This window comes from Triticum aestivum, chromosome 6A (assembly GCF_018294505.1).
Source record: "Triticum aestivum cultivar Chinese Spring chromosome 6A, IWGSC CS RefSeq v2.1, whole genome shotgun sequence".
Lineage (NCBI taxonomy): Eukaryota > Viridiplantae > Streptophyta > Magnoliopsida > Poales > Poaceae > Triticum > Triticum aestivum.
In genome coordinates this window covers 562,640,824-562,712,912 of record NC_057809.1, presented here as the reverse complement: position 1 = coordinate 562,712,912, position 72,089 = coordinate 562,640,824, and the positions used below count along the sequence as shown (strand labels likewise).

At 43.5% G+C, this 72,089-nt stretch overlaps 2 protein-coding genes across 4 annotated transcripts; one reads left to right on the top strand and one right to left on the bottom strand.

The window, feature by feature from the left end:
- The first annotated feature begins 31,962 nt into the window (after positions 1-31,962).
- LOC123128538 (uncharacterized) lies at positions 31,963-35,587 on the top strand. Its single transcript, XM_044548570.1, has 2 exons — positions 31,963-32,169; positions 34,284-35,587. Exon 2 carries the CDS (start codon positions 34,300-34,302, stop codon positions 35,338-35,340), a length of 1,041 nt encoding a protein of 346 aa, XP_044404505.1. The 5' UTR covers positions 31,963-32,169; positions 34,284-34,299; the 3' UTR covers positions 35,341-35,587.
- A 516-nt stretch (positions 35,588-36,103) lies between these two features.
- On the bottom strand, positions 36,104-48,986 carry LOC123128537 (separase). 3 transcript variants are annotated; one of them, XM_044548567.1, is made up of 27 exons: positions 48,206-48,986; positions 47,944-48,121; positions 47,759-47,851; positions 46,566-46,697; positions 46,003-46,466; positions 45,807-45,915; positions 45,393-45,518; positions 45,009-45,308; positions 44,803-44,922; positions 44,484-44,705; positions 44,155-44,265; positions 43,878-44,024; positions 43,423-43,791; positions 43,248-43,337; positions 42,869-43,117; positions 42,495-42,618; positions 41,512-42,399; positions 40,740-40,983; positions 40,535-40,637; positions 40,181-40,372; positions 40,054-40,106; positions 39,737-39,966; positions 39,402-39,648; positions 38,847-39,237; positions 38,217-38,456; positions 37,691-37,778; positions 36,104-37,143 (listed from the first exon to the last, which is right to left on the bottom strand). In XM_044548567.1, exons 1-27 carry the CDS (start codon positions 48,931-48,933, stop codon positions 36,626-36,628), a joined length of 6,756 nt encoding a protein of 2,251 aa, XP_044404502.1. In that variant the 5' UTR covers positions 48,934-48,986; the 3' UTR covers positions 36,104-36,625. The 3 variants fall into 3 exon arrangements, with proteins under 3 accessions (XP_044404502.1, XP_044404503.1, XP_044404504.1); XM_044548568.1 differs by having other exon boundaries at positions 45,807-45,912; XM_044548569.1 differs by lacking the exons at positions 36,104-37,143; positions 37,691-37,778; positions 38,217-38,456 and having other exon boundaries at positions 39,081-39,237; positions 39,388-39,648.
- Between the last annotated feature and the right edge of the window lie 23,103 nt (positions 48,987-72,089).

The following is a 72,089-nucleotide window of genomic DNA, read 5'->3' as shown; positions in this document are numbered from 1 at the left end:
CTAGGTTTCCCAATCCTAGTTGGTGTCCCCTTCCTTCTCCAAGAGGGGAGAGAGGGAAGAGTAGGAGAGGGAGAAGGAAAGAGAGGGGGCGCCGCCCCCTCCCTAGTCCAATTTGGACTTGCCATGGGGGGGGCGTGCGGCCACCCCATGAGGCCCCCTTTCCCTTTCCCATATGGCCCATTAAGGCCCACTACTTCCCCCGGTGAATTCCCGTAACTCTCTGATACTCCAAAAAATACCCGAACCACTCAGAACTTTTCCGATGTCCGAATATAGCCTTCCAATCAATCTTTACATCTCGACCATTTCGAGACTACTCGTCACACCCGTGGTCTCATACGGGACTCCGAACAACATTCGGTCATCAAATCACATAAACTCATAATACAAATCGTCATCGAACGTTAAGCATACGGACCCTACGGGTTCGAGAACTATGTAGACATGACTGAGACACATATCCGGTCAATAACCAATAGCGGAACCTGGATGCTCATATTGGCTCCTACATATTCTATGAAGATTTTTATCAGTCAAACCACATAACAACATACGTTGTTCCCTTTGTCATCGGTATGTTACTTGCCCGAGATTCGATCGTCGGTATCATCATACCTAGTTCAATCTCATTATCGGACAGTCTCTTTACTCGTTCCGTAATGCATCATCCTGCAACTAACTCATTAGTCACATTGCTTGCAAGGCTTATAGTGATGTGCATTACCGAGAGGGCCTAGAGATACCTCTCCGACAATCGGAGTGACAAATCCTAATCTCGATCTATGCCAACTCAACAAATACCATCGGAGACACCTGTAGAGCATCTTTATAATCACCCAGTTATGTTGTGATGTTTGATAGCACACAAGGTGTTCCTCCGGTATTCGAGAGTTGCATAATCTCATATTTTGAGGAACATGTATAAGTCATGAAGAAAGAAATAGGAATAAACTAAATGATCATAGTGCTAAGCTAACGGATGGTCTTGTCCATCACATCATTCTCTAATGATGTGATCTCGTTCATCAAATGACAACACATGTCTATGTCTAGGAAAGTTAACCATCTTTGATTAACGAGCTAGTCAAGTAGAGGCATACTAGGGACACTTTGTTTGTCTATGTATTCACACATGTACTAAGTTTCCGGTTAATACAATTCTAGCATGAATAATAAACATTTATCATGATATAAGGAAATATAAATAACAACTTTATTATTGCCTCTAGGTCATATTTCCTTCAATCTCCCACTTGCACTAGAGTCAATAATCTAGCTCACACCGTCATGTGATTTCACACCAATAGTTCACATCTTTATGTGATTAGTTCACATCTTAATGTGACTAATACCCAAAGGGTTTACTAGAGTCAATAATCTAGTTCACATTGCTATGTGATTAACACCCAAAGAGTGATCATGTTTTGCTTGTGAGAGAAGTTTAGTCTACGGGTCTGCAACATTCAGATCCGTATGTATTTTGCAAATTTCTATGTCTACAATACTCTGCACGGAGCTACTCTAGCTAATTGCTCCCACTTTCAATATGTATCTAGATCAAGACTTAGAGTCATCTAGATCGGTGTCAAAAGCTTGCATCGACATAACTCTTTACGGCGAACTCTTTTATCACCTCCATAACCGAGAAATATTTCCTTAGTCCTCTAAGGATAATTTTGACCGATGTCCAGTGATTTACTCCTAGATCACTATAGTATTCCCTTGCCAAAATCATGCTAAGGTATATGATAGGTCTGGTACATAGCATAGCATACTTTATAGAACCTATGACTGAGGCATAGGGAATGACTTTTCATTCTCTTTCTATTTCCTGTCGTGGTCGGGTTTTTAGTCTTTACTCAACTTCACACCTTGTAACACAGGCAAGAAGTCCTTCTTTGACTGTTCCATTTTGAACTACTTCAAAAACTTGTCAAGGTATGTACTCATTGAAGAAATTATCAAGCGTCTTGATCTATCCCTATAGATCTTGATGCCTAATATGTAAGCAGCTTCATCGAGGTCTTTTATTGAAAAATTCTTATTCAAGTTACCTTTTATGCTATCCAGAAATTTTGTATCATTTCCGATCAATAATATGTCATCCACATATAATATCAGAAATGTTGTAGAGCTCCCACTCACTTTCTTGCAAATACAAGCTTCTCCAAAAGTCTGTATAAAACTATATGCTTTGATCAACTCATCAAAGCGTATATTCCAACTCCGAGATGCTTGCACCAGTCCATAGATGGATCGCTGGAGCTTGCACACTTTGTTAGCACCTTTAGGATTGACAAAACCTTCTGGTTGCATCATATACAACCCTTCTTTAATAAATCCATTAATGAATGTAGTTTTGCCAGATTTCCTAAAATGCGACAACTGCTAACATGATTCGGGAAGACTTTTAAGCATCGATACGAGTGAGAAAATCTCATCGTAGTCGACACCTTGAACTTGTCGAAAACCTTTTGTGACAATTCGAGCTTTGTAGATAGTAACACTACTATCAGCGTCCGTCTTCCTCTTGAATATCCATTTATTCTGAATGGCTCACCGATCATCGGGCAAGTCAATCAAAGTCCATATTTTGTTCTCATACATGGATCCCATCTCAGATTTCATGGCCTTAAGCCATTTCGCGGAATCTGGGCTCATCATCGCTTCCTCATAGTTTGTAGGTTCGTCACGGTCTAGTAACATGCCTTCCAGAACAGGATTACCGTACCACTCTGGTGTGAAACGTACTCTGGTTGACCTACAAGGTTCGGTAGTAACTTGATCTGAAGTTTTCATGATCATCATCATTAACTTCCTCACTAATTGGTGTAGGCATCACTGGAACTGGTTTCTGTGATGAACTACTTTCTAATTCGGGAGAAGGTACAATTACCTCATCAAGTTCTACTTTCCTCCCACTCACTTCTTTCGAGAGAAACTCCTTCTCTAAAAAGGACCCACTCTTAGCAACAAAGATCTTGCCTTCGGATCTATGATAGAAGGTGTACCCAACAGTTTCTTTTGGGTATCCTATGAAGACGCACTTCTTTGATTTGGGTTTGAGCTTATCAGGCTGAAACTTTTTCACATAAGTATCGCAACCCCAAACTTTAAGAAACGACAGCTTTGGTTTCTTGTCAAACCATAGTTCATACAGTGTCTTCACAACGGATTTAGATGGTGCCTATTTAACGTGAATGCAACTGTCTCTAATCCATAACCCCCAAAATGATAGCGGTAAATCGGTAAGAGACATCATAGATCGCACCATATCTAATAAAGTATGGTTACGACATTCGAACACACCATTACACTGTGGTGTTCCAGGTGGCGTGAGTTGCGAAACTATTCGACATTGTTTCAACTGAAGGGCAAACTCATAACTCAAATATTTTGTCTCCGCGATCAGATCGTAGAAACTTTATTTTCTTGTTACGATGATTCTCCACTTCACTCTGAAATTCTTTGAACTTTTCAAACGTTTCAGACTTGTGTTTCATTAAGTAGATATACTCATATCTGCCCAAATCATCTGTGAAGGTCGGAAAATAATGATACCCGCCGCGAGCCTCAACACTCATTGGATCGCATACATCAGCATGTATTATTTCTAATAAGTCTATTGCTCGCTCCATTATTCCGGAGAATGGAGTCTTAGTCATCTTGCCCATGAGGCATGGTTTGCAAGTATCAAGTGATTCCAAAATCCCGTCAGCATGGAGTTTCTTCATGCGCTTTACACCAATATGACCTAAACGGCAGTGCCACAAATAAGTTGCACTATCATTATTAACTTTGTAACTTTTGGCATCAATATTATGAATATGTGTATCACTATGATCGAGATTCAATAAACCATTTATATTAAGTGTATGACCATATAAGGTTTTATTCATGTAAACAGAACAACAATTATTCTTTGACTTAATGAATAACCGTATTGCAATAAACATGATCCAATCATATTCATGCTCAACGCATACACCAAATAACATTTATTTTAGGTTCAACACTAATCCCGAAGGTAAAAGGAGTGTGTGATGGTGATCTTATCAACCTTGGAATCATTTCCAATACACATCGTCACCTTGTCCTTAACTAGTCTTTGTTTATCTTGCAACTCCTATTTTCGAGTTACTGCTCTTAGCAACTGAACCAGTATCAAATACTGAGGGGTTGCTATAAACACTAGTAAAGTACACATCAATAACTTGTATATCAAATATACCTTTGTTCACTTTGCCATCCTTCTTATCAGCCAAGTAACTAGGGTAGTTCCACTTCCAGTGACCATTTCCTTTGCAGTAAAAGCACTCAGTGTCAGGCTTGGGTCTAGCTTTGGGCTTCTTCATGGGAGTGGCAACTTGCTTGACATTCTTCTTGAAGTTCCCTTTCTTTTCCTTTGCCCTTTTACTTGAAACTAGTGGTCATGTCAACCATCAACACTTGATGCATTTTCTTGATTTCTACCTTTGCCGACTTCAGCATCGCGAAGAGCTCGGGAATTGTTTTATGTCATCCCTTGCATATTACAGTTCATCACTAAGTTCCAGTAACTTGGTGATAGTGACTAGAGAACTCTGTCAATCACTATCTTATCTGGAATATTAACTCCCACTTGATTCAAGCAATTGTAGTACCCAGACAATCTGAGCACATGCTCATTGGTTGAGCTATTCTCCTCCATCTTGTAGGCAAAGTACTTGTCGGAGGTCTCATACCTCTCGACTCGGGCATGAGTCTGAAATACCAATTTCAGCTCTTGGAACATCTTATATGCTCCATGGCGTTCAAAATGTTTTGAAGTCCCGGTTCTAAGCCGTAAAGCATGGCACACTAAACTATCAAGTAGTCATCATATCAAGCTTGTCAAACGTTCATAATGTCTGCATCTGCTCCTGCAATAGGTCCGTCACCTAACGGTGCATCAAGGACATAATTCTTTTGTGCAGCAATGAGGATAATCCTCAGATCACGGAGCTAGTCCACATCATTGCTACTAACATCTTTCAACATAGTTTTCTCTAGGAACATATCATAAATAAAACTGGGAAGTTATATGCGAGCAATTGATCTACAACATAGATATGCAAATACTATCAGGACTAAGTTCATGATAAATTTAAGTTCAATTAATCACATTACTTAAGAACTCCCACTTACATAGACATCCCTCTAATCATCTAAGTGATCACGTGATCCATATCAACTAAACCATGTCTGATCATCACGTGAGATGGAGTAGTTTTCAATGGTGAACATCACTATGTTGATCATATCTACTATATGATTCACGTTCGACCTTTTGGTCTTAGTGTTCCGAGGCCATATCTGCATATGCTAGGCTCATCAAGTTTAAACCGAGTATTTTGCATGTGCAAAACTGGCTTGCACCCGTTGTGTGTGAACGTAGAGCTTATCACACCCGATCATCACGTGGTGTCTCCGCACGAAGAACTGTCGCAACGGTGCATACTCAGGGAGAACACTTATACCTTGAAATTTTAGTGAGGGGTCATCTCATAATGCTATTGTCGTACTAAGCAAAATAAGATGCATAAAAGATAAACATCACATGCAATCAAAATATGTGACATGATATGGCCATCATCATCTTGTGCCTTTGGTCTCCATCTCCAAAGTACCGTCATGATCTCCATCGTCACCGGCATGACACCATGATCTCCATCATCTTGATCTCTATCAACGTGTCGTCAGCTTTTGCAACTATTGCTATCGCATAGTGATAAAGTAAAGCAATTGTATGGTGCTTGCATCTTATGCAATAAAGAGACAACCATAAGGCTCCTGCCAGTTGCCGATAACTTTAATAAAACATGATCATCTCATACAACAATTTATATCTCATCACGTCTTGACCATATCACATCACAACATGCCCTACAAAAACAAGTTAGGCGTCCTCTACTTTGTTTTTGCAAGTTTTATGTGGCTGCTATGGCTTCTAGCAAGAACCGTTCTTACCTACGCATCAAAACCACAACGTAGTATAGTGATTGCTTTTTGATCTTCAGAAAGAACCCTGTTCATTGAAACCGATTCAACTAAAGTTGGAGAAACAGACACCCACTAGCCACCTGTGTGTGAAGCACGTCGGTAGAACCAGTCTCGCTTAAGCGTACGCGTAATGTCGGTCTGAGCCGCTTCATCCAACAATACCGCTAAATCAAGAATAAACTAGTGACGGCAAGCAATATGTATATACCCACGCCCACAACTCCTTTGTGTTCTACTCGTGCATATAACATCTACCATAGACCTGGCTCGGATGCCACTGTTGGGGAACGTAGTATTTCAAAAAATTTGCCTACGATCACGCAAGATCTATCTAGGAGAACCATAGCAATGAGCGGGGAGAGTTTGTCCATGTACCCTCGTAGACCGAAAGCGGAAGCGTCTAGTAACACGGTTGATGTAGTCAAACGTCTTCGCGATCCAACCGATCAAGTACCGAATGCACGACACCTCTGCGATCTGCACACGTTTAGCTCGGTGACGTCCCTCGAACTCTTGATCCAGTTGAGGCTGAGAGTGAGTTCCGTCAGCACGACGGCATGTTGATGGTGATGGTGAAGTTACCGACACAGGGCTTTGCCAAAGCACTACAACAATATGACCGAGGTGGAAAACTGTGGAGGGGGCACCGCACACGGCTAAAGATCAACTTGTGTCTCATTGGGGTGCCCCTGCCCACGTATATAAAGGAGGGGGGAAGAGGAGGTCGGCCTAGGAGGGGCGCGCCTATAGGGGGAGTCCAACTAGGTTTCCCAATCCTAGTTGGAGTCCCCTTCCTTTTCCAAGAGGGGAGAGAGGGAAGGAGTAGGAGAGGGAGAAGGAAAGAGAGGGGGCGTCGCCCCCTCCCTAGTCCAATTCGTACTTGCCATGGGGGGCACGCGGCCACCCCTTGAGGCCCCTTTCTTCTTTCCCATATGGCCCATTAAGGCCCACTACTTCCCCCCGCGAATTCCCGTAACTCTCCGGTATTCCCAAAAATACCTGAACCACTCAGAACTTTTTCGATGTCCGAATATAGCCTTCCAATATATCGAACTTTACGTCTCGACCATTTAGAGACTCCTCGTCATGTCTGTGATCTCATCTGGGACTCCGAACAACCTTTGGTACATCAAATCACATAACTCATAATACATATTGTCATCGAACGTTAAGCGTGCGGACCCTATGGTTTCGAGAACTATGTAGACATGACCGAGACATATCTCCCGTCAATAACCAATACGGAACCTGGATGCTCATATGGGTTCCTACATATTCTACGAAGATCTTTATCGGTCAAACCGCATAACAACATACGTTGTTCCCTTTGTCATCGGTAGGTTACTTGCCCGAGTTTCGATCGTCGGTATCATCATACCTAGTTCAATCTCGTCACCGGCAAGTCTCTTTACTCATTCCATAATGCATCATCTCGTGACTAACTCATTAGTCACATTGCTTGCAAGGCTCATAGTGATGTGCATTACCAAGAGGACCCAGAGATACCTCTCCGATACACAAAGTGACAAATCCTAATCTCGATCGATGCCAACCCAACAAACACCTTCGAAGACACATGTAGAGCATCTTTATAATCACCCGGTTATGTTGTGATGTTTGATAGCACACAAGGTGTTCCTCCGGTATTCGGGAGTTGCATAATCTCATAGTCTTAGGAACATGTATAAGTCATGAAGAAAGCAATAGCAATAAACTAAACAATCATAGTGTTAAGCTAACGGATGGGTGTTGTCCATCACATCATTCTCTAATGATGTGATCCCGTTTATCAAATGACAACACATGTCTATGGCTAAGAAACTTAACCATCTTTGATTAACGAGCTAGTCAAGTAGAGGCATACTAGGGACACTTTGTTTGTCTATGTATTCACACATGTACTAAGTTTCCGGTTAATACAATTCTAGCATGAATAATAAACATTTATCATGATATAAGGAAATATAAATAACAACTTTATTATTGCCTCTAGGGCATAATTCCTTTAGTATGTAGTCCAATAAGTGTTGTTGCAAGGAGTGGATTTATCTATCTTCAAGGATGACTCAAGTAGATATTTATATTTACTAACTGAGACATAAATCTAGATCTTCTGAAATGTTTCAAAAGATTTTCAGTATGAAGTAGAAATCAATGTAACAAAAAAATTATGTTTCTACAATTGGATTGCAGAAAAGAATATTTGAGTTACAAATTTAGCGAATGTCTGATGAGCTATAAAAGACATTTATAGCTTGCACCTCCTAAAAACACTAGTAAGAATAGAGTGTTTTGAGTAGATGTAATCAAACTATGTATGATATGGTGAGATCAGAGATGACATTGATTGTTCCACCGATATACTTTTAAAATGATGCTTTAGAGACTATGGCTTTTTACACTGAGAAGAGTGCCATCAAATTTGTTGGAATAAGTGCTACTTTGTAGGTTATCCCAAATGGTTGGGTATTCCTTTATCACTATGCCAAGGCAAAGTATTTTGCTAGAGAGTGCGGTAATTTTGAAGAACAGTTTTCTGGAAAATAATGAGTGGGAGGATAGTGCAACTCGATAAGATTACAGAATCTTCATAATCAGGTCGAAGAAAAGAAATGCTAGAATTAGTTCTAGTATTTCATACTTCGACTGGTAAGGAAGCCTCTACGTAAGATGTAGTAATTTCGGTCAAACGTGCAGCTGAACTATATAGGTTGGAAAATTCGTACAGACCATCAGGGTGTGCAGATGAAATATTGTTGAAACAAACAATGAACCTATAATACACAAAGAAGCATTGATGGGCCCTGACTCTGAAATTGGCTATACGCCAAAATAATCTAAGATAGTATACATACAGATAATTCAAGTTTAGAACTTGATAGACCCTCTGAATGCTTTGCAAAAATGCTTAGGCTAGTCTTTTTGCGTACTCGTTTGACTAATATTTTAAAGATGGCCCCATATGCTAAGTATATGAAAGATATTGTCACTAATAAAAGAAAGATACCTAAAGCTGAAATTTCCACCATGCTTGCAAATTACTCTTTTAGGATGGAGTACCTAAGAAACTAGGAGATCCAGGAATACCTACTATACTATGCTCCATTAAAAGCAATTATGTTAAAACTGCTTTGTGTGACTTGGGAGCCGGTGTTAGTGTTATGTCTTTCTCTTTATATAGAAGACTTGATTTGAATAAACTCACACCTACTAAAATATCATTGCAAATGGCTGATAAATCAATTGTCATACCTATAGGTATTTGTGAGGATGTGCCTATTGTAGTTGCAAATGTTACTATCTTAACAGACTTTATTATACTTGATATGCCCGGCGACGACAACATGTCGATTATCCTTGGTAGACCCTTTTTGAATACTGCAGGGGCTTTTATTGATTGCAACAAAAGCAAGGTCACTTTCATATAAATGGTAATGAGCATACGCTGCACTTTCCGAAGAAACAATTACAAGTGAATGGTATCAATTGTATTGGGAAGGTTTCGACGATTACTATTGGAAGTTTTCAACTCCCTCTTCCTACTATCAAAAACAAATATAAAACTCTTATTATTAGGGAGATGCATATCCCCGTTGAGAAATTTGTTCGTAGGAAACATGAACTTATTTTGGAGAAGTTCCTCAAAAAAGAGTGCCAAGGGAGTCACTGGGGACTCCTCGGATAGTGACCCCAACATTCCACGTAGGACGGAGGTCCAGCCGTGCGAATGGCCACATAATGCCTTCATGAACAAAGTCGGATTCTACCAAGAGTTCATGCAATTTGTTGCAAATGTCGGGTTGACCGACTTCCTCACAGATGAGTGTGACCAGTAACATCCTTACAAATTCCTTTGTGCAAAATTTCCATTTCTTAAATAGGCTCGAACCCCCCATGGTGCATTTTGTGAGATATGTTTGATTCCCTCTGATGGGGAATTAAGAGAGCCTACACCGGGGGATTTTGAGGGTTTCCTCCGCACTCTGACTATGGGAGACGAAAGGGGCATGTCGAAAGCCCGAGCTACTAGTTTGCAATTTCCTGTTGTCCATTACTTTGCTTTATTCATAGGGAAATGTTTGACTTCTAGGGAGCAAGGTTGTGCACTCTATGCCCCTGACCTCGCCATTTTACGACACTTATAGCCTTGAAGCTATCATTGCACGCCGCTTAGACACTAACAGGACTAGGGGCAAGATTCACACTGGTATTTATGCTACTCGTTTAGCGAGGCGTTTCCATGTCAATATACGCCCCCATGATTATTTGTTGCCTAGGATTTATCTAGATCACCAGGCTATGATAGATCACCATTTTATTGATGCCCTTGAGCATCCCACCCCATTCATTATAACTTGGTTTTTAGTGAGGACACTCGTGATATTATTAGGTTCCTCACACCTGCTTTGTTTGACTCTCATGCCAGGAACAGATACACCGTCATGCCACCGGACGTCGTTGCTTACTTAAACACGTTGGCAGTGGTAGAGAACAAGGCCCAGGCTTGGGACGCTCAAGTGCCGCAACCCCAGCACTTTCATATCAGACCAGATGGATACTAAGGGTGGTGATTACCAAGCTAGGCGAAAGCATAAGCTTGGGGGAGTACGTATTTCTCACCGACATTACATTCATGTTCATACATTTCATTCCAGTTGTCGGTGTTCATCCTTTTTAATTATATAATCCATGTCAGTTTTTATTTCTCGCTTTCTTCTTGTGTGTTTGAAAAACTTTGAGAAAATATAATAAAATCTCGCTTCTTTTCATTGTTTTTCTAGTTTAATTAGTTGTAGTATTAAAAGAAAACCCAACAAGATTTCTCATTTCTTCTTTTGCTTGTTGGGAGCTTTCCCGTGTAAATAGTTTTTTCTCATTTTTTTATTTTTCCTTCGCTTATTTGCTTTCTTCAAGAAAAAGTAAAACCCCAAAAGTATTTCAGTGTGTTTCTGTGAAATTCTTTTCTTTTGTTGACTCATCGTAATGAGAAGACCACAATGAAAATGTTGAGTGGCTCTCATATGGATTATTGTTGATCTAACAAAGAACCCTGTTGTTTGTGAGCTGCGTTGGGATTTTCTCAAAGAGGAGAGGATGATGCAGTATAGTAGAGATAAGTATTTCCCTCAGTTAAGAACCAAGGTTATGAATCCAGTAGGAGAACCACGCAACACCTTGTTAGTAGTACCTACACACAAAATAACAAATACTTGCACCCAACGCAAACAAGGGGTTGTCAATCCCTCAGCAGTTAATTGCAAGGATCAAATCTCATAGTGATAGATAGATAACTAAAACAGAAAATAAAATAAATAGAGAAAAATTGCATCAAATATTTTTATTTTAATATATGACAAAAAGTAGACCCGGGGACCATAACTTTCACTAGAGGCTTCTCTCTTGAAAATAGCATACGGTGGGTAAACAAATTATTGTTGGGAAATTGATGGAAAAGCAAATAATCATGATGATATCCAAGGAAATGATCACGTATATAGGCATCACGTCCGAGACAAGTAGACCAACTCCTTCTTGCATCTCCTACTATTACTCCATGCATCGACCGCTATCCAACATGCATCTAGAGTATTAAGTTAATAAAGAATGGAGTAACGCCTTGAGCAAGATGACATGATGTAGATAAAATAATTAAACTCATGCATTAATTAACCCCGTCTTTTTATCCTTCATGGCAATGAAGCAAATACTTGTCACGTCCCTTTCTGTCACTGGGATTGAGCACCGCAAGATCGAATGCATCACAAAGCACCTCTCCCATTGCAAGAAAAATCAATCTAGTTGGCCAAACCAAATCAATAGATCAAATAGAAATACAAAGCTATAACAATCATGCATAAAAGAGTTCAGAGAAAACTCAAATAATATTCATGGATAATCTGATCATAAACTCACAATCCATCGAATCCCAACAAACACACCGCAAAAAGCCATTGCATCGAATAGATCTCCAAGAACATCGAGGAGAACATTGTATTGGAGATAAAAGAGAGAGAAGAAGCCATCTAGCTACTAGCTATAGACCTATAGGTCTATGGTGAACTACTCACACACCATCGGAAGGGCAGCAAGGTTGATGTAGAGCCCCTCCATGATCGATTCCCCCTCCAGCATAGTGCCAGAGAAGGCCTCCAGATGGGATATCGTGGGACAGAAACTTGCGATGGCGGAAAAAGTATTTCGGGTGGATCTCTAATGTCACGGGAATATCTGAGAATTTATATAGGCAGAATTAGGTCAAGAGGTGCCACGAGGGGCCCACAAACCGAGCCCCCCCCCCCCCCCCCCGGGGCACGTGCTACCTCTTGAGCATGCGTTGGTTTTCCCTTGAAGAGGAAAGGGTGATGCAGCAAAGTAGCGTAAGTATTTCCCTCAGTTTTTTGAGAACCAAGGTATCAATCCAGTAGGAGACAACACACAAGTCACCTAGTACCTAAACAAACAATCAAGAACCTTGCAACCAACGCGATAAAGGGGTTGTCAATCCCTTCACGGTCACTCGCAAAAGTGAGATCTGATAAAGATAGTAAAGTAAATATTTTTGGTATTTTTGTAGTATAGATTGGAAGTAAAGATTGCAAAAAAGTAAACGAGATGCGATGTAAATAAAAGAGATGCAATATAATAAGAAAGAGACTCGGGGGCCATAGGTTTCACTAGTGGCTTCTCTCAAGAGAGCATGTATTATGGTGGGTGAACAAATTACTACCAAGCAATTGATAGAAAAGCGCACAGTTATGAAGATATCTAAGGCAATGATCATGAATATAGGCATCACGTCTGTGTCAAGTAGATCGAAACGATTCTGCATCTACTACTATTACTGCACACATCAACCGCTATCCAGCATGCATCTAGAGTATTAAGTTCATAAGAACAGAGTAATGCTTTAAGCAAGATGACATGATGTAGAGGGATAAACTCAAGCAATATGATATAAACCCCCATCTTTTATCCTCGATGGAAACAATACAATACGTGCCTTGCTGCCCCTACTGTCATTGGGAAAGGACACCGCAAGATTGAACCCAAAGCTAAGCATTTCTCCCATTGCAAGAAAGATCAATCTAGTAGGCCAAACTAAACCGATAATTCGAAGAGACTTGCAAAGATATCAAATCATGCATATAAGAATTCAGAGAAGAACCAAATAATGTTCATAGATAATCTTGCTCATAAACCCACAATTCATCGGATCTCGGCAAACACACCGCAAAAGAGTATTACATCAAATAGATCTCCAAGAACATCAAGGAGAACGTTGTATTGAGAATCAAAGAGAGAGAAGAAGCCATCTAGCTAATAACTATGGACCCAAAGGTCTGTGGTAAACTACTCATGCTTCATCGGAGAGGCTATGGTGTTGATGTAGAAGCCCTCTGTGATTGACTCCCCCTCCGGTAGATCACCGGAAAAGGCCCCAAGATGGGATCTCATAGGTACAGAAGGTTGCGGCGGTGGAAAAGTGGTTTCGTGGCTCCCTGTGATCGATCCAGGGTATAAGAGTATATATAGGCGAAAGAAGTACGTTGGTGGAGCTACAAGGGGCCCACGAGGGTGGGGCGCGCCTACCCCCCTGGGTGCGCCCTCCTACCTCGTGGCCGCCTCACGGAGTTCCAGACTTCCACTCCAGGTCTCCTAGTTTGCTTTCGGTCCAAGAAAGATCATCGCGAAGGTTTCATTTCATTTGGACTCCGTTTGGTATCCCTTTTCTGCGAAACTCTAAAATAGGCACAAAAAAAACAGAAACTGGCACTGGGCCTCCGGTTAATAGGTTAGTCCCAAAAATAATATAAAAGAGCACATTAAAGCTCATTAAACATCCAAAACAGATAATATAATAGCATGGAACAATCAAAAATTATAGATACATTGGAGACGTATCAGCGCGCCTCCCGAGCTTGTTGCTCCCTCGTGGCTCGTCAGGTCTTCTCCTGAACCTTCTAGGGTCTCTTCTAGTATAGAAAAATTAATGTGAAGTTTTTTCTCTGTTTGGTATCATAAAGAACTGAGTAGTGCCTTAAGCAAGATGACATGATGTAGACAAAGTAAACTCAAGCAATATGAATAAACCCCATTGTTTTATCCTTATTGGCAACAATAAAAATATGTGCCTTGTCCCTTTCTGTCACTGGGATATAGATCACCACAAGATTGAACCCATCACAAAGCACCTCTCCCATTGCAAGATAAATCAATCTAGTTGGCCAAACCAAATCAATAGATTGGAGAGAAATAGAAAGCTATAATAAGCATGCATAAAAGAGTTCAGAGAAGACTCAAATAATATTCATGGATAATCTGATCATAAACTCACAATTCATCGAATCCCAGCAAACACACCGCAAAAACGATTACATCGCATAGATCTCCAAAAACATCAAGCAGAACATTGTATTGAAGATCAAAGAGAGAGAGAAGAAATCATCTAGGTACTAGCTATGGACCCGTCGGTCTGTGGTAAACTACTCACACATCATCAAAGGGGTAGCAAGGTTGATGTAGAAGCCCTCCGTGATCGATTCCCCCTTAGGCAAAATGCCAGAAAAGGCCTACAAATGGGATCTCACAAGAACAGAAACTTGCGGCAACAGAAAAAGTGTTTTGGGTGGCTCTCTATTGGTTTCCCGATTTTAGAGAATTTATAGAGGCGGAATTAGGTCAAATGGAGCAAAGGTGGGCCCACAAGGCACCAGGGCACGCCCTGGTGGCTTGTGGCCACGTCCTTCGCCTTCTGCCTTCCTCCCGAAGCTTCCAGTGTCTCTTATGTCCAAAAAAATCGTCAAAAAGTTTTGTGGCATTTGGACTTCGTTTGGTACTGATTTCCTGGAAAACCAAAAATAGGCAAAAAAAAATAGCAACTGGCACTTGGCACTAAGTTAATACTCTACCTAATAATAAAAGCACGGAGTGCTTCCGCTCGCACACCCGTCGAGGCACTTTTGCAAAAAAAAAAGTCCCTGCTTTTTTCTGTATTTAACCCGCAGTCCCTACTTAAGACACAGCCCGAACAGTTATTTTACATTTTTTAAAACCTCCTGACCTTTTAGATAATTCATCTGTGGAACATATTTTGGTCAAACAAATGTTTTTCTAAATTATTCATATCTTTTAAACCGTAACTCCGATTTTAACATGTTATATATGAAATTTGATTAGAAAAACATGTAGAATATGAATATGATACTATTTTTATCTATTCAATATTTTTAAATATTTTGTTGGAAGATATTTAGATCAAACAAATACTTTTTAAAATTATCCATACCTTTTAAACTGTACCTCCGATTTGAACATGTTATATATGAAATTTGATTAGAACAATGTCTAGAATATGAATATGATGTTATTTTTACATGTTAAATATTTTTTAGATATTATTTTATTTTGGAAGCAAACTTATAATCTATAGCGCACAATCCGTTTTTCTTTCATACCAGCGGCGATCCGAATTGCAAATAAACACCCACTAAAACCATATAGCAAAAAGAAAATATCGATAACTACACATGCATACCTCTGAAAGACCTCGTAGAGGAAAATAACAGATTTCTCATCACGAGAGTGGGAGAAAGCGAGGAAGAGAGAGACGCCTTAGGATTAACCACATTCAAACATGTTTTGGTTTGTGAACACTGAAACCACCGCTGGCGAGGGTGAGAAAGAGGATAAGCGGCAACACAAATGTGATGCCTCGCTAAAATAAAGGAGATGGACCCATTGTTGTCTTGAGTGATGGTTGTTGGGTTAAGAGCGTGTGTTATTTTTTTCTCCCGTTGCAATGCATGGGGCTCTTTTGCCAGTATCATATAATTGCATATAAAACATCCAAGATTGATACTATAATAGCATGGAACAATCAAAAATTATAGATATGTTGGAGATGTATCACTCTTGCACTATTATTATTTTTATATCATTCGGTTGTCCAAGTGAAAGGCAATAAAGACGATAACTTGATGAAGTGGTTGTGGCAAGGAAAAGCGGGTATGAGCTCAACTTGTTTTTGTTTTTGTAAATATGTTTAACTTAGTATCCATGATTCAGCATATTATGAGTAAACATGTTTATGATGACAATTAGAGATTATAGTTGCTCATGACATGCTTAAGTAGTTAGGAGTGGATAATGATTTATCTTGGGTGTCAACATGCATTAAAATAGTTATGATGTAGTATGATAGTGTGGTATCTCTCTCTGAATGTTTCAAGTGGCTTGACTTGGCACATGTTCACGCATGTAGATGATTCAAAACCAACATAGCCTCCATGATATTTATGTTCATGGTGTTTATATACTACTCATGCTAGTATTCAATGTTAATTATTCACAGTGCATGATTATGACCGTTGTCGCTCTCTAGTCGGTCGCTTCTCAACCTATTTGCTAGCCTTCTCATGTACTAAGCGGGAATACTGCTTGTGCATCCAAATCCCTAAACCAAAGTTGTTCCAGATGAGTCCACTATATCTACCTATATGCGGTATTACTTCGTCATTCCAAGTAAATTTGCATGTGTCACCTCCAATCCTTCAAATAATCATCTGTTTGGTGTGCCCGTACCACTCATGGAGAAACATGGGGTGGTCAGTATCTTCCATGCTAAGCGGGTTATTCTCATGATAAGTGTTTATTCACTTGTCCTTACATGAAATGGGTTGGTATTTGGGTGCCCAGTCCCATGATCAAATCGCAAAGTAATGAAAAAAACTCCCCCGGAAAGTTGTTGGTATGGAGGGCACCCGAGGATTCGGCTAGCCATGGCTTGTGTTTGTTGGCTGATGGGGAGTAAACTTTACCTTTCCGCTCGGGAACCGCCGCTAATATGTTTAGCATGGAAGATATTGAAAACTCTCGGTCGTGACGTTGACAGGAAAGGCATACCTCCCAAAATTATATCCATCTCTCTTCTAAGATTTGAGCTCTGGCACCTCTGCAAATCCCTGCTTCCCTTTGCGAAGGGCCTATCCATTACTTTTATGTTATTTTACCTTTATTGTTGAGTCATCACCTTCTCAATTAAAGCACCAGTCCTGAGAGCACTATTGTCATTTTTATGCATTGTGTGTAGTTAATATTGTGTGCATCATGACTGGATCTCTTCTACCATGAGTTACAATGTTTAGTCACTGCTTGAACTTTGGAAGTGCTCTGCATTTATGTTTTGCAGTCTGAGAAAGGGCTAGCGAGATACCATGTTGTCATATTGTATCATGATTGTTTTGACAAAGTGTTGGCATTTGAGCTATGTTATTATTGCTCGCTAGTTGATTATGACATTGATATGAGTGTATAATTTCTAAGGGTTGTCATTTGCATCGTTAGTTATGATCTTTGCTGAAAACTTGGGTACTATTTAAGCTTATATACGGATACAACAACAAAAGAGTTATCACTTTTAGTTTGTCAACTGAATTGCTTGAGGACAAGCAATGAGTTAAGCTTGGGGGAGTTGATACGTCTCCGTCATATCTACTTTTCCAAACACATTTGCTCTTGTTTTAGACTCCAATTTGCATGATTTGAATAAACTAACCTGGACTGATGCTGTTTTCAGCAGAACCAGCATGGTGTTGTTTTTGTGCAGAAATAGAAGTTCTCGGAATTGGACGAAACTTTTTATAGATTTTTATGGGATATATAAAAAATACTGGAGCGAAGATCCACAGGAGGGGGCCCACCAGTGGCCCACAAGCCACATGGGCGCGACCACCCCCCTGGGCACGCCCATGTAGCTTGTGGGGCCCACGTGGCTCCACTGACCCTAATCTCAAGCCTATAAATTCCTATTTCCTGAGAAAAAATAAGAGAAGAAATTTCATTGTGTTTTACGATACGGAGCCGCCGCCACCTCATGTTCTTCATTGGGAGGACAGACCTGGAGTCTGTTCGAGGCTCTGGAGAGGGGGATTCATTGTCGTCATCATCACCAGCCCTTCTTCATCATCAATTTCATGATGCTCACCACTGGGAGTGAGTAATTCCTTCATAGGTTTCTGGACAATGATGGAATTGGATAAGATTTATCATGTAATCGAGTCAATTTGTTAGGGCTTGATCCCTAGCATCCACTATGTTCTGAGATTGATGTTGCTATGACTTTGCTATGATTAATGCTTGTCACTAGGGCCCGAGTGCCATGATTTCAGATATGGAGCCTTTATGTTTTCATGAATATATTTGAGTTCTTGATCCTATCCTGCAAGTTATACGCACCTATTACGTGTTATGATCTGCATACCCCAAGGTGACAATAATTGGGATCTTTCCTGTGATTACTGTAGTTTGAGGAGTTCATGTATTCACTATGTGTTAATGCTTTGTTTCGGTTCTCTATTAAAAGGAGGCTTTAATATCCCTTAGTTTCCTTATGGACCCCGCTGCCACGGGATGTAAGGATGGCAATTTTACCCATGGGTACGGGTACCCGCGGGTACCGTATCCGCATGGGTAGGGTATGGGCACACTTTTATACCCACGGGTAGTACCCATATCCTACCCATTAAGTCATGGGTAGGGTACGGGTATAGTCTTGTACCCACGGGTATACCCATACCTTGCCCGTTGGTGAACTAATGTTAAGTTGTCCTCAATTACTCATTAATTTGCCATGTGACTCGTCTACTCCTATTGACTTAAGAGTATGTTGTGGTTTCTCAATTTTGATATTGGTCAATTACTCATCTACCTGTTATTGAACTGACATAATTGGTTTTTTGTAAATTGTGCTATTAATAAGCGTAAAATTGTGAACAACTTGTGTACTATTTGTTCTGCCCGCTGGGTACCCAATGGGTACGGGTACCGGTCGGGTATGGGTATGGGTAAAGTTTCATGCCCATGGGTACGGGTATGGGTGGAATTTTGTGCCCACTGACTATGCGGGTATGGGTATGGTATTGCTCTACCCTGCCCATTGCCATCCTTTGGGATGGTAGGACAAAATATGCCATGCAAGTTCTTATCATAAGCACACATGACTATATACAAATTACATGCCTATATTACATTGATGAATTAGAGCTAGTTCTGTGTCGCTCTAGGTTGTGACTGTTACATGGTGAATGTCATCCAACACAATTATCCATCATTGATCCAATGCCTACGCTTTTTCATATATTAATCTTTGCTAAGTTACTACTGATGTTCCTGATGCTGTTACAATCACTACAAAACTGCTACTGCTATTGTTACCGTTATCGTTACTATTGCTATTGTTACCACTGCTATCAAATTATCATACTATTGTGCTACTGATCACTCTACCGCAGATATTTAGTTCTCCAAGTGTGGTTGAATTGACAACTCAACTACTAATACTTTCAAAAATTCTTTGGCTCCCCTTGTGTCGAATCAATAAATTTGGGTTGAATACTCTACCCTCGAAAACTATTGTGATCCCCTATACTTGTGGGTTATCAGCACGCTTAGCAGTAGCGCGGGGTAATAGGTCTACACTACTACTATGCGACTACCTGTAGCACAGGCAGTAAGCCCGTGATGCTGGTAAGTGGGGCCCACAAGCTGGCTATACGTATAAATAGTACCAGCGTCGGGTGCCTACACCGCGCTATTGCTATAAGATTAGTTGCAGCGCTGGTAGGATATCCAATGCTGCTAATGTGGCCTACCCTGGGGGTACCGTGGGGACCACTTAGTAGTAGCGATGGGTTGCTTACCCAGTGCTGCTACTAAGTGGTACCTATAGCGCTGGGTTTTGCCCCGTGCTGCTACTAGTTAATAGTAGCGTGAGGTAGGTAGCCTGCGCTACTGCTAAGCATCTATCTATAGACTTTTTCCTAGTAGTGCGTCCATTTACCAGTTGTACCGTTGTAGTATAAATTCCAGCATAATTGTTGATTTGGAGAGGACTATAAAAGGTAGTGGTTCTTCCACCTCCCACCAACCTCTTGCCTCTCTCTTTCCTCCATTGTTTCCCTTCAAGCTTTCTTGCTCGGTCTCCTTTTCTAGCCAACCAAACTTGTTGATTTGCTAGGGATTGAGGGAGGAGACCTAGATCTACACTTCTGTTGGGGAACGTAGTAATCTCAAAAAAATTCCTACGCACACGCAAGATCATGGTGATGCATAGCAACGAGAGGGGAGAGTATCGTCTATGTACCCTCGTAGATCGTAAGCGGAAGCATTATGACAATGCGGTTGATATAGTCGTATGTCTTCACGATCGACCGATCTAGCACCGAAGGTACAGCACCTCCGCGATCTGCACACGTTCAGCTCGATGACGTCCCACGAACTCACGATCCAGTAGAGCTTAGAGGGAGAATTTCGTCAGCACGGCGGCGTGATGACGGTGATGATGTTGCTACCAACGCAGGGCTTCTCCTAAGCACTGCTACGATATAATCGGGGTGGGTTATGGTGGAGGGGGGCACCGCACACGGCTTGGAACAATCAACTTGTGTGTCTTGGGGTGCCCCCTACCCCCGTATATAAAGGAGCAAGGGGGGAGGCCGTCCGGCCCTTGCAGGGCGCGCCAGGAGGAGGAGTCCTCCTCCTAGTAGGAGTCGGACTCCCCTTTCCTACTCCTACTAGGAGGGGAAAAGGAAGGAGGAGAGGGAGAAAGAAGGAGAGGGGTGAAAGGAGGAAAGGGGGGTCGGCCCCCTAGTCCAATTCGGTTTGGGCTAGGGGGGCTGCCTTGTCCTGCCTCCTCTCTTCCACCACTTGGCCCATGAGGCCCAATACTTCTTCCCCCGTATTCCCGTAACTCCCCGGTACTCCGAAAAATACCTGAATCACTCGGAACCTTTCTGATGTTCGAATATAGTCGTCCAATATATCGATCTTTACGTCTCGACCATTTCAAGACTCCTCGTCATGTCCCCGTTCTCATCTAGGACTCCGAACTACCTTCGGTACATCAAACACATAAACTCATAATACCGATCATCACCCAACGTTAAGCGTGCAGACCCTACGGGTTTGAGAACTATGTAGACATGACTGAGACACGTCTTCGGTCAATAACCAATAGTGGAACCTGGATGCTCATATTGGTTCCTACATATTCTACAAAGATCTTTATCAGTCAAACCGCATAACAACATATGTTGTTCCCTTTGTCATCGGTATGTTACTTGACCGAGATTCGATCGTCGGTATCTCAATACCTAGTTCAATCTCGTTACCGGCAAGTCTCTTTACTCGTTCCGTAATGCATCATCATGCAACTAACTCATTAGCACATTGCTTGCAAGGCTTATAGTGATGTGCATTACCGAGAGGGCCCAGAGATACCTCTCCGACAATCGGAGTAACAAATCCTAATCTCGATCTATGCCAACTCAACAAGTACCATTGGAGACACCTGTAGAGCACCTTTATAATCACACAGTTACGTTGTGACGTTTGGTAGCACACAAAGTGTTCCTCCGGTATTCGGGAGTTGCATAATCTCATAGTCATAGGAACATGTATAAGTTATGAAGAAAGCAATAGCAACAAACTAAACTATCATCATGATAAGCTAACGGATGGGTCAAGTCAATCACATCATTCTCTAATGATGTGATCCCGTTAAGCAGATGACAACTCATGTCTATGGTTAGGAAACATAACCATCATTGATTCAACGAGCTAGTCAAGTAGAGGCAAACTAGTGACACCCTGTTTGTCTATGTATTCACACATGTACTAAGTTTCCAGTTAATACAATTCTAGCATGAATAATAAACATTTATCATGATATAAGGAAATATAAATAATAACTTTATTATTGCCTCTAGGGCATATTTCCTTCAGTCTCCCACTTGCACTAGAGTCAATAATCTAGTTCACATTGTCATGTGATTTAACACCAATAGTTCACATTTTTATGTGATTAGTTCACATCTCCATGTGACTAACACCCAAAGGGTTTACTAGAGTCAATAATCTAGTTCACATCGCTATGTGATTAACACCCAAAGAGTGATCAGGTTTTGCTTGTGAGAGAAATTTAGTCAACGGGTCTGCAACATTCAGATCCGTATGTATTTCGCAAATTTCTGTGTCTACAATGCTCTGCACGGAGCTACTCTAGCTAATTGCTCCCACTTTCAATATGTATCCAGATCGAGACTTAGAGTCATCTAGATCGATGCAAAAAGCTTGCATCGACGTAACTCTTTACGACAAACTCTCTTATCACCTACATAACCGAGAAATATTTCCTTAGTCCTCTAAGGATAATTTTGACCGTTGTCCAATGATCTACTCCTAGATCACTATTCTACTCCCTTGCCAGAATCATGCCAAGGTATACAATAGGACTGGTAAACAGCATAGCATACTTTATAGAACCTATGACTGAGGCATAGGGAATGACTTTTCATTCTCTTTCTATTTTCTATTGTGGTCGGGTTTTGAGTATTTACTCAACTTCACACCTTGCAACACAGGCAAGAACTCTTTCTTTGACTGTTCCATTTTGAACTACTTCAAAATCTTGTCAAGGTATGTACTCATTGAAAAAACTTATCAAGCGTCTTGATCTATCTCTATAGATCTTGATGCTCAATTTGTAAGCAGCTTCACCGAGGTATTTCTTTGAAAAACCTTTTCCAAACACTCCTTTATGCTTTCCAAAAAATTCTACATTATTTCCGATCAACAATATGTCATTCACATATACTTACCAGAAATGTTGTAGTGCTCTCACTCACTTTCTTGTAAATACAGGCTTCACCGCAAGTCTGTATAAAACCATATGCTTTGATCACTTTATCAAAGCATATATTCCAACTCCGAGATGCTTGCACTAGTCCATAGATGGATCGCTGGAGCTTGCTTACTTTGTTAGCACCTTTAGGATCGACAAAACCTTCTGGTTGCATCATATACAACTCTTCTTTAAGAAATCCATTAAGGAATACAGTTTTGACATCCATTTGCCAGATTTCACAAAATGCGGCAACTGCTAACATGATTCGGACAGACTTTTAAGCATCAATACGAGTGAGAAAATCTCATCGTAGTCAACACCTTGAACTTGTCGAAAACATTTTGTGACAATTCAAGCTTTGTAGATAGTTACACTGCTATCAGTGTCCGTCTTCCTCTTGAAGATCCATTTTTTCTTAATGACTCACCAATCATCGGGCAAGTCAATCAAAGTCCATACTTTGTTCTCATACATGGATTCCATCTCAGATTTCATGGCCTCAAGCCATTTTGCGGAATCTGGGCTCATCATCGCTTCCTCATAATTCGTAGGTTCGTCATGGTCTAGTAACGTGAAATCCAGAACAGGATTACCGTACCACTCTAGTGCCGATCTCACTCTGGTTGACCTACGAGGTTCGGTAGTAACTTGATCTGAAGTTACATGATCATCATCATTAGCTTCCTCACTAATTGGTGTAGCAGTCACAGGAACAGATTTCTGTGATGAACTACTTTCCAATATGGGAGCAGGTACAGTTACCTTATTAAGTTCTACTTTTCTCCCAATCACTTCTTTCGAGAGAAACTTCTTCTCTAGAAAGGATCCATTCTTAGCAATGAATATCTTGCCTTCGGATCTGTGATAGAAGGTGTACCCAACAGTTTACTTTGGGTATCCTATGAAGATGCATTTCTCCGATTTGGGTTCGAGCTTATCAGGTTGAAACTTTTTTACATAAGCATCATAGCCCCAAACTTTAAGAAACGACAGCTTAGGTTTCTTGCTAAACCACAGTTCATATGGTGTCGTCTCAACGGATTTAGATGGTGCCCTATTTAACGTGAATGCAGTTGTCTCTAATGCATAACCCCAAAATGATAGTGATAAATCGGTAAGAGACATCATAGATTGCACCATATCTAATAAAGTATGGTTATGACGTTCGGACACACCATTATGCTCTGGTGTTTCAGGTGACGTGAGTTGCGAAACTATTCCACATTGTTTCAAATGAAAACCAAACTCGTAACTCAAATATTCTCCTCCACGATTAGATCATAGAAACTTTATTATCTTATTACAATGATTTTCCACTTCACTCTAAAATTCTTTGAACTTTTCAAATGTTTCAGACTTATGTTTCATCAAGTAGATATACCCGTATCTGCTCAAATCATCTGTGAAGGTCAGAAAATAACGATACCCGTCGTGAGCCTCAACACTCATTGGACCGCATACATTAGTATGTATTATTTCCAATAAGTCAGTTGCTTGCTCCATTGTTCCGGAGAACGGAGTCTTAGTCATCTTGCCTATGAGGCATGCTTCACAAGCATCAAGTGATTCCAAAAACCCATCAGCATGGAGTTTCTTCATGTGCTTTACACCAATATGACCTAAACGGCAGTGCCACAAATAAGTTGCACTATCATTATTAACTTTGCATATTTTGGCTTCAATATTATGAATATGTGTATCACTACGATCGAGATTCAATAAACCATTTATATTGAGTGTATGACCATAGAAGGTTTTATTCATGTAGGTAGAATAATAATTATTCTTTGACTTAAATGAATAATTGTATTGCAATAAACATGATCAAATCATATTCATGCTCAACGCAAACACCAAATAACATTTATTTAGGTTTAACACTAATCCCGAAAGTATAGGGAGTGTGAGATGATGATCATATCAATCTTATAACCACTTTCAACACACATCGTCACTTCACCCTTAACTAGTCTATGTTCATGCTGCAACTCCCGTTTCGAGTTACTACTCTTTAGTGACTGAACTAGTATCAAATACTCTTTAGTGCTGGAACGTAGTAATTTCAAAAAAAAATCCTACGCACACGCAAGATCATGGTGATGCATAGCAACGAGAGGGGAGAGTATCGTCTACGTACCCTCGTAGACCGTAAGCGGAAGCGTTATGACAATGCGGTTGATGTAGTCGTACGTCTTCACGATCGACCGATCTAGCACCGAAGGTATGGCACCTCCGCGATCTGCACACGTTCAGCTCGATGGCGTCCCGCGAACTCATGATCCAGTAGAGCTTCGAGGGAGAGTTTCGTCAGCACGACGGTGTGATGATGGTGATGATGTTGCTACCGACGCAGGGCTTCGCCTAAGAACTGCTACGATATGATCGAGGTGGATTATGGTGGAGAGGGGCACCGCACACAGCTTGGAACAATCAATTTGTGTGTCTTGGGGTGCCCCCCTGCCCCCGCATATAAAGGAGCAAGGGGGGAGGCCGGCCGGCCCTTGCAGGGCGCCCCAGGAGGAGGAGTCCTCCTCCTAGTAGGAGTAGGACTCCCCTTTCCTACTCCTACTAGGAGGGGGAAAGGAAGGAGGAGAGGGAGAAGGAAGGAGATGGATGAAAGGAGGAAAGGGGGGTCGACCCCCTAGTCCAATTCGGTTTGGGCTAGGGGGGCCACGCGCCCTGCCTTGTCCTGCCTCCTCTCTTCCACCACTTGGCCCATGAGGCCCAATACTTCTTCCCCCGTATTCCCTTAACTCCCGGGTACTTTGAAAAATACCCGAATCACTCGGAACCTTTCCGATGTTCGAATATAGTCGTCCAATATATCGATCTTTACATCTCGACCATTTTGAGACTCCTCGTCATGTCCCAGATCTCATCCGGGACTCCGAACTACCTTCGATACATCAAACACATAAACTCATAATGCCGATCGTCACCGAACGTTAAGCGCGCGGACCCTACAGGTTCAAGAACTATGTAGACATGACCGAGAAACGTATTCGGTCAATAACCAATAGCGGAACCTAGATGCTCATATTGGTTCCTACATATTCTACGAAGATCTTTATCGGTCAAACGGCATAACAACATACGTTGTTCCCTTTGTCATCGGTATGTTACTTGCCCGAGATTCGATCATCGGTATCTCAATACCTAGTTCAATCTCGTTACCGGCAAGTCTCTTTACTCGTTCCATAATGCATCATCTCGCAACTAACTCATTAGCACATTGCTTGTAAGGCTTATAGTGATGTGCATTACCGAAAGGGCCCAGAGATACCTCTCCGACAATCGGAGTGATAAATCCTAATCTCGATCTATGCCAACTCAACAAGTACCATCGGAGACACCTGTAGAGCACCTTTATAATCACACAGTTACGTTGTGACGTTTGGTAGCACACAAAGTGTTCCTCCGGTATTCGGGAGTTGCATAATCTCATAGTCATAGGAACATGTATAAGTTATGAAGAAAGCAATAGCAACAAACTAAACTATCATCATGCTAAGCTAACGAATGGGTCAAGTCAATCACATCATTCTCTAATGATGTGATCCCGTTAATCAAATGACAACTCATGTCTATGGTTAGGAAACATAACCATCATTGATTCAACGAGCTAGTCAAGTAGAGGCAAACTAGTGACACTCTGTTTGTCTATGTATTCACACATGTACTAAGTTTCCGGTTAATACAATTCTAGCATGAATAATAAACGTTTATCATGATATAAGGAAATATAGATAACGACTTTATTATTGCCTCTAGGGCATATTTCCTTCAACTTTCACCAAAGGAAATTTGATTCCCCCATACTTTCTTGTGTGGATTTAGTTACTCTTGTGTGTTTGGGCACCCTAGATGGAAGAGGTCACCTCAGAGCTACATTCCATTATGGTGAAGCTTCGTCGTGGTGTTGGGAGCCTCCAATTAAGTTGTGGAGAGAGCTCCAACCTTGTTTGTAAAGGTACGATCACCGCCTTCAAGGGCACCACTAGTGGAATCACAACATCTTGCATTGTGCGAGGGCGTGAGGAGAATACGGTAGCCCTAATGGCTTCTTGGGGATCATTGCCCCTCCACACCACTCTAATGGAGACATAACTCCTCCTAAAGGGAGGAAACTTCCATAACGCATCCTCATCTCCGTCGACTCCATTTTTGGTTATTTCTAACCTTCGCTTTGTGCAAACTTATTATGTTTGTATCTTGTGCTTGCTTGTGTGCTTGTTGTTGTGCTTGTCATATAGGTTGTCCACCTAGTTGCATATCTAGACAACTATTTTATTGTCAAGCCTAATTTGATTAAAAGAGCTAAAAGTTGGTAATCGCCTATTCACCTCCCTCCCCCTCTAGTCGACCATAGTGATCCTTTCAGGTGGCCCCAGGGACCCTCTATTAGTGGTTGGTTACTTGGCCCGTTACTTTCACATGATTTTTTACTTTAGTTTTTTATTCTAAAAATGCCAAAAATATTTATCCCACATTATCGTTTAATAGACTTGTGCAACTAGCAAGAATTGACACCCTTGTTAGAACTGTTGGGGACACAAGTCAAGTTTTATTTGTATTGAAGGGCACGGTTGCAGGATACCAGCACCTCCACGGATTGATACCTTGATTTATCACTGAGGGAAATCTTGTTGTGTACTGCAAACTCCTACATCGAGGAGCCCAATGTGTGTTATGATCTATAACAAGCAATGATGCATTGGATATTGTCACCCCATTGGCACCGACTTTTGGTTGAACGGTGGATGCATGATAGTAACAACAATGCATCATGTTCGGCACAAGGTTCATGGTTTAGGCGGCGCGATGATGCGGCTATCGCTTTATGCAAACTCGACTCCTACTTTTTTGCTCTAAGTGTTTCTTTACAGACGATGGATGATGGTTCAAGGGTCTAGGATGTTCAAATGAAGGGCTTTTGAAGAGTTGCTGGAGATTTGGTTGCATTTAGGTCCCTCCCTTTTAAATAATAAAACAAAAAAGAACAAAATGTCTGCTCACTTGGTTAGTATAGGTTTTTTTCCTTTTCTAGCAGAGTCGAACTTCAAGCTTGGGTCTTTGTATCAACATAGAATTTTTGTTGACTAATAGGTGATATGTGTGTTGTTATGTAGTGACTTCGTCAATGAAGCTTTGCAGGTAATCTTACATAGGCTCTTAAGCTTGGATGTTGTTGAGTGTGTGTATATGTTTATAAGTTGTATTAAATGTCTTTAGATGTTTGCTGAGTGTTAGTAGGGCGGGGCGTACCATCGATCGCTCGCCTCCTTCATTGTTTGTTCCCAAATACGAGATATGGACTGTACGACCATTGCAGCATGAAAACCCTTCATGCAACACTAGTTATGTGCATATATATTCAACATAACTAACAATTCCATGTATGAAACAAACATGCAAAAGCCACTAATCTCTCATTGACAAACATTTGAGGCACCAGGCTAGCTAATACGGACTCGCTGAGAATGAACCTTGCTCCCAGGAGCCTCGTCGGAGCCAAAACAGGCAAGCCAGTTGCATTCTCTAGCCACCATCTTTCATAAAAATCGTGTGATGCCATGGTTGACATGGTACCACTGCACAAAAATCTAACTTGAATGTTTCAAGAATTTATTTATTTTTTTCATGAATGTTCACAAGATATGTGCCAACGGTCCCTAAAAAGACTAAATTGAAATCGAAATACACACAAAGAAACAAAATACATAACAAAAATAAATAGTGACATTTTTTTGATTGTTTGTTTTTTGGTTATTCATGCTGGGTTTGTTTCAAATTTAGATCTTGTTTTCCGTTAGAGAAGAAAGAAATGAGAATTAATGAGAGGAACATTGTTGGTCGGTGGAAATCATTCCCGTGTTACGACAGAGAAATTAAATACCCTGCACAATTACATCTGGCTGACTGAGAACCAATTTATGGTTGAATGACTAGAAGGGTCAAGGGTGGTTGTACCCCAACCCTCCAGGGATCAAACCCTCGCATTTGCCCATTTGTGTAACTCGTTAAGGCTGAAATCTCTTCGGTGGTAGGTACTTAATTTCTGAAAAAACATACTAAATCATACGGAGAACAAGTTTAAATCACCATCTCATAAAAGAAAAGAAAAAGGAAAGAAAAGAAAAGGGTAATCGCCAACGGAATCGAAGTCATATAGCACATTTAAATACTAAAACTACTCAATGCCTCACGGTTCTCATCATGGGGGAGAGAGATCGAAAGCGGGACCACCACGCAGCGTCGATCATGTGATCCCCGTAGCATCCTTTCCCCGTTTACGTTTTCTTCCTCTGATGAAGTCTGAACCACCGAAACTGAGTTTTCAGCTTGAGAACAAGAAAGGGTGCCAGCCAACAGCACCCAAATCCAGTGCGTGCGTGCCGCGCTTCGCGGTCCATCCATCCAGGCCCTATCTATCCCCATCCAGATTTGATCGCATCATTATTCTCTTCCTGCCACATGCTGATATTAGTACTAGTAGTAGTCTGCAGGAATCTTCCAGCTTAGTCGCCCTTGATCGATCTATCTGATCTGCACGGTGGCCAAATCGCACAAGAAGACAGCTAAGCCATGGTTGCGGTTGTTTTCACTCTTCTCGTTACTTGTTCGCGTGAAAGTCTCTCTAGTCTCTTAAAGAAAATGTTTGTCTAGGCGACCTGAGAACGGAGACCCTTTCCTCTGGCAATACTAAACCACGTCATACACGCAAAAATGCAAATATACGCGTATTGTCGCACAGCTAAACAGCATGTTTTCCCACACCAAGTCCTAAATAAAAGAACTGCATCAGCAATTCAGTATGTACAGACTTAAATTATTCTACACATGTGGCATTTCATTGATCTTGAAGCTCTGCAATTTCGATCCGGTCTTTAATAAACGATGTGTGACCATGTGCGTCTATATTGTAATCGGCATTTCAAAAGAAAAGATTATGTACAGCTCGAAGAACGTATCATACGTAACGGGTCTTGTGGTGCAAAGGGTGTGTTTTAAGCCGAGAACTTCGCTCAAAGTTCACAAAGAAAATCTAAAGATAAAACTAGGTCACAAGAATAACAAGTCGACTACCGCGAAGTAGAAATTTCAAACAACGACACAAGAAACATAAAAAAGAAGTTCAGTTATAGCAGTGTTAACTGATGAAATTAACAATGCAGTCCAAATTAACTACTTTTCATTGCATTCTTTCCTCGAGTCTCCAATCAAATTTAAAGTGAAATGCTTGTGTTAGGATATATGTATGTTGTATCTACCACGTGACTATACCTGGCCATACCTCGGGCCGGGTCGGGCTTCGGGCCGGGCCTAGCCAAGCCCGACGCAAAAACCCCAGGCCCGAGCCCGGCCCGGCCCGGCCGCCGAGCCTATTTTCTGGGCCCGAGCCCGGCCCAAACACGTAAAAGCCCGTCGGGCTTCAGGCCGGCCCAGCTTGTCCTTCAGGAAAATGCGAAAAACGATGGGCCCGGCCTTCGGGCTCAAAATCTAGGCCCGAGCCCGGCCCGAGAGCGGCGTCGGGCCGGGCTGCCCATGGCCAGGACTACACGTGACACATATGGTAAGCAAAGCCAAACAACTCAAAAAATGTATGTTGTATCTATGTACTCATACATTTTAATTTGATTAGGTGCACAATATACGTTTTCTACAAGTCATAAAGGGTTATATATCTTTTTGTAGTTCATCATTAACATTTCAAATTGAGAAGCCCACAAAATTTAGCAATGGGCTTAAGCGTCGCCACCACCGTTCGACTAGTTAGCTATGACTAACCATAAGCTCCACTGCATCGTCAATTAGTAATGTTGTTGCTTCCTCGTCTGATGGGCCTACACTCAACTGATGCCTCGTCATAGTTGATTGTCAAGGAGAGGATGGGGCGATGAGGGGAAACAGGCTATCATGCACTCTAGGAGATCTCAAGGTCCAAGCCTCGGCCCTTCTTGGTCAATGTGATGTAGTGGCACTAGCGCCTCCCACTTCAACAAGGATGATGATTGGTCGGTGCACGAGATGATGACATTGCAGATCTAGTATGTGCGGTCGGATGAAGAGGAGTATGGCTCCAGTGAATGGCGATGCGTTGTCTAATCGAGGCGACGGTTCTCATTGTAAACAAGGTGCCACCAATGAGATAATGTTGATCATGGTGAAAATCAAAGGGATTTTTCAAGCAGAAGGGCACAAAAACAAACAAAACATTATCCTTTGGCGGCCTATTTAATTTAGCTCATTGATAGCAAAGCTGACCATGTCAATCTCTAGACGATAATTTGGTAACAAACTATAGCATTAACTTGCAATCTTTGGGGCACCAAAAGAGCATGTGCTTGGTGGTTCCATCAACAAATCACTAATTAAGACCCTCTTTTATTATCAGGATCTCACAGAAGACCCGAAATAGGGGTACAAGATTGCAATGCCAAACCTTTTGTGTAAATGCTAAGAGAGTAAAAACCGTCCGCTTATTTTCAAACCACATACAGAGACATGAGAATCGGCACGGGTTGATTTTTCAGGCACTCCATAAGAAGAAGAGGAAAAAGGACACATAGGAGCTTTTTCGAGATGCCATAGCTCGGTAATTCGATCCAATATGAAAAGGAAAAAAAATCCCCAAGCCAAATGTTAGCATCGTTCGCGGTCATCTTCGGTTGTACTACTCTCTTTTTTATGAGGATTGTCGGTTCTACTACCCTTTTTTTTTTCTTTGACGAGGATCGTCGGTTCTACTGCTTGAACCGTTGAAGAGACGAGGCGTGGAAAGGCGAAGAGGCCACGTGACGGTGTTTTTCCGCGCGAAGGAATGAAATGAATCCTTTTAACACGCGGGGGTAAAAATGCCCATTCCACCACTACCGCGATGAATAAATCTGAGGAGAGAATATGCATATTCCTCCTCCCCGTCCGCCCGTCCGTCGTTTCAACGCAGCAGCACATGCCCCTCCGATCCCGTCGGTTGCGTCACTCACCGCGGCGCCTCACCGCCTGCATGGACGCCGCCCACGCGCCCCGCCTCGCCGCCACGCCCCTCGTGTCCGCCCGCGACGGGCTCGGTCCACGGACCCGCCCCACGCCTCCCCGCCCCAAACCCGAGCCGTAATTGCAACGCCAACGCAACAAAAAAGCAAACGTGGCCGCCGCTGCCTATCCCCCAGCCTCCTCCGGCCCACCGGCCATCCTCTCCCCCCCTCCCCCCTCGCGTCCATTTCCCAACTCCCCATTCTCTTTTTTTTTTTCCTTATCCAGTTTTTTTTCTCTTCTTTTTGCGCCACTTTTCTTCTCCTCTCTCCCTCGACCAAATCGTTGGCCTCCATAACTTGCGTCCTTGTCCTCTCCGTTCCCCCGCACGCCTCCCCCTCGTGCCCCTCGCCGTCGTCGCCCCGCCGTGCCCGACTCCGCCGCCGGGACCGCCCGGACCCGCGCCCCTCGCCGACCCCGCCGCGGCCTAGGTATATATCCAACTACAGCCCCCCCTGCCTTGCCTCTGATTCGGTTCGCTTGATTTGGTGGTTGTGGTTTTGGTCTGGGAGGGACGGGGTGAGGCCTGCCCCTCTGGGGCGTGGAGTGGTGAGGGACGTGCTTTTGCTTGCGTGTTGCGCTGGGAATTGCGGGGAGACGGCCTCTTCCCGGGGAATTTCGGGTGTTCCGGCGGCGATTTGAGTGCTCTGCGGCTGGTTCCCGCGGGGAGGAGGCGGCACGGGGCCGTATCCGGGGAGCCCAGGCCGTGATCCGGGCGGGGGCTGCCGGGGAGCGGTCTGGGCAGGGGATCTCTCATGGGGTGACCAAAATTGGTCCTCTCCGTGCGAATTTCGCCAGGGGCAGTGAGGATTTGGGTGCTTGCGATCACGATCTCTTGGGTCTTTGCTGTGAATTGGAGTTACCTCAGCAAACGAGGCTTCTCTACCGCCAATTGTGAGTCGATGAAGCAGTAATTTTGAGGCTCGTTCTTGCTATTTGGCTCTGCGTCTAGTGTAGATTGGAACTGTGTGCTACAATGGCGTGGTCCATGAATTTGTTGTGCAACTGCGATTGTTGCTGTGTCTAGATTTCTTTTTTCTGTTGGAAATGATTGACTCAACAGAAAGGAAGAGCAAAACTCTAGTCTGTTGATGCTCATTTCTCTAGGAATGTGAATAATTAGGAGTCTTAAGTAAAGCAACAGGGCTCCGTTCTCCGGATTTGTTAGCATTCTGCCATGCAGTTCTTCGCCTGGAAGTGCAGGAAGAGAGATCTTGCTTAGTTACTACTGCACCATCGAGTGGATAGGGTGCTTTTACATGGAAGGGAAATAAATGCATCCTTTTGCCGCTAATGTTGGCTCGAGAATGCTGGATTTGGGTCCAAGACACCAAGTTGCGGCAAAAGAGATCATTTCCCAACCTCCTTCCATGTGCTTGCAATCTGCATTTATCGTGTAAGCAGGACCAGGAGCAAAGCGAAACTTAAAGGAGACACCTTTGCTTCATATTCTTTCCGTGTGCTGGTAACGTAGCATGTCCTCAAAGGATGGAATCTTTGGCCCAAGTGCAGTATCAAATGATTCTCTCCAATTAAAAAAAGTAGTATGTGTTGTTCCTTGTTTTTTCACATCTAATCTGGCAGATCTGAGACGAGCTGAGATGCTCCATGTGAGTCGCTGGTTTTTTTCCTTTAGCTAGTCTTATCTGGCTCTTAGGTGTTATTTTTTAATGGGGAATGTAGATCACATCTGATGCATTTCATTATTTAATGCTCCTGGTTGTGCCAGCGCCTTGTTTCTTTATTTATCTGCCTTCCCAACTGTACTTGGATCCCAGAAAGTCTATTTGTGACTTCTGGTGCCTGTGCTGCTTTGTTAGCCATTCTTGTGGATCTGAAGTTTGATAGCCTGCGCTGCAAGAGTAAAGCTGCAATTGTGTGGTAACGTTGCTCAAGAGTTTTCTTGTCTCAATCGAATTCTGCGGGGGGGTCGATTTGGTTATGAAAACATGATCGTTTGCCTAGAAGTTGATGTGCTCCTTGGTTGCATGTATATTGGCAATCTGTTGATACACTTTCACCAGTAATATGCTTCAGCTTTATTACTTGTGTGCTTTTGACACGATTCACAACCTTCTACATTATCTCCGTGGACTTTGATCTATGATGTGTTCTTCATCATGAGTGATGCAGATCAAGTAATCTTCAGGGCTTGGCTTTGCATATTCATTTTTATTTCTAGGGTAGAACTTTCTCCTGATGATCTTGGAAGTGTATGATCCCAGTTCCCAGAACCTAATGAAATCGGCACCTGTAGATCACCAGTCTACTTGATTGTGTTTCATGCTGTCAGCCCCCTTTGCTGCCCTGCTGCTTATGCTGTTGAACCATTCGGGGCAGAGAATATGCTGGATGAGTTCATACTCATTTTCCCCTTCATATGACTTTGATTGTCAATATACTAACATAATTGGAAGGGACTTTCTTTTGTTTGTTCATATTTCTGGTGTGGTTCTGATCTCTCCCCTCCTTTATTTGCTATTGATCCTCCTGTTTATTGTACGTTACACTGTTATGAGGTGCTCATGTAGTGATGGTTTTCCAGACAGGTTTCCAAGAAAATGGCAAGAAATGCAAGGGCAAAGAGGCATGCGGCTCGTCGTCTCAGGGCCACGCCGTATCCCATTCCTTCATACCGCTGGAAAGCAATGAAAGGAGCCAACCGGAAGAAAGCACTGCCAACTGTGCAGAAGATGGACTGGGAAGATGCCAACTGCTCTGTATGCATGGAATACCCACACAATGCTGTGCTTCTCCTTTGTTCGTCTCATGACAAGGGCTGCCGCCCTTACATGTGTGGAACGAGCTACCGGCACTCAAATTGCCTCGATCAGTTCAAGAAGGCATACACCAAGGGGGCATTGCTTGAGGAACTGCCTGCCAGCACTGTTGGCAGTACCTTGGACTTTGTGCCATTGACTGCAGTCGAGAAGACTGAGTCCATTGACCTCGCATGCCCATTGTGTCGTGGCAAAGTGAAGGGGTGGACTGTGGTAGAACCTGCTCGAAGTTACCTGAATGGGAAAAGGAGAACATGCATGCAGGATGGCTGCTCGTTTGTGGGGACGTACAAGGAACTCCGCAAGCATGTGAAGTTGGAGCACCCTCTTGTGCAGCCAAGGGAAGTGGATCCTGCCGTGGAACAGAAGTGGAGATCGCTCGAGTTTGAAAGAGAGAGGGAAGACGCACTCAGCACGGTCACTTCATCAATGGGGAGGGCAGTGGTTTGGGGTGACTATGTGTTGGACCTGGAGGATGGAGCGGACTTGGAGGACGAAGACAGCGACGACGACGATCGTGGCAATGACCGGGAGGCAGATAACGCTCGGAGGTTGATAATATTCATGATGCGTCAAGTTGCTCAGCGACATCGAACGCAAAGTCTCCAGAGTCCAAGTGGCATGCCTGGAAATGCCGAGGAAGATTATGCGGTTAGCGGTGGTGGTGCCAACGAGACCACCCCATACCCTTTCACCTCGGAGGGCGACGACGAGGATGATATGGCTCTGGCCGGAGCGGGAGGCGCGGGTATGCTTAGATCAGACAGGCGTCGCCGGCGACGCCGTAGGAACCGTGGAAGACTGTTTTTAGATTCTAATTGAGAAGGCAGGGGCTCTGTCACCAGAGTACATGCACAGCTGATTCCCTGGTGCCTGGCATTCATCAATTCCAACCAAAATTTACTTGTTCATGATCATTGTACCAAAGTAGTTTGTCTTAACCTCAGCTCATTGCTTTCCATCAACCATGTATCATTTTCACATTCTTTGCTGAAAAAGGAAAATGCCGCATCCATCTTGTGCGGCTTGTGTAGTTTCCAATTGTTTCTGGCCAATTATTTCAGCTGCTGTTCTTTGTTGTGTGCGTGGCTCTGCTGTGTTGGATACTGCGTTGTCCACCTATTTCATTTGTGACATGTTGGGTTTTAAATACAGCACTCACTGCACTGCCGGGTGAAGCTATGAATAATTGCAGACATGAGAACGATGAAATGCACATCTGCGCTCGCATAATACAGCACATTTTGGCATAGTGCTCCCTTCCTTCCATAACATTGTGCGTACGGACATTGTAGAGTTCGACCAAGAATATCTAATAGTACAATATAAAACAGAAATGCTAAAAATCTGGCGTCGGATTTTTAAACATGGCATGGCAATTCCTGGCAAAAAAAACTGAACATGGCAAGGATTTTTTGTGCTTGCTAAAAAAAACTGACATCAATTTGTAGCAAAATCCTTGTAAAAAAACATGTCTCATGAATCATGATGTACCTGATTTAAATTTGGTCAAAGTTTATGAAGCTTGACTTTTGAAGATAAACTTTGCCAGCTATATTATGGAAGCTACAACGGTACGAGAACATACAATTAAACCAGCTATATTATAATGTAACAGAAAGAATCACATCTGTAGTGTACAAAATAATACAAACAACAGTTACCACTTGCCTTGGGGCTGGTTCAGTTGCTCTACATGCTACGATTTCCAGTACATGAGATTACATATGTGCTCAAAATTACATTTGGAAGCACATGTATAACAAATTAACAACAGATCAAGGCTCATTTGCTCTACATGCTACTGATTTCCCAGAGCATAATTCTACTCATTTGCTCTACATGCTACTGAATCTCGTCAGAATCGATGAAATTTCGGGCTGGTCCTTGGGTAAAAAAACAGCCAATCAGCATTATCTAGTTAGCTCTGCATCTGCTGCTAAGTACAAACAACAGCATAAACATGTCACCAGAACATTTGAGCTTGTGCAATGACATGCCTATCATGGCACTTCCCTCGGTGCGATGCGGTTTGCATCAGTGGCTCAAAGCCCAGAACTACAGCATGCAGTCCTCGATGATCTCCCATTAGAACACTGCATGTCCATTACTTCTTCCTGATGATAGTAGGCACACCATAACAAACAGGAGATGCACCGATCATAAGAGGAAGCCTGCAAGCACGCCTAGCTTCACTTATATGTGAAGCTATTCGCCTGTGCCCGCAGTTACAGCAGCTACTACTGCCGCCCATCTCTACTGTCTGTTGTTGCTTCCTAGATCGTGAGCCTTTTCGTCTTGACCTACCATTGTCCTTCGCGGCGATGGTCATGGACTCAAATTCTTTTGTCAGAGGGCAACATTTAGAGCAATTCTTGGCAGCCGTGACATTTTCTTGCAGCCATGAATTGAGCAGTGCTTTACTAAATCGATCTATATCTTTATCTGAGACGTCCCAGAGATTTGCAATGACAGACGGAGAACCAGCAAATAAATAAGACAAAGGGGTCCCTTGAGGAGCATACGCTCCTTTGCAATGAAGTGTCCCACTACTGCAACCCATGAGGAGAGCAGCTGCACAATTATCTAACTTCTCAATTTCCTTTCCAGAGACATACTGGCTTCCTGCAACATTTTCTCAGACTAGTTAGAACACTCTGTTAGTACAACTGATACCTGAGCAGTACCCAGTTTATAAAAAGTATCTGAATACTGAACGGTACTAAGTGCTGGGAGTTCATATTCCTCAACAATAATAGCACAAGTGGTCATCAAACCACCAGACTTGAAGGCATTTGTTAGCACTAGCATCAGAAGCAATAGTTCCTACTGATACATCTGCCACTATACTACTATACAAGTATTAAGTTTTATAAAACTATGCGTCATCTACTGCTAGTTAAAGTTCCTGTGGAAGCTTTCAATAGAAGCTTGGTGAGCATTTTGTACAAAATAACTTAACACGGGTAGCTATGCCCATAGAAGAACCAGACACTGTTTTTTAGCTTGCATCCTATAGTATGGATATTATGGTAATGCGCTACACTTTGATGGCTTCAAATGTTGAAGGTTGAAGCCGTGGAAGTTCAAATGACTCCGACACAAGCACATTATACAAGCCAGCAAAATGACTTAACTACCAATATTTATATCCATAGACCATAGTGCATACCACTTCCATGTCCAAAGTAGAGAAAAAGATCATGATTCCTCAGGGCCAAGACAAGCTCTTCAGCTGTAGGAGCATCCCCAGCATTTCCCTGCATGGCATCAATGCATCACAATTATATGCTGGTGATTGCTTTAAGAAAAATCCAAATTTATACTTTAACTAGCTTGCATCATTCTTGGATACATGGCTTATTTCCTTGTGACAGACGTTAAAGCGCTTCAGCAGGTTGCATCATCTTTATATAGTATGCTAAACTTGATGCATGCCTGACTAGTGAAACTAACAATACACTCAAATGTAGAGTCTACACCAAAAGCTACCAGGAAACCAGATTTCCAACTATTTATATTTACCATTTCTAGAGTTTAAAGAAAACAGTAAAGGTTCCACTTTCGCAAGTCAGACTACATTGTTTATACAACACAGGTGTAGGATTCTTCTTTTGCAATATTCACCATTGAGAAGGTTGTTTAAACAAGCAGCACATTTTCTCATCATCTCTAAATAGTTAACAGATCATCGTTACCTTCCACTCGTAGTTTCTAAACAACTGATCAAATTCCTCTTGTGTGCTGATCAAATCACCACCAGGATTCAACAGATAGAATGCATTGAAAGGGTCAATAACAGGAAAAGGAGGGTCTATGACACTGGCATCTTTCTGATGATCAGTGCTTCTAGTCAATGCTAGAAAGATGCTTCTCACTGACGGCATGCGGTACATTTCCTGATTCCTTAACACAGGCAAGTTCTCCCAAGGAAGCATCTGCACTCAATCATTTTTAAGAAGAGGTTAAAGAAGATATATGATGGGGATCAAAAAAAGCTTCTATTGGCAATATTGCTAGAGAAAGAATACGAGAAAGCTAGCAGTAGAACATTTCCTTTCGAGGTTAAAGAATATTGCTACACTAAAATTTACCATGAAAGATCCTTACAGTGTTGTTTCATCCATTGTTTAATTATTTACCGCAAAAATGAATTACATTAGATCACATCAAGGTAGATGCAAATGATGACACAGCTTTCATTTAATTTATATCCCTTCTAGTGGCTAATCAGTAGGCGGAACATCCGTCAAAACTTATAACAGAGTCAAAAGGACCTTTTTAATAACAGAAGAGATGGCCAATAATAAGGATATCATATTGCTCACCTGCACCTCAGTATCCAGAACTAAAATCACTGGAGTTCTCTCAACTGGCTCGGCCAGCTCATTCACTACACCATTGCATAAATGCTCAAGGGACACCAGAGCTTCAGCATCAATCTGGCAAGAGAAGGCTCTAAGTCTATCTCTTCCACAACACCCTCCCCTGCCAAAGTAAGCTTTATATGATACAAGCTGACAAACACATTCTTTCAGTTCATCCACTGATGTAACCCCACCAAGGATGACCTTGATGAGCGCTGGATTTAATTCAAGTTTGAATTCTGATTCTAGACCAGTGATTAGATTTTCCAGCACTGCCTCACTGTGTTGGTCAGCGGATTGGTGCCCCAGCAGAAGGTATTTCCAGGGTCCTAGCCACAATTTTTCCATGCTTCTGTTCAAAACGGCAAGCAAAGACATCAGAACAAAGGAATATTGATTTTTAAAACATAATCCTATAATGAAAACGCAAATCTTCAATAATGTACGGAGCAAGATATCTAGAGACCGTCTTAAAATATTTACAGTTGCACGGGTAGCATACATAAGAAATCTTACTCCAGTATCTCATTAAGGTCGTTGTTGAGCTTCATTCTATCCGACCACCACCTTACTGTATTTGCTTGTCCATCCTTTGGAATATCAATTGCACCAGAGAGGGATCTAAAGTTATCCTCAAGTAGCTTTCTGAAAGTTGGAGCCACGTAATCTATAATAGTGCAGCTCCAAGGGCACTTCCAATTCTTATCTGAAGCTCTAGTTGGATTATCCAGTTCTTTGATAGAAGAGTCTTCATTATGTGCTTCTGTCAAACAATAAGCATGTGAATAAAAAGTGCAAGAGACCCAATATTAACTTATAAGACTATGCAACACAACAGGCAATCTACACACCTTTTGAAATAGAATCCACTGGTAGAAGCATTGTGGTAGGCTTGTTTGTTGAATCAAACCTTGAGAGCAACATCCAAGCAGGAAACAGGGAAGGGAGAAGAAGTGCTTCCCCAAGAACATTCACAAAATCACCTCCAAGCATACTAATGCACACAATTGGTACATCAGGAAGTTGATTGAAGAATTCTGATACATGCTTTTCGAGATGTTCCATGTCTGCCGATGAAAACCTGATACCGAAATTGTAGTTTAATTATACATGTACATACACCATATGAAACAATAAATCAGCAAGTTAACTATTTAAAATTTTAAACCTTAGAAACTTTGGGACCTCATCTATCTTGTCTGCGAAATCTCCAACAAGACCCTGAAAACATGAAAGAACAAATGAAGTATGCCAGTATGTGTTAATCTGGTTGTGAACTTCGGAGTGGTACAAACCTTCGAATCTGTTTTTCTGGGCAATGCCTGTAAGCTTGCAAGGTAATGGCAATTGAGATGAGTTCCAACAGAAGCTTGATGAAAGTAAGCAGCCCAATGATTCAAAGAGAGAGATCCCTTGGAATACAAAGGTAATTGAACCGTGGAATCTATCGTTGAGAGTAAGAATATGCATGTGAGTAGCCTGCAAACCTGCAATGGGGGAGTTGGATGTAAAGACAGGAGCAAGTGTATAATTGACGACAAAAGGAAAAAATAGCCTGACTTGAGCAGACACTCACAAAAAGAGGTAGAAAGTTATACGAACTAAGCATTTAAAATTACGAGAGCGAATGACTTGAGAATATCACAGACCTCCTGAAGAAGTGAAGGACTCTCTCCAGATAACACAAAAGCTTTCAGCAACCAAGAAACGATATCAGCCGTTTGTACACTAGAGAAGCTGCAGCAACTATCCCTGCAGATAGTGATGATGACAGTTTAGCAGGGGTCGTGAACTGCTACGATCAGAATGTTATGCATGTGACTGATGCATAATAGGGAATTGATTTAGACAAACCTTGACTGTTCTGAAAGGAAACCCTTCAGCAAAAAGAAACTCATACTACATAGTATTTCCGCACGCTCTAAAGAAAGAAAATCACCAGTATTTTCATTCATGATTAGTCCAATTAAATGAGACTCATAGGTTCTATAACAACCTTGAGGAAGAGATCTGAAATACAACAATGATATACACTGCCAGTAGATACTATGAACTTCATGAGCTCCATGCTTTCCACCCTGAGCTCCCAAGGCTCTTGCTGCAAAGGCAGCACATCAGGACTGAATAATATGAAAAGAATTAAGGAACTTAACTACTAAGTAATGATCGACAAGTAGCCCAACTACAGAAGCAAGAAATCAAATTTGATCAAACTACTTAAGCTAACAGAACCATACATTTCCAAGTATCGCATGTAGAAATGTGGAGCACTATATTTGTGATGTGAGAGCTTTCAGGGAGTGTCTACTTGTACAACTTGCGTAAGAAACTTAGGCTACTGTTTGTTTCACAGGCATTGTTGTGGCCGGTCACACTTTTCTAACTCCATGGACCACCATCATAGACTAATAATTTAGCTAAGCTGAGCACTTGGGGCCCCCATTGTGTTGGCCACGTCTTTTGTGGCAAGGCACACTTCAGCTAACTTAGTTTTGACATAATTAAGCACCAAGTTACCAACCAATGAGGTTCCTTAGGTATGTGAAACCTTCAATTGCGTGTCTCATAACTGAAGTATATCACAAGATTGGTTTGGCACATAACAGAACATGGATAAAAATGGTACCTGTTTTTAACAGAAGAGACACAAGATGGCGTCGGCGGATGCAGTCTTTTCTGAACTGCAATATATTCTCAATGGACTCGGAATTGAGTGAATTAACAAAAAGGCAATTCCAACACCCAAACATATTGCATATGTCATCTCTGCTGCAGTAAACACCATCAAGAGAGCAGCTTAGCTTCCCACAGACCAAAGCATCTGTGGACAATTTGTAGCTCCCAGATATGTCATTCTCACTATTCAGTTCAGCTAGATCTTTTTCACTTTTCACATGTGCAGTTCGCTTGCTGGATCGGGTGGTTCTAGTCTTTGCATGAGCTGCCGCATTCTGTTCTTTGGCTAAACGTGATGAAGTTCTGGATGTCTTCTTAACGTTAACATCCAATGGTGGGGCACTTTCGGCATTCTTCATGTTTTCCCTTTCAGATTTTAATCCCACAAGTTCATTGTGCTGGTCAATAGGTGCTTGACTGAACAACAAACAAGGAGTACATGGAGGTAACACTCCATCCTTGGCTGCTAAGGGTTTTTTCCCACGATTACAAGCTCCACGCTTGGTTTCTGCAATACAGTCTTTGTTGCCCAAAATGCAACTCGTATTAAGTTTACCACAGGACCCAGCAGAAAATTCCAAACTGGTGTCATTCAATTTCTCCATGGCAGATCGGTACATGCATAAAGCACGAGACAAATTACATGTTGAATGTTTTTGCAAATCTTTGTCAAATTGATTCCAAAACAGATCCCCAGCTTGCACATCAACTGATATCTCTAGAGTCAACCTGCATGTCTCACATGAAATGAATTCACCATTTTCTTTAAGGAGATCCCTAGCATGTTTAAGCTCACCCTCTGCAGCATCCCACAGCTGTCTCTTGCAGTATAGTTGACCTAAAAGATGAGAAAGAAGGGAAAAATGAATAAAAACCAACACAGATGAATAAAAACAATAAACCAACAGACAGATCATCGCTAGATGTATGTACCTAACGCTGATGTAAAAACAACAGCAAAAATTGGCAATCCTTGGAAACATGATATCTCCTTTCCTGTCCGTAATACAACTTCTGCTTCGGCGCCATCACCAATCAACTCATGCATCAGAGCAACCTGAGTACATAGTGAAAAAACATGAATAACATGAGAAAGTCTGTAGCCAACTTCAGACCATGTTTTACATTATGGAAATGATTGCGATATTGCCAAAAGCCAAAGCAGTGTCAACACAAGCCATCACTCATAAGTAGGTTGGACTCATCTTACTATGTTAAAGATGGCTAGCGGTGGTGCACATATTCCACCAACTTTTCCAATCAATTTGCTGGTACTGAACTTAACTCACGCCACACTATTGTCATACCTGTAATATGCTTTCAAGGTAACATTTAAGTACATTCCATGGGGTAAGGAAAGAATCTCTCATGCTGCTTGGCCTGGTGCAATCTGGCCAAATTTCAGCCATTGTTGGTCCCCATGCTTCAAGTGAAACAAAGCCTTGCCCATCAGAACATTCGCTTTCCTTGCTTACAAACTTGCCCAAATTAAATTTGAACTTCTTTTTTAGGAGCTTCTTGCGCAATTGGAGGGCTTCTCTTCCATATGAAATGGCCTGCAAAACAAAACAAATAGTTGTTCTGATTACAAGGGGCTAAACTATAAAGCAGCTCTACAGTCAAGCAAATTTCATAATAGCTGGAGATTTTCCACCAAAGTAAATTGATGAGAGAGAAAATGATTACCTGGAGAAGTTGTCCTCTTGACAGAAGTCTTTCTGACAAATCATAATACAGCCAACCAGCCAGATAGGTTGATTGATTATTCGAAGGAACCTGCAAAAAGCAATACAAGATGCATAACAGAAAAACTAAAGGACAATAAGAACTACATTTTTGCAATGCAAGTAACTGAGCTTACTTCAGAAACCAGAGATGATGCAACTTTAACAATCCCATCAACACTAGCATTGAAACCAAACTGATTTCCAAGGGAATATTCACATGGTTGAGAAAAGAACTCAACAGGCAACAACTGCTGAAGAAACATAGAAAGAGAAGGATAATCTCCTTTGAAACAGTTTCTCCAAAACAATGTATTGCGGCAATCAACACCAAGGTGTTCTGCCACATAAGAAACAAATTTCTGGTCCACTGGGAGATGACAGCACGCATGATTAAGGCGCCGGTTGATAAATAACATGGATAATAACTTTTCTATGGGTAAATTTTCTTGCTTCCACATCGTTATGATAAGCTTGCACAGCTCAAACTGAAGCTCAAAGTGACCCTGATATAGGGCAAAAAACACATAATTATCTTGCTAAAGGCACAGTTATATCTTATCAAACCTAATAAGTTTTAGCTTTGACTTACCTTCATGGCCAACAAATCAACAAGAGAACAAAGAAGTGGTACAAGAGTTTCTGATGGCTGTTGAAAGATCACACCAGGAGAAGAATGATGAGAAGTACCCAACTTTGACCACAAGCCAACGGCACTCCTAGCATTATCAAAGATTACCTATTCAAAATAACAAATAACCATGAGCAAACAGCGGAAAGGCATGTTCTAGCTAATGTACAACAGTACAAGTGACTACAAGCAATTCTTGTGAACTCAACTAAATGCAGCTCGGATATGAAGCAGTTACCTTGCCGCCACGATTGGCTTCCTGCGCACAATGTGCATGCAAGCAGTATGCAATAGCTAATTCATGCATCACGATCGCATTCCCTTGAGATGAATCCAGTAAGATGCTTCGCTGGTTCGATGGAAGAAAATGATCTTAGATCTCACTCGTGGTATGTTATGATGCAACTTATCTCTATTGCGTAGCCCAAGGACCATATATATATTACACATGACTTGGGGTATAAGGAAAGGAAACATAGCCTAATAGGACTCCTGGACCAATAATAATACTTCCTACCATGGTATACATAAGAAAACAGGACAAGAAGGGGGTGGCAAGGGCTTCACCAGTAAAGATATGGCTTCAGATAAGGACTCAAGACACCTGCTTATGTTTTGCACCCCAGATGAACGGAGTGCACGTGCCTTTCTAACTAAAACTTTTGATCTGTCCAGATAGTACTCTTTTGAACAATAAAGTTCATTCAAGAGAATATCTATTATTCTTATTTGCATATTTCCGCAGAGCATGGTGGCACGAGATTCCATTTCTACATATGTTAATAATTCCTGCAAAAACCAATGCACGTCCACGAAGCACTTCACATCAGAAAGAGATCCAAATAAAGATACACTATTTTTAATCTAACAAAACAGAATCTGGTACCTGCTCTAAGATTGAGCCTATCAACTTCTTTGGCAAGGGAGATGGGTAGCCCATAAGAGAGTGATATAGAAGTGGGGCACTATCCATATTTTGGTCATTCGCAAAATCCTTAAGTGTTATCTAAAGTTTGCATAAGAAATAAACAAAACCAAATCAGCAAAGTGTTTGAAGTTGGATAGCTTCTCTAGTTTTTTTTATGTCAATACCTTCACCCACGACTTGATCAGAACCGAATAGCTTTTGTGATAATCTGATGTGTCAGCATGGGCCAACAATTCAGACAAGCTCTTCACAACAATATCTCGTATCACTTTTGAGCCACATCTATGGAGAGTGTCAACCATCTTGTCTATCCTAGCAAATGCATCTGTAATGATATCCTTCAGTGTATCCTTCGATAGATCCTCAATTATGATGTGACCTTCCGTTCTTGTTGATAGTCTACAGTAAGAAAGTCTGATCTGTGCCCATGTTGCTTGGCAGCATAGTTCTAATGCCTTTGGTGCCTGAAGCAGTTAAAACAGTCAATCGTACAAAACTCCGTAGTTAAAAGCAAATTTAAGTAAAAGACCAGCACCTTAGAAGGGTACCTCTTCAAAATGTCCAATATTATAAAGTGTCACGCCGATGTTGCCAATTGAAGGGATCAAATATTTGAAATCCTCAAGCTTTATCCATGTACTTGAAATGGCACAATTGATAGAATACAAGCTCTTCTGGACTATGAAAGCAAAATGCATTAATAGGGATGGTAGTAGAAGATAGTAAATTCAGTGATTTAACAGCAATTCTCCACAAATGGACTGGTAAAGGAGAATACACAAAGTTGTTTATTGATAATAACTTATACATGCAACAAAATGCTCCAAAGATGATACCAATAACAGGTTGAATCAAGGGATTCTATGATGCACAAGTAATAACACCAGTGGTAAATGACTAAATGGTCTTGAGTTCCTATTAATAAGATTCAAATACAAGTATAGGACAAGCGACTTAGGTACCTGGATAGCCTCTTTGGTCACAAAGGAAATTTTGATTGCTGACACTAGGGCCCTCAGTAAGGTTTTATTTAATCTCTCCTTCTCTTTGTCAGACATTTTGGTACAACTGCTACAACACACAAAAGAACAGCTTGCAAAATCAGAAATCACTCGATTATCGCAGTGAGATAATACAGTACAATTTTATGGGCTTTACCTATAAGCAAAAAGGCTGGAATCAATAAACTGATTCAGTGCCATTAAGACACATGTCATTTTCCCCGAAGTGGGGACTGTTTTTTCTTTGAAGAAGCTCTCCCAAACTGCATTTGCAGGCTGCAATAGTATCTTGCAAACAAACTCCAAAGAATCCAAATATGCCAAAAAATTAATATGCTCACGTGACTGAGAACAACTATAACTGTGTTTCTTATTGGGATGCCTGGCATCAGTTAGTGTACTTGAATATTTACCCAAATTATCATGTTTACTGGATTTGCCATCAGTGACACAGAAAATCCGTTCTAGTGTGCCCAGTGCATTGTTCAAAGTTTGTAGGTCCTTTTCATTCATGAGAAAATCCACTGACATAGAGGGCTGATCTTCGCTTTCCATTTGCTGCCTACTGAAGTGTAATCCAGTAGCATAAAGATGAAGAACTGAGGCGATGGGCGGGGAAATCTATAAGTTGCAAGCAAATTAATTAATCAAAAATAATAATAGCACTGTTATGGTATAAATTAACATCAAGCAATGGTAAAAAAACAGTACATGATGTACCTCAGAAGAAAAACCACCTTGTCCATAAAATAGTTTTGAAGCACCAGCATTTACATCCCTATTTGAAAGAAAACTCCGAGAAAAATAATCTATAAACTCCAGGAACTCGTTCAAAGCTTTAGGTAAGTAGGCCTGAAAAAAATTGCATGATATCACAACAGCTAACAATGTCTTATTGGTAAAATAACTCATTGCCTCGGTGCAAACAATATATGAGAACTGAGGTACACCAGAAATCTGCTTGCAAGACTTAATTGTCATTTATTCATAACTACCTAAATACCTGTGTGTTGCAACCGGGGCAACTTTATTCTAGTGGTCCGGCGTAGGAAATTTTGATTGGGTTGAGATTGAGATTTGCTGTGTGGAGGGAATCCATAAGCAAAGGTAAGGAAAGATATGATTTGATTGAGATTGTGTACATACAACTACATGAGTTGATTTTGTTGTTTTCTTGCAAGGGATTTCTTGCTATTGGTGATTTATTTGATTTCTGTTGATTGCTTTGCAAGGGATTTTTTTTCCAAGAAACGAGGAGGTGCGGCCGTTTTCAAAAGCTTCCTGTCAGACCGGCTCCTATTTCAATCCATGCTGGACTGGTCAATTGCTTGTTTGGTTCGAGGTTGAGCTCACCCGCCGCCCTACGTCAGTAGTCTTCCTAACTTTTATTCCCTTTTTTTGCTCTAAAGTAAGCTCCTTCAAGAAGAGCATTGAGGTCGCAACAGGGCTCTGGGTAAATATTGTCCGCCCGTATGAGCCGGGCTGTGAATATTTATAGGTCAGGATCTTTACTATATGACACGGATGAACAGTTTCTTAAGCCAGCCTGTCAAGCCGGGCTGTATGAGCCGTACTATATGACACGGATGAACAGTTTCTTAAGCCAGCCTAAATTAAAGAACAAATGCAGTGTCTAAAGAAGTCTAAACCATGGACAGGAAACAATGTTTCGTAAGATAGATTTGCAAAATCCAACTATTGACAAGCCTTATTCCACTTTTAATCACACACACACACACACACACACACACACACACACATCTCCATAGCAAGGAATCTCACTAATATAGGGACCATATTTCTAGCTTCACAATCATTTGGTACAGCCAAGTCACGGTTTTGCCGCTAAACTTTGTATAGTTTAATGTTCTTCTGAATTTTAGTGAAATCAACATGTTTCAGAGGTACATTACCTTGACACGTAAAACAGACTCAAGCACGGCAAGCAAAAGCGATGTGCTCTCACCCCAAGTCAAATCTACAGAAGAACAGATCTTGTGTGCAACCTTCAATAAGAATAAACAGTAAAACCATTAACCAATATAATTAAGTTATATTTGTTGAGTTCAATGGCAATCAAATTGGTAGACACACGTACGATGGGCAAGCGTTCAATCAGCTGTGCCTTCTCGCACTCCCCTAAGGTTGCAACACAGAATTCACGGACAAGATCAGCGTCGAAAAATGAAGACTCAGCAGCCAGGAAAATGGCACAGCGGCTCAGTGCATTCACAAGCAGAGTGAGATACTTCTTGCTGGCCCCCTCAGTCAGAATCCTGCAACCACACAAAATCTCAGTCACACACAGTATATGCTTCCTTGGTAAAAAAATGCAGAGTTGGCAAAGCACATTATCTCACCAGAGCCATGGCCGGAGCTGCTCAACAAGGTTACGAACACGTTCATAGCAGGCATCTTCCTTCACCTTGCCCTTGCTGGCACAATTAGCAAGGCATACGGTGAGCTCAACCGCAAGGGTGGTGACTTCAGGGTCCGCGCCAGCCTCTCCTGCAATGCCAGGCTCGGGGAGGAGGGGAGCAACACTTGCAGCGCCACGAGAAGGCTTTGCGGCCGTCGGTGGCGAGAGCGCGCAGCGGAGGGCGTCGAGAGTGGCGGCGGCCTCCGCCTCGGCGCGGGCGTAGTGGCCGCGCGACTCGAGGCAGCACACGAAGCGGCCGCGCTGGAGCAGCACGGAGTAGGGCTTCCCGGCGAGGCAGGTCGAGATGGCCGCCAGGCAGTCGAGGGTGAGGCCGTAGATCTCGAGCAGCTCGTCGAGGCCCGCCGCGTCGCCGCCCGCGCTAGGGTTCGGGCAGAGGAGCGGCGGGAGGAGCTGGAGCGCGCGGCAGAGGAACGGGAGGAACCGCTTCGCGAGGGGGCGGAGGGCGGCCGCGTCGGGGGGCGGCGGCGGCTGCTGCTGCTGCTGCTTGCTCTGCTTCGTCGCCCCCTTCGGCGGCGGCTTGGGGTTAGGGTTCGCGGCGGGCAGGTGGGGGGAGAAGGGCTGGAGGTAGGCGGCGAAGCGGGAGTGGAGGCCGGCGCGGGAGCTCGGGGAGGAGAGGGCGGCGAGGAGGTCGTCGGCGGCGGCCTCCATCGCGGTGCGCGGGGTGGTCGGAGCGGGGCCGTGTGGGGAAAATTTTCGGCCGTTTGGGGGGGGGCGGGAAAAGGGGAGGGTTTTGGCAGAGGCGCCGCTACTCGTCTCGTCGCCTGCGCATTCCAGATCTGGCCCGTGCGAAGCGTGTGGCGGAAGATTGGGTGTGTATGGGCCGAACTGGAATTCTGGGACAATAAGCAGGCTTTTGTTCCATTTGGGCCTCAGATGTTGGATTGTTAGCGACTGGTTCAGATTTAATTCCTGAAAAAAAAGCTAGTTCAGATTTTTTTTCAAAAAAAAGGAATCTGATAACGCCCAAACATCAGGTATGAGCACATGGCGAATGGAACATTTTCGATGGCAAGTTTAGTGACGAGGCGATGGCAACTTCGTGCTTGAGTTTATTTTTTGACAGAGTTTATCGTGTTTGTCAACTAACTTATCATCCTCGCGTCACTAGAATTGCCATAAAAAACGTTTGATTTGCCATGTGCTTGTACCTGACTCAGGTACCTATCATTTTTGCAAAAAAAAAAGGTTCAGGCCATTATTCTAGCAATAACGAGCTTTGTATATCCAATTTAGCTATTCATCTTCATTACGTAAACAAATATTGAAAACTATATTACAAAAAAGCAATCAAACAACGATAAAAAGTGGCTCGTGTTAAGATCGGACCTTGGCAAAGCTTGGCGTGACATTCCGGTTGTATTGAGCTCTCGCATCCAACGCACCAAATTACCACATTAAGTGGCGGAGCTTGACAGAGGCTGTTGAAGGGATTAAGCGGCATTGAGGGGGCAAAGAATGCAAATTAAGCTTAAATTTTGACTACTATTTGATATTTAAGCCCAACATTAAGGGTGTACACATAATGGATTTTTGTTAGAGTAGGAGGGTGATTGCCACCTTTGGCCCTAGGGAAGCTGTGCCACTCACCAGACTGATTCTTTTACTCAGCCAAGCATTGTCCCCCACCATGTTCTTATCGCCCCTCCACCTCCATCTAGAACAGAAATTTCTCCAGTTTGATGTTCCTCCAACCAAGCAAAACAATGGCGTCGAGCTCCAACTCAGTGGCACTTGTTGTTCTTTTCCTTGACATATAATTTTTCTTTACCAGCGCCAGCGGTCGCATTCTCCCAAGGAAGGTTTCGGGGCGAAGCACCGCGTCTCGAGGCGAAACCTGGGTAGGAGCATTTTTGCTCTCCGATGGAGCAATTCCACCGGGGAAACTTCTCTACATGAGGGGGAAATCGAAGCCATTGTTATCACCAATAATCCTCTCATCATGGAAGAACCAATCTCCATCAACATCTTCACCAGCAACATCTCATCTCAAACCCTAGTTCATCTCTTGTATTCAATCTTTATCTCAAAATCTCATATTGGTACATGTGGGTTGCTAGTAGTGTTGATTACATCTTATAGTTGATGCTAGTTAGTTTATTTGGTGGAAGATTATATGTTCAGATCCTTAATGATATTCAGTACCCCTCTGATCTTGAACATGAATATGATTTGTGAGTGGTTACTTTTGTTCTTGAGGACATGGGAGAAGTCTGGTTATAAGTAATCGTGTGAATTTGGTATTCGTTCGGTATTTTGATGATATGTATGTTGTTGCTTTCTTTAGTGGTGTCCTGTGAACGTCGACTACATGACACTTCGCCATACTTGGGCCTAAGGAAAGGCATTGCGGAGTAGTAATTAGATGATGGGTTGCTAGAGTGACAGAAGTTTAAACCATAGTTCATGCGCTATTCCGACTACATGACACTTCACCATACTTTTAGTGTTTTGTAATATAGTTTTGATCTGTTTCTCTCTCGTGTCGCTGACTCGTCACCGCCGCCTGGGCTTTTTTGCTCTGTTTCTTCTTTGGCTTCCGTTGTCGTCCTTTCTGCACGGCGCAGCCGTCAGTGTTATCGCCTCCTTAGTGCGGCCCTTCTTTGCTGTCCACGGCGCTTCGTCGTTCGGGCCGTCGTAGTTGCCTACCGCCTGTCTGTTTCCGGTTTGTTTTCCTTGTTTTCTCATTATATTTCCAGGCAATAGAGATTTATGGGATGATTATGGGTGTGGGCTTCCAACACTATGAAATGTCATTTTTCAACTCGGTTTGTGCAATCAGTACGTAATAATCATTGTGTTCTTTGCAAGTATGGCTTGTCCTTTTTGCCGTATGCCGGGTGGCCCTTGTTCCTCTTTTGATTCTTATGTAGACGTGTTCAGTGTGGTGCTAGATCGGTGTTGTTCGAGACATATTGTAAGAATATCATTTTATAATTGTTCATTTTTTGACACGCATACTTGTTTCTTTTAGTGTTGTTGATGGTGTTTTGAATGGGAATTATTCTAGGTCTTTTTTTATTATGATGATTGTTTTTATTCATTGTGTGCCCATGTGGATATCATCACAGGCATTGGAGACATTGTCATCTTACCAAAGTTTAGGCCTCTAATGGTTTGTGAAATGAATGGACCATCACAGTGTACAGTGTGTATCTAGAGAAACTTGAACTACGAATATGGTATTGCAGATGTGACTGGTATCTGGTGTGAGGGCGGTCAAGGTTTTTGTATACGTCGTTCTCTTTCGGTAAGAAGGCGACTATCATCAGGGTGATATGATTTGATCCGTATTATGTTGTTTCAAGGAACAGATGTTATGCGAGTGACTACTCCGGTAAGACTGGGTTCTGTTTATTCCATGCTCGGTGTACACACATGTGTAGTTCTCGCGCACTCTCCTTTACATTTCTTTCCACATACACTAGCAGCAATAGTAGAGGGTGTTGATCAGTTTCTCAATGGAGTTTGATGTGTTGGAGAAACACAACTACTTCATAGGCTATTGGAATTAGACTAACGGGCCTGTTCGGATGTTCTCTAGCTTCACAAAACTTTCCATATCCAACTTTTCTTCCTAACTTCTAACTCCAGGTAGCGATCAGAGATGTGTTCTGCTGCATCGGCAGCTTCTCAAACGTTGCAGCCCGGTTAGGAGGCCTGAGGCCTTGTGCATAGCAGACTGGGTCGGCTGGAGGCAGCCCAATTAAGGCGGACAAGTGCACAGCGAGGCGAGGGGGATCGCTACAGGGGCGATAGGTTCTATTTTTCGAGCATACTCAGCGAACCGGTATCTTTAGCGGTGGCAGGATGTTGTAAATAGAGCGAACTCTAGCTTTTCCAATCGGTGGAGCTGGGCCTTCCTCGCTCCACATTTTTGCGCTAGGATCGATCTCAGCTTCGTGAAACCAGCTTTTCGACGTTATTCCGTTCGGCTGTGATCTGCTCCAGAAATTTATGAAGCATGGAGTGGGAGAAGGTCCGAACACTCCCAACTTTGGCTGCATATTGCCTCTGGAGCAATCGTCTAATAACGTCCACACCCCTCGAAAATAGCAACACCCCACAAGCAGGGATGAGATGTGTTGTCGTTTCCGGCTGTGACATAGCGTGCAACTTGTCCTATGGTTGATTCCCTTTCTTTTGCGGATGGTTGTCATTGAGCATTCATTCCACGAGCCAAATCCTAAGAGCGTCTACAACGGGCCTCTCAAACCCGCCTCAAACGTCTGGATAGGCCGCTCGGTCATTATTTGATCATATATTTTTGACCCAGACGTCCCCTCAACCGACCCTCAAACACTCCGGCTGACCGACACCCCTCATATACAACCTAAATATGATGTGGAAATGGGGGCGCCGCTCGCCCGGGCACGCCCGCTACGTCGGACCCGGCCCACGCTGGCCCACCCGACCTCGCATAAATTCCTTTCCATCCGCTCGTCGGACTAAACCCTAGCCATTTTACTCCCCTTCCCTTCGCTTCCCTCCGCCACCCAACCTCGTCTCCGGCTCCTTGCAGCTGTCTCCGGCATGGCGAACAGCAGATCCGAGTCTTTCACCTCTAGATCCGTCGACCCCGAGCTCATCCCACACGGCCCCGAGGAGGAGATGGCCGTCCGGCTTGCGCGCTGCCGCTCCCGAGAGGAGGCATGTGCGAGGCAGCGCTCTGACTCCTTCCGTCGGGAATCCATTGCGTCTTCCCAAATGGCGCATGGATCCGGCGCTAGGCCAGCCGTAGTTGCCTCTCGCCGGAGGCCATGCGGTCCGTTGGGGCGCGGAGCATGGGGACGCACCATGGGTATGACATGTCCGTCGTGCAAGGCACCGACGCGCGGGAGACGGTGATACGTCTCCAACGTATCTATAATTTTTGATTGTTCCATGCTATTATATTATCTATTTTGGATGTTAATGGGCTTATTTTTACACTTTTATATTATTTTTGGGACTAACCTATTAACCGGAGGCCCAGCCCAAATTGTTGTTTTTTTGCCTATTTCAGTGTTTCGTAGAAAAGGAATATCAAACGGATTCCAAACGGAATGAAACCTTTAGGAACATGATTTTTGGAACAAACGTGATCCAGAGGACTTGGAGTGGACGTCAACCAACCAACGAGGAGGCCACGAGGCAGGGGGCGCGCCTACCCCCCCCCCCCGGGCGCGCCCTCCACCCTCATGGGCCCCTCGTTGCTCCACCGACCTACTTCTTCCTCCTATATATATCCATGTACCCCGCAAACATCCAGGGGCACCACGAAAACCTAATTCCACTGCCGCGACCTTCTGTACCCAAGAGATCTCATCTTGGGGCCTTTTCCGGAGCTCCACCGGAGAGGGAATTGATCACGGAGGGCCACTACATCAACTCCATGGCCCCTCCGATGATATGTGAGTAGTTTACTTCAGACCTTCGGGTCCATAGCTAGTAGCTAGATGGCTTCTTCTCTCCCTTTGGATCTCAATACAAAGTTCTCCTCGATCCTCTTGGAGATCTATTCGATGTAACTCTTCTTTTTGCGGTGTGTTTGTCGAGATTCGATGAATTGTGGGTTTATGATCAAGTTTATCTATGAACAATATTTGAATCTTCTCTGAATTCTTTTATGTATGGTTGGTTTATCTTTGCAAGTCTCTTCGAATTATCAGTTTGGTTTGGCCTACTAGATTGATCTTTCTTGCAATGAGAGAAGTGCTTAGCTTTGGTTCAATCTTGCGGTGCTCGATCCCAATGACAGAAAGGGAAACGACACATATTGTATTGTTGCCATCGAGGATAAAAAGATGGGGTTTACATCATATTGCATGAGTTTATCCCTCTACATCATGTCATCTTGCTTAAGGCGTTACTCTGTTCTTATGAACTTAATACTCTAGATGCATACTGGATAGCGGTCGATGTGTGGAGTAATAGTAGTAGATGCAGAATCGTTTTGGTCTACTTGTCACGGACGTGATGCCTATATACATGATCATGCCTAGATATTCTCATAATTATTTGCTTTTCTATCAGTTGCTCGACAGTAATTTGTTCACCCATCGTAATACTTATGCTATCTCGAGATAAGCCACTAGTGAAACCTATGGCCCCCGGGTCTATTTTCCATCATACAAGTTTCCAATCTACTTTATTTTGCTATCTTTTACTTTCAATCTATATCATAAAAATACCAAAAATATTTATCTTATTATTATCATCTCTATTAGATCTCACTCTTGCAAGGGATTAACAACCCCTTTATTGCGTTGGTTGCGAGGTTCTTATTTGTTCGTGTAGGTACAAGGTGACTCGCGCGTGGTCTCCTACTGGATTGATACCTTGGTTCTCAAAAACTAAGGGAAAAACTTACGCTGCTTTACTGCATCACTCTTTCCTCTTCAAGGGAAAACCAACGCAGTGCTCAAGAGGTAGCAAGAAGGATTTTTGGCGCCGTTGCCGGGAAGATCTACGCCAAGTCAAGACATACCAAGTACCCATCACAACTCTTATCCTTCGCATTACATTATTTGCCATTTGTCTCTCGTTTTCCTCTCCCCCACTTCACCCTTGTTGTTTTATTCGCCCTCTTTTTCCGTTCGCCTCTTTTTCCGCTTGCTTCGTCGTTATGGCTAGTCCTTTATCTCCCGAGAATGAAGTTCTTAATTTTAAACAAAGGGAGGGAGAAAATCTAAAAGATGCTTGGTACATAATTTGCCTCTAGGGCATATTTCCTTCAAGCAGGGGCAGCAAGGCACGTATTGTATTGTTGCCATCGAGGATAAAAAGATGGGGTTTATATCATTTTGCTTGAGTTTATCCCTCTACATCATGTCATCTTGCCTAATGCGTTACTCTGTTCTTATGAACTTAATACTCTAGATGCATGCTGGATAGCGGGTGATGTGTGCAGTAATAGTAGTAGATGCAGAATCGTTTCGGTCTACTTGTCACGGATGTGATGCCTATATACATGATAATGCCTAGATATTCTCATAATTATTCACTTTTCTACCAGTTGCTCGACAGTAATTTGTTCACCCACCGTAATACTTATGCTACTAGAAGAACGTCCGTGCATTGTCACGTGACCACATTGACTTTAAGAGTTCAATATCAGTTATGGCGTAGCAGCCCGCAGCAAAAGTAGGATCGCACGAGGCGATCTAGCGAGGCGACGAGGGTTCCCTGCGCGCTGCCGGTGACGCCGCCGGTTCCCTCTCTCTCCGCCGGCCGCTCCGGCGGCGGGAGGGAGGGGAAACCTCGGGTCTGTTCGCTAGGTGGGTGTGTGGTAGGGTTAGGGTTGAGGGAGACGCTACCGAGGTCGTTGCGGTGGTGTCGCGTCGGAATAAGTTTCTCCGGGCTCCGTTCGCGGTCAGGCGAGGCTTTTGCCTTCGTCTAGGAGCCAGCAGGGTTGGGGATCCCCGGATCTTGTCGAGGTCACGGGCTATGGTGGCTGAAGGTCCATCGGCACTGGCCGTTTGGGTCCTCAGATGGGCGATGGATGCAGGGAGACGAAGACCCTCCTTCTTCCTTGTTGGTATGATTTGCTGCTACTGTTCTTCTCCTTCCTCTGCGCTGATGCTGGTGGGAGATCCTGCTTTGCCCGGGCGGATGGCCCGGCCGCGGTGCTGGACCGGTCGGATGACTCGAGTTATCTTCCTTTCGGAAGGGACACTTTTTGCGGTACTCAAAGTCAAAGATGGAGACGACTGTTGCAGGTGTGTTGGATTGATGTCCATGCCCTCTCAGCGCTGGTGTCAAAAAAGAAGGAAGCAGCATGGCGGCAATTGTACCGAGGTCGAAGATGATGACCTGCTTGCGACTGGTTGCAGATCCTTCTGCTGTAGGGGTCTTCTCTCAAGATTCAGGGATGATGACACAGGGCTCCAGAGATCTTCTTGCGTTATGGTTGTCTTAGGGTACTCTAGGTGTTCATGGTCCTTTGTGTTTGGGTTTTAGTGTGCTTGTAAGGGTCAACTACTTTGTACTGATTCGTGATATGAATGATAAAATTCTCAAAAATATCAGTTATGTTAATATTACATTTAATATTCTCATACATATCAAGTGACATTGGCGACATTTTTTACCATCAAATTCTCTCACACGCACTCTCTCCCACCCTCTTCCTCTCTCTCTCTCCCCCTCTCCCTCTCTCTCTCTCTAACACACACACATCCATCTTATTGGGTACGGGATCATAATCCATCTATTTCACACGCACACGCGCTAGTGCATAACAATATGGATTATGTGTATTATATTTGCCACCACAACTTATATTTCCTTGAGCCGCGTCGCTACAGAGCCGAGCTCCCGCCCGACCACCTCGCCGGCATCGAAGGGGAATGGATAAGGGTAACGCCCTGCCTTCCCTGCCCCCCATGGCCTCACTCCTCGACGCCCCTCCCAGATCCACTTCTCCTCCTCGCTCGCTCGATCCGGTCGATCTGGACGGAGTCAGACGCCACGGCCCCTGTCGGTGTCAAAACTGGTGGATCTCGGGTAGGGGCCCCGAACTGTGCGTCTAGGCCGGATGGTAACAGGAGGCAGGGGACACAATGTTTTACCCAGGTTCGGGCCCTCTTGATGGAGGTAAAACCCTACGTCCTGCTTGATTGATATTGATGATATGGGCAGTACAAGAGTAGATCTACCACGAGACCAGAGAGGCTAAACCCTAGAAGCTAGCCTATGGTACGATTGTATGTTGTGGTTGTTGTCCTGCGGACTAAAACCCTTCGGTTTATATAGACACCGGAGAGGGTTAGGGTTACACAAGGTCGGTTACAAAGGAGGAGATATCCATATTCGTATTGCCTAGCTTGCCTTCCACGCCAAGTAGAGTCCCATCCGGACACGAGACGAAGTCTTCAATCTTGTATCTTCATAGTCTAATAGTCCGGCCAATGGAGATAGTCCGGCTGTCCGGAGACCCCCTAATCTAGGACTCTCTCAGTAGCCCCTGAACCAGGCTTCAATGACGATGAGTCCGGCGCGCAGTATTGTCTTCGGCATTGCAAGGCGGGTTCCTACTCCGAATACATCACAGAAGAACTTGAAAATGAGGATAGTGTTCGACCCTGCAAAATAAGTTCCACATACCACCGTAGAGAGAATAATATTTTCGCAATTCTAATTTGCTGACTTGTCTTGACAGTATGACGTTATGTCATGGCCCGGTGATTATTCGAACCGTTTCCTTTAACTAGCCCCTCACATAACGCGAGGCAGTTTTTCGACACGTCTTGTCAAAACAGAGATCGTGCCCCCTTATTACGGGATTCTCATCAATACGGTCGTGGGTAACCCAACCGTGTCTAGGACTCCTAGATTATAGGCAAGTCCCAAACAGCTACGGAGAGGATGCTTGATATTCACCCTCTTTATAAAGGGACAAGGTTTTCGCTTTTTCCCTCTCGTGCTCAATCGGACCCTTCCTCCGCCTCGAGTTCTAACACCCAAAGCCCAGGCCAGGTGCTCCGGATCTTCAATCATGTCCGGATCCAGCCTTCAAGGCCGGTGGATGCCCTGCTCCGTCACGGAAGAGGATATCAAGAAGTTGAGGGAGGCCAGATACCTGACCGCCGAGGTTTCGCGTCGGCTGCCTGCTCGAGGGCAGGTTGTCCCTACTCCCGAACCCAACGAGAAAGTCGTGTTTGTCTCCCACTTCCTCCGAGGCCTAGGCCTCACTCTGGATCCCTTCGTCAGGGGTTTGATGTTCTACTACGGGCTAGATTTCCACGATCTAGCTCTGGACTCCTTTCTCCACATCTCGACATTTATTGTCGTGTGTGAGGCCTTCCTCCGCATTACCCCTCACTTCGGCCTGTGGCTCAAGACCTTTGAAGTGAAGCCGAAGATGATCGAGGGGCAACATGCAGCGTGCGGAGGTGCGTCAATAGGCAAGATGGCAGGAGCCCCGTGGCCGAAAGGTTCCTTCCCAGAGGTGTCCGAATTATGGCAACGTGAGTGGTTTTATGTCACGGCTACCAGAAGTGCCAAGTGGGCGGCTGCCCCCGCTTTCCGCTCGGCCCCCCCACTACAACTGATGTCATGGATTAGCAGAGGTCTGAGCTGGGCCCAGCCAAGGACGTGCCCATGCTGCAAAGGTGCATTCAAGATCTCTTCGAGGGAGATTTTAATTTGGTTGTGGTAATGCAAGTTATGCTGGTTCGTCGAGTCCAGCCTTGCAAACGCCGGCCCCTTCGCTTATGGGAGTTCAACCCAGAAGGGTCGCGTGCCATTCAAAGTTTCCTCGGCCTGACGCACGAGCAGATGTACAAGTCATTCTTCGGACCTCAAATAGAGTGTCCGGATACTACCGAGGACGTGGGCCTGAGCAGTAACCGCGCCACCAAACAAGTAAGAAATCCTCTAGCCGAACACACCGTCTTTTATTCATAAAGTTATTTCTGAGAGATCGCTCTTTGACTAGGATTGGCTAACGAAGGCGAAGATGATTCGGTGTCCGACCCCCCTCCCTGAGGGTTTGGAAAATCCGGTTTTGGAGAAGATGCTTGAGTTCGCACCTTGCCCGGAGCCCTCGAGGGAAGATATAGGGGGGAATAATATGGGGGGAAGCGGGGCCCCATCGCTGCCAGTTCCAACCGAGGGAATGAGCGCCTCCATAAAGGAGGATAACCGGGGGAGGAAGAGGACTGCTTCCGAGGATTCGGAAGCCGAGGCCTCCAAACGGGAGAAGAAGTCTCCAATAGAGGGTCCTGCCTCGGGGGGTGCTCTTACCGCACAAAGTCGGGGGGATCAGCCCTCCAACGAGTCGTAAGTGATCCAAAATACTTTAATAGTGAAGGTATACTATCTTTTTTCTGAGAAAATAACCACCGCATATATCTTGCAGTTCGGGCCTTAGCTCCTCTTAGTTGAGCTCGTCTTCGGGGGATCTTCTTCCAGAGATGATGGAGAGCGAAACACCTCCCCCGGACTCCTTCGCTCAAGAAGCGGGCGACCCCAAAGTGTTGTCACGGAGGGCCTCTCCGGATCCAGTGAGGCCAGAAGATAATCCCATAGACCCCCGAAGTCCCCAGCGTTCGGCTCCCGAAGAGAGCAAACAAAAGAGTCCGACACCGTCTGGTATGCGGTCGGACGTTCTGAGGGAGTTGGTGGGGCGAGCGGCCATCTCAGAAGAACACCGTACACTGATGGGTATGGTGATGGAGAGAATTTCGTCCGCCGAAAGCGGATTACATGAAGCCTTTATGAGTCTACTGACAGGCTTTGAGGTACGTGAGATAATATGTGATAGTACCGCACATGTTAGGTGTGCCCTGTGTAGATAGTAGCCCCTGAGACTCTGGTTGTCGTCGAGAATGGCGGCGAACAGAGGATCATAGTCCCAGGCAATAACCAGACTGCCCTTATGTGCAGGTGGTGGAAGCTCCAGTGGCTAGCCGGACTAGTGAGTTTGCCTAATTAAAACGGCAACTGGATGCGGCAGACGCCGACATCGAGCTTGTTAACAAGAGGCTTGACGAGGCACAGAATAAGTGTTATTATCTGGTGAACGCCACATAGTAAGAGCAACATGATGCCAATATCTTTAATATGTTGTGACTGCAGATGGAGCTGCCACCGTGGAAACTTTGCGGGCAGAACTTGCCCGAGCCAAGAAACAAGCGAGGATTAGTAATGCAGCTGCTTTGAAGGCGGCCGAAGAGTTGAAAGCCGAGAAGGCCGCACATTGCGAGAGCTAAGAGAAGATGGCCAAGATGGCCGTAGAATTAAAAGACACTGCCGACCATTGCCGGCTCCTTGAAAAAGAAACCGAGCGAAGGCAACAGACCTTGAGAAGGCCATGATGGCGGACAAAGACACCCGCTCTGCTATGAGAGCGAAGAAGGAGGAGCTGCGGGAAGCCGGGGATATTGTGGCTGGGAAGCCCTTCATGCTACGGAGGAAGTTCGGAGATCCACGGTATGCCCCTCTGGATCGGCTGTGGAGTTTAGCAGATGCGTATATGGACTTGGCGGCGAGCGCTGCCGATGCGGCCAAATACTTCCAAGGTCAAACAGATCGTGAAGTGGACAAGCTGTTCTGGTCGCAATTCAACGTTCCAGAGCGTCCGCTTCCATTGACTGATCAGCTAGCCGAATGGGCCGAACTAAATAGGTTGTCTGGACTCGCCATGAGGTCTGTCGTGGATCAGCTATGGCCGGAAAAGCCAAAGCCGAACAACTATTTCAGTTTAGTGCAGTGGTTCCTTGGTGCGGTGCCGCACATTAATGCGATGAAGAGGTCGGCATGCATAGAAGGCTCACGGATGGCCCTTGCCCGTATTAAAGCATACAGGGCGGAGATGGACGCTACCACTGTTGCGGCGCAGGGTTCGGCCATAGGCCGAGTGGCTGCCGAGCACTATTTCGAGGAAGTTCTCGAGGGTGCTTGTTTGATAGAGGCCCAGTGCTCGAAGAATATTATGTTTGAGTGATATGTATTCTCATTGTAAACACAATGCTTTTATGAAATTTTATAAGGCTATGTTTATACTTTTGCCTGAAAGTAGTATGATGCCTCCTGTGCGGCCGTTTATGTATACATGTGTATAACCTGAAAGATTGCAGTCGTCGGCTTCAACCCCCACGCATATAATGCGGAGGTGCTCGCGAAAAACGCGTGTTCACACTTAACCCAACGTCTTGGTCCTATTAAGGAGGTGATAGCGTAGCGAACGAGGCAACCGGACTATAATGCTTTAACACTTTCACTTAGCCATAGGAGTTTGACAGTGGGGCTACTAGATAGCCCCTGGTGGCTCCGCACTCTCCTGATCTTGGGGTGCGTACATGCCTGGCCGGAAAACGGCCCTTCGTTAAGGCGGAGGAATTCTAACATTCCGATAGGTCATCGAGTGGTTGACCAGTCTCACGCTATATCATGACAGTAAATTTTCGGCTTTCTCTACTGAGGTGCTCGTCCGGATGAACCAGGGCACAATCACAGTAGTTCTCCTGGTGCTGCCTTAGCCGATAAAGCGGAATGTAAGGCACCAAAACACAGGAGCCGGGCAAACCCAACATTTGACCAAAGACAATGATTCGGAGCTGATGCATATAAGGCCAAACTCGCGACGCCGAACACTCCCTAAGGTATTCGGTCTTTATGGTATAAACCGGGCCTAAATAGTGCCCTTTGTAAGAAGCCCCTTGTGTCCAAGTACGTGCATTATTCTAACGTGGCCACATGCCAAGACGTCAGCATCCTTCTCAATTGTGCTGAGAATTCGATGGATGTGTATCAACAAGAGACAGTAAAAAAGGTTTACGCGGGGTCTTAATCTAAAAAGAATCCTTGGAGCGGGTCCCTGTTGCACGTCTGCGCCTGTGTCTCCGTTGTGCCGTATCCTGGACGAGTGTAGCACGATGGTCATCTGTAAAAGAGAGGAACTTAGGTGAAAAAGTTGTCGTGCAAAAAGGTGGTTTTTTTAAAGAGACCATGTATAACTAGAAATGAGTAGAAATTGCCACTTGTCTGCGCGCGTTGAGCCCCTTGTATTTGTAATAGGGGTGTGGCCATCAATCCGGTATAAATTACATATAACAGCGTCGGACTCGTCTAACCGCGTCCGTGGTCTTGACAACCTATCAAATACTTTAGTTGGCGAGGTCGTTTTTAGTGTGCGGCTGCCAAGGCAGTCACATTCTCTTCGGCACGCAAGGATCGCTTAATACTTCCGTTCACTGTAATGATGCCGCGTGGACCGGGCATCTTGAGCGTCAAGGAAGCGTAATGTGGTATTGCATTAAAGCGAGCAAAAGCTTCGCGTCCAAGTAGTGCTTGATAAACCGCATTGGAACGGAGCAATGTGGAAGGTTAAATGTTCGCTACAGGAGTTATCGGGAAAGCTGAATATAACCTTTAGTAGCATGGAGCCCGTGTAGTGAGCCCCTGGGCATGACATTACTCCTTTAAAGGTAGTGTTGCTATGGCAAATTTTCGTTGGGTCTATCCCCATTTCGCGGATTGTATCCTGGTATATCAGGTTTAAACTGCTGCCACCGTCCATCAGGACTCATGCAAAAGTGGTATCCGTCAATTATTGGGTCTAATACCAGGGGAGCCCATCCTGCCCGCCGGATACTTTCTGAGTAATCACGATGGTCGAAAGTGACCGGTTGAGACGACCAGTGGCAGGGTTTTGCGGTGATAGGCCCTTGGGCATATTTATCTAGGAGGGCCGCTTTGCTTCCCTTGATCACGTGTAATACGTTGACTGTTTTGACTTCTGATGGGAACTTCTTTTGTTCCCCAGCGTCTTGCTTGAGAGGCTCATCCTCATCTTCGCTTGGTGTATCCTCCCCCTTGTGTACGGTGTTGAGCTTGCCGGACTACTTGAAGACCCAATATTCTCTATGGGTATGATTAGCGGGTTTACCAGGGGTGCTATGGATCTGACATACTTGGTCCAAAATTTTGTTTAGGCTGGAGAGTTCATCTCTGGCACCTTTAGAGGGCGGCTTTTGCTGACCTGGCCGAGAGCTTCGGAATCCGGCGTGTACCGTCGTGCTCTTCGGGCTGTCTTCTTTATTCCGACGTTTATTATTTTTGCTCCGTCGTGATTTCCCGTTTTCATCTCTAACTTCGGATGTGCTTGGGTCGCTGGTGTTGCATCTGGCTAGCCAGCTGTCCTCACCCGCGCAAAAGCGGGTCATGAGGCTTGTTAATGCTACCATTATTCTCGGCTTTTCTTGGCCGAGGTGTCTGGCAAGCCATTCATCGCGGACGCTATGCTTAAAAGCTGCCAAGGCTTCGGCGTCCGGGCAGTCGACTATTTGGTTCTTCTTAGTTAGGAACCTGTTCCAAAGCTTTCGGGCTGACTCTCTGGGCTGTTGAGTTATATGTCTCAAATCGTCCGCATCCGGGGGTCAGACATAAGTCCCTTGAAAATTTGCCTGAAAAGCATTTTCGAGCTCTTCCCAGCTTCCAATGGAGTTTTCGAGGAGGCTTTTAAACCAGTGCCGAGCTGGCCCTTTGAGCTTGAGGGGTAAGTACTTGATGGCGTGGAGATCGTCTCCTCGAGCCATATGGATATGAAGGATATAGTCCTCAATCCAGACCCCAGGGTCTGTTGTTCCGTCGTATGACTCTATGTTTACGGGTTTGAATCCCTCTGGGAATTCATGGTCCAACACCTCATCGGTGAAACATAGGGGGCGTGCAGCACCCCTGTAGCTGGGTGTACCGCGTTGTTCTGATGCTTGTTGTGTTACATCATATGCCGGGGCGCGCTTGCGTGGTCCATAGATGGATCTGGTTACGCCGTCCTTTTGGTGCGAGCCCTCGTGTGGATCGCTTATTGGCTTGTGAGTGGAGTTGTTTGCCGCTCCATGTTGGCCGTGAGGTCGTCTATCCGGCCAGGTGGCCGTTTTGATTTTTGATTGTGGGGGATCTAGGGCCTCCTCATCGAATTCGGGTAGCAACTTCCGCTTCGGGTAGCTCTTGGTGGGGCGATTACCACCATACTTCGCTGCTGTGTTGAGTACTTTACTCCATATGATTTGGAGTGTGTCCTGCGCAGCCTTGAGCCTTTGCTTCTGCTTTTTCAGACTCCTCGCGGTGGCAACAAGCCTTTGACGGGCATTCTGCTGCTCCAGGTGCCTGTCCGGCGTTATGTCATCCAGACTTTTATCTTTGACAGAATTGGTTTGTTCGGTTTGATTTTCCATATTGCCATGGTCCGGCAGTAGTTCGCCCTGCTCCAACGCTGGGTCTGTATGATCGTTATTTTTGCCGAGGCGGGATTTGGGGCGGCGCTTACGCCATCGCTTTGACTGCTTCTCAAGGGGGCAAGCCTTCGTTGCGTCCTTCTGTTCCTCGTCGTCGTCTTCTTTTGGTGTGTCCACCATGTATACGTCATATGATGAGGTGGACGTCCAGCGCCCAGTGGGCGGTGGTTCCTCTTCGCCTCCCGCATCGTCGTCCATACCGTCGATGTCTTCGGAGTCGAAGTCGAGCATGTCGGTTAAATCATCGAAAGTGGCTACGAAGTGGGTGGTGGGTGGGCGTCGAATTTCTCCGTCGTCCGCATCCCAATCCTGTTGGCCATAGTCCGGCCAGGGCTATCCTGACAAAGAGAGAGACCTTAGTGAATTCAGAATGTTGCCGAAGGACGAGTGCTGAAAGATATCCGCGGCGGTGAATTCCATGGTCGGCGCCCAATCGGATTCGATTGGCAGGGGCGCGGACGGTTCGGAGTCTAGAAAAGAGTCCGACACCTTGGAGTCACGGGCTTCGTAGAGGATTAGGCTGGTGTTCGGCTCGATCGCCGTTGAGACTACAGCCCCTGAGGCGGTGTCTAGCCACCCATCCTCGATTGGCACAGTTGGCTCTGAGCTAAGGGTCGGAGCTGATGCGGGCGCGGCCTCTGGGGTACTGTTCGGCGGCAGAGCTAGGTCATACCCGTCGTGACAGTGCGGCGCGCCCGACTGTGGCTCGAATCCGTCGAACATCAAGTCTCCACGGATGTCGGCCGTGTAGTTCAAACTTCCAAATCTGACCTGACGGCCAGGGGCGTAGCTTTCAATCTGCTCCAGATGGCCAAGCGAATTAGCCCGCAGTGCAAAACCGCCGAATACGAAGATCTGTCCGGGGAGAAAAGTCTCGCCCTGGACCGCATCGCTATCGATGATAGTAGGAGCCATCAAGCCTAACGGCGACGACACAATGTCGGTGTCAAAACCGACGGATCTCGGGTAGGGGGTCCCGAACTGTGCGTCTAGGCCGGATGGTAACAGGAGGCAAGGGACACAATGTTTTACCCAGGTTCGGGCCCTCTTGATGGAGGTAAAACCCTACGTCCTGCTTGATTGATATTGATGATATGGGTAGTACAAGAGTAGATCTACCACGAGATCAAAGAGGCTAAACCCTAGAAGCTAGCCTATGGTATGATTGTATGTTGTGGTTGTTGTCCTACGGACTAAAACCCTTCAGTTTATATAGACACCGGAGAGGGTTAGGGTTACACAAGGTCGGTTACAAAGGAGGAGATATCCATATCCGTATTACCTAGCTTGCCTTCCACGCCAAGTAGAGTCCCATCCGGACACGAGACGAAGTCTTCAATATTGTATCTTCATAGTCTAACAATCCGGCCAATGGAGATAGCCTGGCTGTCCGGAGACCCCCTAATCCAGGACTCCCTCAGCCCCCATGACCGACCCCGTCCACACAGCCACTACTCTCCCTGCAGGCTAGGAGCTTGTCGTGGAGCTCCGAACTCCTCCGCTACTTCGTCTGCGCCAACAAGATCAAGTCCAGCACCCCCGTATCGATGTTGCTGCCGTCTTCCTCAACCTTCGGCCACCGTAACATTGCCGTTCGATCCGCGTCGCCCCGAGCTCCTCTGTCTTCCCCTAGGGCGCCATTGACACCGCCGTGATCTCCTCTTGCCTTTCCCCTGTTTCCCCTCTCGTTTACTCTCGTTAGGTATTTCGCCGTGGCCGAAAACCGCCGTCCGCCATGGCCATTGTAGGGGTAGCCACCGAGCTCCTCGGATTGACCCCGTGGCACATGCCCGCTACTATGCGCGCCCATGCCCGAGCCTATGATACGTCCATTTTTGCATCATGCTTTTATATTGATATTTAATGCGTTGTGGGTTGTTATTTCACATTATGTCACAATACTTATGGCTATTCTCTCTTATTTTACAAGATTTACATAAGGAGGGAGAATGCCGACAGCTGGCATTCTGGGCTGGAAAAGGAGCAAATATTAGAGACCTATTCTGCACAACTCCAAAAGTCCTGAAACTCCACGGAATACCGTATAATAAATAATGAAAAATCCTTGCCAAAGATGAAGACCAGGGGGCCCACACCCTTTCCACGAGGGTGGGGGGCGCCCCCTAGGGCGCGCCCCCTGGTGGCTCTCTGATGACCATCTTCTGCTATATGAAGTCTTTCGTTGAGGAAAAAACCAGAAGCAACCTTTTGGGAAGAAACTCTGCCGCCACAAGGCGGAACCTTCGCGGAACCAATCTAGGGCTCCGGCATAGCTGTTCTGCCGGGGAAACTTCCCTCCCAGAGGGGGAAATCATCGCCATCGTCATCACCAACGCTCCTCTCATCGGGAGAGGGCAATCTCCATCAACATCTTCATCAACACCATCTCATCTCAAAATCGTAGTTCATCTCTTGTATCCAATTCTTGTCTCCAAGTCCGGGATTGGTGCTAGTAGGTTGCTAGTAGTGTTAATTACTCCTTGTAGTTGATGCTAGTTGGTTTAATTGGTGGAAGATCATATGTTCAGATCCTTTATGCATATTATGACCCCTCTGATTATAAACATGAATATGCTTTGTGAGTAGTTACGTTTGTTCCTGAGGACAAGGGAGAAGTCTTGCTATTAGTAGTCATGTGAATTTGGTATTCGTTCGATATTTTGATGAGATGTATGTTGTCTAGCCTCTAGTGGTGTTATGTGAGCATCGACTACATAACACTTCACCATTATTTGGGCCTAGAGGAAGGCATTGTGAAGTAATAAGTAGATGATGGGTTGCTAGAGTGACAGAAGCTTAAACCCTAGTTTATGCATTGCTTCGTAATGGGCTGATTTGGATCCATATGTTTCATGCTATGGTTAGGTTTACCTTAATACTTTTGTTCTAGTTGCGGATGCTTGCAATAGAGGTTAATCATAAGTGGGATGCTTGTTCAAATAAGAACATCACCCAAGCACCGGTCCACCCACATGTCAAATTATCAAAGTACCGAACGCGAATCATATGAACATGATGAAAACTAGCTTGACGATATTCCCATGTGTCCTCGGGAGCGCTTTTCCTTATATAAGAGTTTGTCCAGGCTTGTCCTTTGCTACAAAAAGGATTGGGCCACCTTGCTGCACTTTATTTACTTTTGTTACTTGTTGCTCGTTACAAATTATCTTATCACAAAACTATCTGTTACCACTTATTTCAGTACTTGCAGAGAATACCTTGCTGAAAATCGCGTATCATTTCCTTCTGCTCCTCGTTGGGTTCGACACTCTTACTTATCGAAAGGACTACGATAGATCCCCTATACTTGTGGGTCATCAAGACTCTTTTCTGGCGCCGTTGCCGGGGAGTGAAGCGCCTTTGGTAGGTGGAATTTGGTAAGGAAAAATTTTATATAGTGTGCTAAAATTTACTATCACTTGTTACTATGGAAAGTAATCCTTCGAGGGGCTTGTTCGGGGTATCTTCACCCCGATCAGTAGAGCAAAGAGTTGCTCCTCAACCTACTGAACTTATTGAAAATGAAATTCCTTATAAGTATCCTTTGGGTATGATAGAAAAATTGCTAGCTAATCCCTTTACAGGAGATGGAACAAAGCATCCTGATGAACACCTAATATATGTGGAAGAAGTTTGTAGATTATTTAAGCTTGCAGGTATATCCGATGATGTTGCTAAGAAGAAGGTATTCCCTTTATCTTTGAAGGGAGACGCATTGGCATGGTATAGGCTATGTGATGATACGAGATCATGGAACTATAGAAAATTGAAATTGGAATTTCATCAAAAGTATTACCCTATGCATCTTGTTCATCGTGACCGCAATTATATATATAATTTTAGGCCTCGCGAAGGAGAAATCATCGCTCAAGCTTGGGGGAGGCTTAAATTAATGTTATATTCATGCCCCAATCATGAGCTCCCAAGAGAAACAATTCTTCAAAAAATTTATGCTCGGCTTTCTGAAAATAATCGCACCATGCTCGGTACTTCTTGTGCTGGCTCTTTTATGATGAAGACTATTGGATTTAGATGGGATTTATTGGATAGAATTAAACGTAACTCTGAAGATTGGGATCTCGACAAAGGTAAGGAGTCAGGTATGACACCTAAGGTTGATTGTGTTAAATCTTTTATGGATACCGATATTTTCCGTAAGTTTAGCACTAAATATGGACTTGATTCTGAGATAGTAGCTTCTTTCTGTGAATCTTTTGCTACTTATGTTGATCTCCCTAAGGAGAAGTGGTTTAAATATCATCCTCCCATAGAAGTAAAAGTAGATGCACCTATTAAAGTTGAAGAAAAGACTGTCACTTATAATGATCCTATTGTTCCTACTTGCTATGTTGAGAAACCACCTTTCCCTGTTAGGATAAAGGATCATGCTAAAGCTTCAACTATGGTTCGTAAAAGCAATATTAAAACATATACACCTCCTGAGCAAGTTAAAGTAGAACCTAATATTGCTATTGTTAAAGATCTCTTGTCTCATAATATTGACGGGCATGTTATTCAGTTCTGCAGTGAAACTGCTAGAATTGCTAAACCTTGTGCTAAAGATAAAAATAGACCTGTGGTAGGCGTGCCTGTTATTTCTGTTAAAATAGGAGATCATTGTTATCATGGCTTATGTGATATGGGTGCTAGTGCTAGTGTTATACCTTATGACTTGTATAAAGAAATCAAGCATGAAATTGCATCTGCTGAGTTAGAAGATATTGATGTCACAATTAAACTTGCTAATAGAGATACTATTTCAGCAGTGGGAATTGTTAGAGATGTTGAAGTCTTGTGCGGGAAAACTAAATATCCTGCTGATTTTCTTGTTCTTAGTTCCCCACAAGATAGCTTTTGTCCCATTATATTTGGTAGACCCTTCTTGAACACTATTAATGCTAAGATAGACTGCAAAAAAAATGTTGTTACTATTGGCTTGGATGATATGACTCATGAGTTTAATTTGTCTAAATTTAGTAAACAACACCGTGAAGAAGAATTGCCTAGTAAGGATGAAATTATTGGTCTTGCTTCTATTGTCGTACCTCCTAGTGATCCTTTAGAACAATATTTGCTAGACCATGAGAATGATATGTTTATGAATGAAAGAAGGGAAATAGTTGAAGTATTCTTTAAACAGGAACCTATTCTGAAACATAATTTGCCTGTTGAAATCCTAGGGGATCCCCCTCCACCTAAGGGTGATCCCGTGTTTGAGCTTAAACCGTTGCCTGATAATCTTAAATATGCTTATCTTGGTGAAAAGAAGATATATCATGTTATTATTAGTGCTAACCTTTCAGAGCATGAAGAAGAAAGATTATTGAAAACTCTGAAGAAGCACCGTGCTGCTATTGGATATACTCTTGATGATCTTAAGGGCATTAGTCCCACTCTATGTCAACATAAAATAAATTTGGAAGCAGATGCCAAACCAGTTCGTGATCCTCAATGACGTTTGAATCCTAAAATGAAAGAAGTGGTAAGAAAAGAAATACTAAAGCTTCTGGAGGCAGGTATAATTTATCCTATTGCTGATAGTCAGTGGGTAAGTCCTGTTCATTGTGTCCCTAAGAAGGGAGGTATTACTGTTGTTCCTAATGATAAAGATGAATTGATTCCACAAAGAATTATTACAGGTTATAGGATGGTAATTGATTTCCACAAATTAAATAAGGCTACTAAGAAAGATCACCCCTTACCTTTTATCGATCAAATGCTAGAAAGATTATGCAAACATACACATTACTTCTTTCTAGATGGTTATTCTGGTTTCTCTCAAATACCCGTGTCGGCCAAAGATCAATCAAAGACTACATTTACATGCCCTTTTGGTACTTTTGCTTATAGACGTATGCCTTTTGGTTTATGTAATGCACCTGCTACCTTTCAAAGATGCATGATGGCTATATTCTTTGACTTTTGTGAAAAGATTTGTGAGGTTTTCATGGACGACTTTTCTGTCTATGGATCTTCTTTTGATGATTGCTTGAGCAATCTTGATCGAGTTTTGCAGAGATGTGAAGAAACTAATCTTGTATTGAATTGGGAAAAGTGCCACTTTATGGTTAATGAAGGTATTGTCTTGGGGCATAAAGTTTCTGAAAGAGGTATTGAAGTTGATAAAGCCAAGGTTGATGCTATTGAAAAGATGCCATGTCCCAAGGACATCAAAGGTATAAGAAGTTTCCTTGGTCACGCCAGATTTTATAGGAGGTTCATTAAGGACTTCTCAAAAATTTCTCGGCCTCTGACTAATTTATTACAAAAAGATATACCATTTGTCTTTGATGATGATTGTGTAGAAGCATTTGAAATACTTAAGAAAGCATTAGTCTCTGCACCTATTGTTCAGCCACCTGATTGGAATTTACCCTTTGAAATTACGTGTGATGCTAGCGATTATGATGTAGGTGTTGTTCTAGGGCAAAGAGTTGATAAGAAATTAAATGTTATCCATTATGCTAGTAAGACTCTAGACAATGATCAAAGAAATTATGCTACTACTGAAAAGGAACTTTTAGCAGTTGTATTTGCTTGTGATAAGTTCAGACCTTATATTGTTGATTCTAAAGTAACTATCCACACTGATCAGCTGCTATTAAATATCTTATGGAGAAGAAAGATGCTAAACCTAGACTTATTAGATGGGTTCTCTTGCTACAAGAATTTGATTTGCATATTGTTGATAGAAAAGGAGCTGAGAACCCCATTGCAGACAACTTATCTAGGTTAGAGAATGTTCTTGATGACCCACTACCTATTGATGACAGCTTTCCTGATGAACAATTAAATGTCATAAGTACTTCTCATAGTACCCCATGGTATGCTGATTATGCTAATTACATTGTTGCTAAATTCATACCACCTAGCTTCACATACCAACAAAAGAAAAAGTTCTTCTATGATTTGAGACATTACTTTTGGGATGACCCACATCTTTATAAAGAAGGAGTGGATGGTGTTATTAGACGTTGTGTACCTGAGCATGAACAGGAACAGATCCTACGCAAGTGCCACTCTGAAACTTATGGAGGACACCACGCAGGAGATAGAACTGCATATAAGGTATTGCAATCCGGTTTTTATTGGCCTACTCTCTTCAAGGATGCCCGTAAGTTTGTCCTATCTTGTGATGAATGTCAAAGAATTGGTAATATTAGTAGACGTGAAGAAATGCCTATGAATTATTCACTTGTTATCGAACCGTTTGATGTTTGGGGCTCTGATTATATGGGACCTTTTCCTGCCTCTAATGGATATACACATATTTTAGTTGCTGTTGATTACGTTACTAAGTGGGTAGAAGCTATTCCAACTAGTAGTGCTGATCATAACATTTCTATTAAAATGCTTAAAGAAGTTATTTTCCCAAGGTTTGGAGTCCCTAGATATTTAATGACTGATGGTGGTTCACATTTTATTCATGGCGCTTTCCGTAAAATGCTTGCTAAATATGACGTCAATCATGGAATTGCATCTCCTTATCACCCACAGTCTAGTGGTCAAGTAGAATTGAGTAATAGAGAACTCAAATTAATTTTGCAAAAGACTGTCAATAGGTCTAGAAAGAATTGGTCCAAGAAACTTGATGATGCATTATGGGCCTATAGAACTACATATAAAAATCCTATGGGTATGTCTCCATATAAAATGGTATATGGAAAAGCATGTCATTTACCTCTCGAACTAGAACATAAGGCATATTGGGCTATTAAAGAGCTCAACTATGATTTCAAACTTGCCGGTGAAAAGATGTTATTTGATATTAGCTCTCTTGATGAATGGAGAACCCAAGCTTATGAAAATGCCAAGTTGTTTAAAGAAAAGGTTAAAACATGGCATGACAAAAGGATACAAAAGCGTGAGTTTAATGTAGGTGATTATGTATTGCTATACAACTCTCGTTTAAGATTTTCTGCAGGAAAACTTCTCTCTAAATGGGAAGGCCCCTATGTTATTGAGGAGGTCTATTGTTCCGGTGCCATAAAAATCAACAACTTTAAAGGCAGAAATCCGAAGGTGGTAAACGGTCAGAGAATTAAACATTATATCTCAGGTAATCTCATAAATATTGAAACC

Coding starts and splice junctions, on each gene's coding strand:
- LOC123128538 (XM_044548570.1), top strand. CDS start 34,300: ATGGCAAGAAATGCAAGGGCAAAGAGGCATGCGGCTCGTCGTCTCAGG.
- LOC123128537 (XM_044548567.1), bottom strand. CDS start 48,933: ATGGAGGCCGCCGCCGACGACCTCCTCGCCGCCCTCTCCTCCCCGAGC. Junction 46,698..47,758: donor AGTCTGTTTTACGTGTCAAG/GTAATGTACCTC, acceptor AATTTTTTTCAG/GCCTACTTACCTAAAGCTTT. Junction 42,400..42,494: donor TGTTTTTACATCAGCGTTAG/GTACATACATCT, acceptor CTCATCTTTTAG/GTCAACTATACTGCAAGAGA.